The 72,089-nt window shown below is 36.0% G+C and overlaps 1 long non-coding RNA gene and 1 pseudogene across 1 annotated transcript; one reads left to right on the top strand and one right to left on the bottom strand.

Annotated features, from left to right (window-relative positions):
- The first annotated feature begins 29,347 nt into the window (after positions 1-29,347).
- Positions 29,348-53,431, top strand: LOC112670116 (uncharacterized). Its single transcript, XR_003142770.3, has 3 exons — positions 29,348-29,991; positions 50,899-50,991; positions 53,078-53,431. It is a non-coding gene; the product is annotated as an uncharacterized LOC112670116 (long non-coding RNA).
- Positions 53,432-55,206: 1,775 nt separating this feature from the next.
- On the bottom strand, positions 55,207-55,629 carry LOC112670117 (60S ribosomal protein L22-like; annotated as a pseudogene).
- Between the last annotated feature and the right edge of the window lie 16,460 nt (positions 55,630-72,089).

Below are 72,089 nucleotides of genomic sequence, written 5' to 3' on the forward strand. Positions count from 1 at the left end.
AGAACTATAGCTAATTCCTCTCTGTATCTCAGTTGCTTAATATTGGACCTGTTCAATTAAGTCTTATGGTATAGTGATCAACTAAAGATACTATGTGAAGAAAAGTGGCAGAAATAAGGGTTCTGTAAAATTGGAACTTGAGGGTAAAGGAGTCATCAAAAGGATCCCAATTGTCAAGTGGATAATCATGTGCATATACTTAAGACTGGATCTTTTTTTCACAGAATAAATTCCAAACTAATCAGATCCAAATTAGGATATGAAACCATACAAGTAATAGATAAAAAAACAATGGGTAAACTCCTTTACAGCTTAAGAAGCAACAAAAGGGAAAGAATGATAATTTTGAACACACACAGGTGCTGCATGACAAAAATAAAATCGTAAGCAAATTAAAAACTATGTTTTTAAAAATCCTACTTATATCATAGGCAAAGATTTATTATTCCTAAGATGTATTTTAAAAATTGATGTGTAAAATGAAAGAATAGAGCATTTTTCCTGTCTGGAGAACTTTCAGATGAAAAGATAAGATTTTTAAGGCTTGATTTTTAAAAATTTAAAAAATTTTTCCCACAAAAATTGGGGGGATAAATGAAATAAGATTGACAAAATGGTAGCTGTTGAAGCTATGTAATAGGTAAATGGAGATTCATTCTTCTGTTCTCTCTATTTTTATGTGTAAAATTTCCACTGTAAAAAAGCTTTTTGAAGTGCTTAGAAGAAAGAAAATTCAACATTTGAACGTTTAGGCTAATCGAACTCCAATGTTTATTTATCAATATTATAATTTCTAAGAAGAATCTTTATTTATGTTCTAATCTTCACTTTGGATTGAAATTACTATATTCTAGGTTCTATAAAAGGCTAGCAATTTTATCTAGTATATTTTGTTTCATGAAAGGTTAGCTTTGTTTGGGGAGATGTCTTCTGAACTAGATACTAAGCTTCCTTGATCTCAGCCTGTGTTAGATGTATCACAATGGTTCTTAACCCTTTCATGCATATCAAGCTGGATATTTGGCAGTCATCTAAATCAAGACCTTAGTAGACCCTGGCAGGCCAAGGCCCACACCTTTTAGCTTCCTTAGAGCCAGTGTTGTTTCCGGGATGGGAACTCAGTGGTGGGTTTCAAATCTTTTGCTAGAATGGCAATAAAATGTCTTCAAAGGCTTAGAGGTTTATTTAAAACTTCTAATAAAAAAAAGTGACGCCACAACTGTCATTGAATAGTGACAAAAATAGAGTCTGTTTTTGACCATTTCTCTACTTCCTACTGTTGCTTAATAAAGTCTGCTCTGCACTTGACAACAAAATTAATTTCTAAGAATTTTATCACTGTAATCTCTTTTTGAAAAACTTTCTATTTTTCTTTTATTTTTTAATTTAAATTCAATTAACCAAAATACATCAGTAGTGTCAGATGTAGTGTTTAATAAATTATCAGTTGCATGTAACACCCAATGCTCATCATATCACATGCCCTCCTTAATGCCCACCACCAATGAAAAACTTTTAACAGCTTCAATGTCTGTAGGTTAAAATTCACATTCAGAAATTCATGGCCATCCACTCCAGGCAAACTTATCAACCCCTGGGCCTTTTCTCATCTGACTTTTGATCCAACAACCCTTGTGGCACATCTTACATTATTATGTTGTTTGTTTATCTTTATGATTATATCCTTTCTATTCTCACCTTGACACTAAACTAAGCAGTGGAAACCGTATCTTTTTTTTTTTTTTTTTTTTTTTTTTAAGATCGATTTGTTTATTTGAGTGATAGAGAAAGCCAAGCAGAGGGAAGGGCAGAGGGAGAGCAAGAATTCCTAAGCAGGCTCCCTACTGAGAATGGAGCCCAGCTTGGAGCTCGATCCCAGGACCCTGAGATCGGAAGCTCAAGCAACTGAGCTACCCAGGGACCCCTAGAAACCATATCTTTTTTTTTAAAATTTTTATTTATTTATGATAGTCACAGAGAGAGAGAGAGGCAGAGACACAGGCAGAGGGAGAAGCAGGCTCCATGCACCGGGAGCCCGACGTGGGATTCGATCCCCGGTCTCCAGGATCGCGCCCTGGGCCAAAGGCAGGCGCCAAACCGCTGCGCCACCCAGGGATCCCGAAACCATATCTTAAAGTTGTTTTTCTCTCTAGAGTTCTTAGCAAAGTGTTATAATATGTAGTAAACAATTAGATTTTTAAAAGGCTTGCTCATTTGATTCAGCTTAGCATTTTACTTTATTTAGGTACTAAAGATACGGAAACTAAAGAGAACCTGTTAGGTTTCTTTTTCTGGGTTTCTCCATTCAGTCTCCCACATGCTTGAGACTAAAGATGGAGATATAATTCAAAGGAACCCGTATGTTTGTAAATGCATTTTAAAATCTATGTGACTACTGAGCACATTGATGACTTATTTTCAGAAAAGTCAAATTTTTGTATTTACATAATTTCTTGGATAAATCTAAAAAGTTAGTTTTATTTATTTTATAAATAAATGAGTCTACCAATTGTTTTTCAGAAGAGTCATAAGTTCTTGATGATACATGACATCTAGGAAGTTACGGATATGTGAAAGAAAACGTTTACATGAAATTGTAATCACTTATTTCTCTTGTAACATCACATGTGACCTTTGCTAGAAAAGTGTAATGAAATACTGGAAGTTAAGATTTCCTTCAAAATACCAAGACCCCCACATTTTTCTCTAAAAATTTTGAAAAGTCTCTCATAATGATTACTCCCCACAAATTGAAATCACTTTAAAAGATGTGCTTAGAATACGTATATGAATCTATCAACCTATCTGTGTATCTACCCACCCATCTACTCTCTCTCTCTCTTTCCCTACCCAACCACCTCTCACCTAGGCTCACCTTAGGAAAATATAACACTTTGAATAAAAGTGTTGCTCAATCCGAGCTATAAAGCAAAATTAAGCATGAGTATACTCTGATGCTTATCATCCAGTATCTGCATTCAGCCAAACACACAACAATAAAACTAAATTCTAGGAGCGCCTGGGTGATCCAGTGGGCTAAGCATCTTTCTGCTCAGGTCATGATCTCAGGGTTGTGAGATGGAGCCCCAGCTTGGCTCTGTGCTCAGCTCAGGGTCTGCTTAAGATTCTCTCTCCCTCTGCCCTCCCCAGCTCCCCACCCTTGCTTTCTCTCTCTCTCTCTCTCTCTCTCTCAAATAAGTAAATAAATCTTAAAAAAAAAACTGTATTCTGTATAGTAAACAAACCTGCTCTAAGCATGATGTTAATGCCTGGGGATTTTATTTTCTTAAACATTAAACTATATCCTATTAGTGGTTACATTTATGGAAAGAAATCAAAGTGAAAGATATCACTTTGCTTCTTTCAGTGTACAAAACTCTACATACTGTTGCCCAAATGGGCACTTGCCAGTTTTTCCTGGAATTGTTTAAGAAGGAAGAGTAACTGCAAGATGTTGTCGCTAATTTGCTGCTAGTGAACGTGTGGTACCAACCAGAATTTTAGTCTGACCCTTGATTTTATAATTTAATACCAATATTACTTACATTATTAGTTTTGCTGGTAAATCAGGAGCAAGTTGTTGGAGTCCAGCTGTGACCCCAGGGCAAGAACTTTTTGCCTGCTGTCACCTTCTGACAGTTTGGGCTGTTAATTACCTCAATCAACTAGCACACAAGCACCTCTCTGTCTGCCAGCTGGCCGACTCAGCTTCAGAAACTGGCAGCTTGGGAAGATTTAAAACCTGTAAAAAGGGCTGCTATGTAAACAGTTTCTTGTATAATATTTGATGACCACAGTAGACCCGCATCAGTAATCAAAGGTAGGGTCTGCTATTGTGCCTTAATAGGTTAGCAAAGAAGAAAGTTAAAAAACAGCTCTAGTTTTTATCTCTTTTATTCAGAAGAATGAAACTAGGGATTTGGGATCTGGAGGCATTATGTTGGTGACGTGGAGGAAAGTCAGTCACTCAGCTCTACCGAAATAAATGTGGAACTGAACAAAAAAGAGAGGTGAGTAAGCAGTCGTGCTTACTTTGCAGAAATCACAAAATTGGTGGAAGAACTTAAAGCTCTCTACTGGATAAGGATGCTGTACACACATTCACCTGAAAAGGAATCAGTACCGATGACACATGATGTACCCAAGTATGCCTGCTACTCTATTCTGACCCAAAAGACTCCCATTACGTTCAATGACATTTAGAAATGTGATGGCAATCTTATGACTTATCTCATACATACATACATATGTGTGTGTGTGTGTGTGTGTATATACATACATACATGAAATAAGTGTAAGATACTGTGATAAAATAAGTAATTTTCAGATAAGAAATAAAGCCAAATTAGAATCTATCTGCCTTTGATTCATTTCTTTGAGGCATTTCTCCATATATCTTTCCAGAAGAAAATAGAGAAATAGTAACCTTCTTGATATCTTCTTTGGAACCTCTTTTCATATAAATTGTCAGAACTATTTAGAATTGACTATTTTTATTCAAGTGTGTACACACACACATACATACATACATATACACTATCTGAACATCCTAAAGGTAAGAATTATAAAGATATCTGCATTACAAAAAGACCTGAAAGCCCCATGTCTGAGTAAAAGTAGTCCCTACAAGTTTGTAATCAGAGAAGCAAAACTTAAATCTGTTTGTCCCCCTCATTCTTTTCAAACTCTCTGCAGCATCTTCTACTGTTGTTGATAATAGTAGATAATATTGATTGTTAACTACATGGCACACAAAGTAAGAAGCACTTTAAGGGTATTATTTCTCATTCATTCTTTGCAACAGCCTTATGAGATAAGTCAAAAATTGCCTTCACCATCCAGATAAAGGTTGTATAACTTGCTCACACAGGCTTGCAATGGACAAATGTTAAAGCAGAGCTTCAATAGGAAATCTTTCTGACTCCTGGCTTTAGGCTCCTCAGGGCTCTTCTACACTGCCTCCCAGTCAGCAGCATTTCCTGGAAATGCTTTCTTGAAAGACAATCACATTTCTGGGCTTTCTTGTCTCTCCTCCCTCTTTTGCCAGAACTTAACCAGCTTTCTCTTTTTTTTTTTTTTTCCTCTCCATATATGGAGTATTTCCTCCATTCCTCAGGCTTCTTAGACTCATTTATTTCAGTGGCTTTGCCTTTTGCTACTATGCATGTGGCTCCACCTTCTTCATCCATTTTCTTGAGTCCCAGAACCTGTTCTTTGGCAGTAGTTTTGCTCCTCTTTGCAGCAAAACTGCCCTTTCATTTATAATTGTGTCTTAGTTAATGGGGTTACTGTTCACCCAAATTCAGGATTACCCTCACTTCTTTATTTACCAGGGATCCAAGTGAAAAAGATCTTTAAAATCCCACTTTTGGAAAAAAAGAAAAAAAAAACCTTTTTCCCTTATACTTGTGGCATGGCCAAGTTTGAGTCCCCGTTATTACTCGCTAAAGTAATATTTCAGCAGCCTCCTAAATGCTTTCATTGCCTCTTGTCTCCATGTTCTCTAATCAGTCCCACATTGTGCCACCAGAAACATCTTTTTAAACACAGAACAGTTCTTAGAACTCCCCTTTTCAAAAACCTTCGGTGGCTTCTCAATGTATACAGACTAATATCCAAGCTCCTCTGTTTGGTAAACCCCTGGGCTTAGTTCTGGTTTATCTTAATCCAGCTTAACTTTGACTTCAATACCCCAAGATATACACTCTGCCATTCCCTAACCATGCCCTGCCCTTGTCTCCTCCTGATTATGTTTGTGCTGTCCTCTCTTTGTGGGCTGCTGCTGCTTCTCTCATCTTAACCCCTCTTGATCCACTTCTGGTTTTCTCCCTGTGAAACTCCTCAGGGTCCCACTAAATATTCACGCACCTCTTCATTAATTTAAGAAAAGTTTATTGAATATTTACCATGTGCCTGGTAAGAAATATTTACTGAATATTTACCATGTGCCTGACACTATGTTCAGATCTGAAGTCTTAAAAATAAAAGGCAATTCCCTTCTCTCAAGGAGTTTATAACTGTCTAATGGGGAAAACAAATAAATAAGCAATTAAAATGACGTACAGTTTTCATGAGACACAAACTTCCAAATCTCACTCAATTAAAAAACAACCCTAAAAGTGCCATGATTATTTAAAGAAAAAGGAGGAGGAAGAAGAAGGAGAAGAAGAGGGATGATTCACTAGTAATTCTACTAAACATTTACGAAAGAAATGATACTAATTATTCACAAACTCTTCCAGGAGATAAAGATCCCTCCATTACAATATAGTTACACAAACTAACAACCTAATATCTTAATACGGCAGAAGTTAAGTCATTTGCAGCTTAAGGGAGACATCCATTAACGTTAAAGCCAGACGGAAACCTATGGAAGAGAGGCTAGAGACCAATGTCTTTGGTTAATATAGGGGTGTTTGACGTCTATGGCTTTGCCACCTTTATAAGGCCTCATGTTACTCCACTGCATCCTCTGCATCCAGCGGAAAGACAAGCAGAAATAGAGAGAGCGAGGATCACAAGATCAGTGACCAGGTACCAGGTCTCAAAGTATACATGGCTTCTGCTTGGGTCTATTGACCAAAACTCAATATCCTGGCCCCATTTAAAGGCAGGGAAGGTGGGAGATAGACTGTGTACTCAGGAGGAAAAGGTAACAAATGAGCACATACAATTGTCTCTGACACAGTGACCCTGAAAAGAACATATACTTCACCATTTTCCTTTAGTATTTACATGTACTTTAGTTGCCTCAAAATTTTTAGAGGTAGGTGAAGTACAAATTAATTGATTATACTTTTCTTATCATTAAATCATAACTAATTTAGTAACAGAGATGTTTTCTATGCCGAAAACTTTCCATTGTACCTATGATAATTATGGAAGGAGCACATCAAACTTCTAATGTGATCATTGAAAAAGGCTAAAGAAATGATTCAGCAAATTAAATGAAACTCAGAATCTTTCCATGTCTGCATGTGTATGAATGAAATGAAATTATCGATATCTGTATCCATGTTTCTAAATAAATTCAAACAAAAATGCCTGCTGTATGGTACAGGTTATTATTTTGTTTGTTTGTTTTTCTACTTTTTACCTAGGACAAAAGGAATACAGGTATTCTTGGGCTTACAATGGGGTTATATCCTGATAAACCCATCATAAGTTCAAAATAATCATTAGGCAAAAATATATTTAGTGCACCAAACCTATCAAGCATCATTAACTTGGCTTAGCCTCTTTTAGATGTGCTCAGAACACTGGCCTTAGCCTACAGTCAGGCAAAACCATCTAACAAAGCCTATTCAGTATTAAAGTACTAAGTATATCATGTAATTTATTGAATACTGTACTGAAAGGGAAAAACAGTACAGAATGGCTGTGACTGTATCAGTTGTTTACTGATCATGTGGCACTGCGGCTCGCTGCCACCGCCCTGCATCATGAAAGAGGGTAGCACTGTGCATCCATGACCCAGGAGAAGATCAAAATTCAAATTCCAAAGTATTTTTACTGAATGCTACCACTTTCTCACCATCATAAACTTGAAAAATCCTAAGTCAAATCATAAGTCAGGGACCATCTGTGCATATTGACTATCTCATTATACTGTGGAGTAGTGGAAAGAGAAGTGGCTTATGAAATAGGAATCCCAGGTTCTAGCTCTGGCTCCATTAATATCTGAAGTCTTAACAAGCTGGCTTGCCTCTCTGGATCTTGTCAGTAAAGTGAAAGATGTGGATGAGATTATCTCCAAAGTACTTTCCATCTCTAGTGTTCTGAGAGTCTTTACAAAGTTGTAAACTCAAACTAACTTGCTCCCTTTGGAGTCAAAGGGGCTTATCATTCAAAGACTGAATGTTTTAGTAGCAGAACCTCCAAGGAAAGGAAAAGGAGAAAGGAAGGGAGACAGAGAGAAGCCAAACTGAACCAAAATGCCTCTTTACCTTAGGAACTTGTAACATACAATTAATTCTACCTAGGAAAAATCATAATTCTTTTTATTCTTCCCATGAGAGCTTGGTTATTTGGGGCTCAGTAAGTCAGTAGTCATTGCCATGGGTGATAACTTTACCTGTCCGCACTTATCAATTTTGCATTGGGTTCTAACAACCCAATAGCTAAGTCTAGCTAAGTCTATCAAGTGAATATTAAAAATACTGAAATTTCCTGGTTTGTATTTAATTAATTTCTAAGGAGTATGCACAAATAAAAGGATTTAGGCTTTAGAAGAGACCATATGAAATAGAAATAACACAGAAACAGAAGCTTGAGGGCACTTGGGTGGCACAGTCAGGTAAGTGCCTGCCTTCGGCTCAAATCATGATCCCAGGGTCCTGGGATTGAGTCTCATGTTGGGCTCCTTGACTGCTTCTCCCTCTCCTCCCTGGTCATGCTCTCTTTTGCAATCTCGGTCTCTCAAATGAATAAATAAAATCTTCTTTTTTAAAAAATTAAGAAATAGAAGCTTAAAAATATGCATTCTATTCTCTACTGTGATCCAAATTATTTTCAGGATGTTGGCAAGTCACTTAAGATCTTTAGACCCTGGTTTCATTATGAAAGAAAGAAGTGGGGCACCTGGGTGGCTCAGTGACTGAGCGTCTGCCTTTGGCTCACACCCTTTGGTGTGATCCTGGGGTCCTGGGATTGAGTCCTGCATTGGGTTCCCAGCAAGTAACCTGCTTCTCCCTCTGCCTATGTCTCTGCTCTCTCTCTCTCTCTCTCTCTCTCTCTCTCTCTCTCATGAATACATAAATAAAGCTCTGAAAAAAAAAAAAGAAGTGTTTGGATTTGTGGAACATTAAGATGCCTGACAATCATGAAATTCCTTTAATATATGAACAATAAAATGCAAATTGAGATATACAGATAGTCACATAATATTAAAAGCCTCTCTCATTAATCCAGAGGGACACTCATAGGCAGCATTTCCCTCAGGAACTGGCATTCTGGCTTACCTGGGACCTACAACCATGGTTATGAGAAAAAGCAAAAGGACAATTACCTTCTGTTTAGAAAATAAAAGAATAAGTTCATATGTCATAAGGCTCAAAACCAGCAAAGTCTAAAGGTAGAATAAGTAAAAAATAAGCTAACATGTAACTTAGATCAATGGAAAGGTGAGAAGTTTTCTCACATTTTTTTCTTGTCACTTTATCAACGAATGTATCTGTGGAGAAATTAACTTCAATTTCCAACCTCAGCTTAAGACTTGCCAACTTTATATAATACATTTCTTCTAAAGAAAATAGGAAGATAATATATACTGAAGAATAATTCAAGATAAAGTAAAATATATTTTCTAACAAAAATTATTAATGCTTTTAGAACTTAAGATGCAAAAAATTTTTTAAAAGAGAGATTTTATTCTTGGAAATATTCTCATAGCAGGAAAATTTTCTAGAACCATATTAGAATATGTTTTGGATATTATAGTAGTAAATTAATTTCTCTAAGTTTATTTTGCGTTGGATCTCATACACCAAATATCTTACCAGTCAAGGTGACTCAATTGTTTAAGTACAGTCCTTTTCAATCATTTGATGATTACTTTAGGTTATCCCGTTAGAACTGTTGGAATACTTAGATTTTATCCTTGACAGAACAATTCTGCTGTAAGGAAAACAAAGACTGTTGTTTAACTACTCAGGTCTTAGGACAATCATAAGAATTTAGATTCATAAAACCAAATAAACAAATGTGGTTTTTGCCTACTGACCACATGATGAGCACCAAGCTGGTTGTGCTTTAAACAAATATGGGCTGTCGTTTTAAATTTCTTCCCATTGTATAACGTAACAAAACATTTTACAAATAGCCAGGAAGGAAATCAGAATCATGAGGACTCTCAAGATAGTTATTTTAAGTGCTCATGCACATTCACACACACACACACACACACACACACACACACACACACACACACAGAGCCTGTCTTAAAAAGGAAAAACATGATCTAATAGTTTCTGCAAAAAATACCTTATTAACCCTTGGGCAAATCATCATGGGAACATGTGGGAGCTGAAATCTTGAACAGGACAGGCCCTTTAAGCTATCCATCATTCTCATATTAGAAATAACTCCTACTTTTTCATAGGTTACCTACAGTGTTTAAAGTGATAGAGATCCTGAGTACATAACCAAGTCAGAAAGATTTCAGAAATAATTACTCAGATGCCATTTAACAATTCCCTTCACAGTAAATTTCTTAAAAAATTATTTTTAAAATTATGCCTTGTATTCTCTGTTTTTTGGTAACCTGTCATGAATTCTTCTGTTTCTCATAATCATCATACCTCTGTTCTCAATTAAATTCTGCAATGGATGAAAAATTTAAATACAAGGAAAAAGACGGAAGCTAGAAGATTAGAGAGAAGTTAAAGGAAAAATAGAAATTGAACATTTTGAAAATAATGATAAAACATCACTTCTAGATTCTACTACTCAGGCCTTTCAAAATTGACAGTTGGAGACAAGCTTGTAAGGGTTGAGTAGTATTTTGTAAAACTTCACATACTCACTATTAATTAATTAACTTATTTATTTGAGAGTAAGAGTGTGTGGGGTGGGAGAGGGGTAGGCAGAGGGAGAGAATCTTTTTTTCTTATTATTTTTAAAGATTTTATTTATTTATTCATGAGATACACACACAGAGAGAGAGAGAGAGAGAGAGAGAGGCAGAGACACAGGCAGAGGGAGATGCAAGCTCTAAGCAGGGAGCCTAACATGGGACTCGATCCTGGGACTCCAGGATCAGGCCCTGGGCTGAAGGCGGCGCTAAACCGCTAAGCCACCCAGGCTGCCCAGAATTTTTTTTTTAAGATTTTATTTATTTATTCATGGGAGACACACAAAGAGAGGCAGAGACATAAACGGAGGGAGGAACAGACTCCCTGGAGGGAGCTCAATGCAGGACTCGATTCCACGACCGCAGGACCATGACCTGAGCCAAAGGCTGACACTCAACCACTGAGTCACCCAGGCGCCCCAAGAGAGAGAATCTTAAGTAGTCTGCATGCCCAGCACGTAGCCTGATGCAGGCCTTGATCTTCCTACTGTGAGATCATGACCTGAGCTGAAATCAAAAGTCAGACACTTAACTGAGCAAGCCCCCCAAAGGCTCCCTTCACATATCCTTTAATTCACTAACTGTACCCAGAGGAAAACAAAATTCACCAGGAATTTTAAAGCTCATAGACACCCCACACTCTATGCATATTCTTCTTCCAGAGGGAAGTTTTGGAAAATTTGTAAGATGAAATGTTTGTCCATACTGGGCAAATCACCTGTTGACATTTAGAAGACTTTTAAATATGCCATGATAGATTTTACCAGTAGCCTTTGTAGGTCTAGCTTTTCTTCCTTCAACTATCTATACTAATACTCTAATTGGCAGGGGCAAAGGACAATCCTCAGCCCTGTAGAGTTAGACAATAACCTTACAATCAAGAAAGGGTAAACTGGAATCCGAATAAGGCTTGCATGTGCCTCTCATCAGTAGCATTCTGATACATGTTTAACAACAGGCTCTCCAGAAGAAAAAATAAATATGTGCATGTGTATTGTCTATGATAAATTTTATTGATATAAAGATTGTGTACATATAAATTACAATTAGTAATAAACTTTCTAAAACCATTTTTTTCCAAATTTCATAGAGCCAATTTATGCTCACAGTAGGCTTTTGTCAATTTTTGCCAAAATCTCTTTTTTTTTTGCCAAAATCTTAAATACACAATTGATCTCTCGTTACAAGAGTTAAATGAATATAGTTCCAGCAAGAACATCAGTTAATATCTTATTTAACTTAACAAAAAAGATAAAAGTAAAAACCCTGAAAAATACTTTAGAAGTTCACTCATTATCAATAACATGGGCATTTCCTATGCTACATCTCATAATAGTTTGCAAATACTAGAAGACTGTGTCAGCAAACTTTGCACTATTCACAATATAACAATTACAGATATAATGCTCTATTCAATATGATCTGCATTATTATTAACTCTTCCTCCAACATTTTTTGAAGTCTAACAAACAAACAATAAAGAAAGCGATGATTTATAGTGTCTGCCAATTTCTGTAGTTTAGTACTTTCACAATAATGGCATTCAAGCTACTTAACATGCATCCCTGAGGCAGAATTAGGAAGAAATATACAGTAGCACACCATTACATGGTGTTTCCACCATACAGGTACAATAGACATAAATTGTGTCAAGAGCATAGATGATAGTACAATATAATAAATTAATCAGGAAGTAATAAATTTTGAGAATTTATTGCCTTTTTTAACATTATTTTTTAAATTATGAGTTTATATAGTCCAATTTTTAATAAGGGCTATGTTTAACAACCACTTCACAAAATTATTTGATATCTAACAATCTGCTCTTGTGAGCCAGTGTGAGCACACTCCACCACACTACTATCTCCTGTTCAAAATGCCCAAGAGGTTGAATATCAGCATTTTGTCATAGTTTCATGAATATAAATTCTTGCCTTGATAAAAGGTTGTTGGAAGTACCAGAAGAGAACTTCTTTTAACTTCATCTAAGAATATACCTTTTGGTAAATAAGTTCTAAATTTGGCAAATGCTATAAAAGCTAATTTGTGAATGTTACAAACTTCTTATACCTATGTCTATTTACATACCACAGAATAGAGGGTTTACAAAGGTTTACATCTTATATAGGTTTAAAGGTTTTCTGTTTCTTTGTTTCCATAACAATTACAGTGATCGGAACAGGAGGAGCAGGCAAATAGTCTGCTTAGCCTCATTGAAAACATTCAGAACAAAATTTATTTATGGCATGAAACACCAGAGCCTAATTACCAACACCCCATCTTCAAGAATGTAAGCAAGATACTTGGATCTGTAGATCAGAGTCTGGCCAGAATTCCATTAAGTGTTCTTGAACCTTGTCAGAAAATTAAGTTACAGATACTTACAAACAAGTCTATAATTACTTGTGAATCAGGCTGTACACCTGAAAAACAATGAGACATAGGAAAGAAGAAGCAGGAGGAGAAAGGGTCAGAGTGGAAGTGGGCGTGGAGTGAAATTCCAATGAAGCCACTTAACTAACCGTGTAACTTTGGAAAATAGTCAAAGCTTCCGTTGCCTAAAAAATAAACTAGAGATTATAATGCTTAGTTTACAGTGCTATCAGAATTACGAAAGAGAGTATGTATGCATCACCTGGCACATAATATCAGATCGGTAAGTGACAGTATTATGAAAACATATTCCTTTCTGTCTAACCAAATGAGTGGAGACAAAGCCATCAGAGGAAGAATATTTGTAATGCACTCAAGATGCTTTTTCTGGGCAGAGTTTATGCAAAACAAAGTAGACAGTGATTTGTATTAGCCCCAAAGGTGACCTCAGGTCCCAAACACTTCTCTGGGTTAAGGCCATGAAAATTAAATGTGAGACTCTGAAGCTATATTTGATCACCATCAAGTACAGGTGCTCAGAAGTGCTGTAAACCCTCTGCAGTCTGTTACAATGCAACATTTAATAAAGAAAAAGGACATATTGAATATCTGTTACTTTGTGACTGAGTCCTATTCAAAAGGCACAATTTAGGAATTAGAAGATTCTAGTTCAAATGCATATTCTACCTAAAATTCTACCTAAAATTGATTTCCCTAGCCTTCAGTACCTACTAATTCATTAGGATAAATTAGCTTTTCACTTAGTTTTCCTGGGAGAAAAAGGGGCAAAGAATGGGGAACTTATGGTGGGGATAGGGAAGAAGCCATCCTACCTGGACAGCTACCACCTGGGAGAGCAGGAGGCAGTGGTGATGCACTTGGGCTCACCACAGCCACGGGTTAGTGGTGTGGGGAAAGAAAGAAGGGGAGCTGTGTAACCAAAATTATTTTATTTGCAGTTTTGTAGGAAAACAGTACTGGCCACAATTATAAAAGCACTATTTTTTTGAGCCGCAAAGACTATTTTCTTGGGTAGTCTCCTTAATATAGAAATGTCAACAACTTTGTAAATATTTTCACTTGGCCTCTTCTTCAGTGGCAGAAAGCCATCCTCTGAGGTATTTAGCTACCAGGAAGAAGTGCATCAACTAAGTTAAAAGTAGCTCTTCTATGTACTTGTAGGTCTCTGGGAAAAAAAAAAAAAAAAAAAGGTTGAACCAGAACCCCTGAAATAGTAGATAAAGGAAATAGCAGCCAGACAGAAAATTCAAGTCTGAAAGCAAAAGCAGTAGCAACTCCAGAATGTCAACGTAGGAGTGGCTTGGGCTAGTCATCAGGTTGGAAGGGAAATTAGAGGACTTTCCTTAACACGGTATTCACTTAGCAAGAACATGGCTTTTACTTACAGAGTGTATTTATTTAGGGCAACTTGGCAGCAGGAATGGGAGGGAGCCCTAATGAAGATTATGAGGGAACTAAATCCTCTGCAAAAAGAAAGAAAAGAAAGAAAGGAAGGAGGGAAGGAAGGAAGGAAGGGAGGGAGGGAGGGAGGGAAAGAAAGAGTCCCACATTTCTTGGCCAATATATCTGTAATCATTAAGATGGGAAGAGATAAAAAATCAAATATTATAACAACTCAAAAACCTTCCTCAATTTTTTTAATTTTAAGAAGCTAATTTAATCAATAATCAATCAATATTTATTGATTGGCTCCAGTGCCCTTTATACTGGGTAGAAAAAAGATATGTCTCCTGATCTCTCATTGCATGGCAGCAGGAGGGAAGATGGACACTGGGCAAGAAAGTGATATAAGTGGTCTTATAAAAGGGAGACAATGGAGATTCTATCTGGTCAAGGCTCAGGGAAGGTTCCCTAAGGAAGTGACATTTCAAGGAGGAGTTAACTAGCCAAAAACTGAAAGATAAGTAGTAAAAGAGGGATGGAGGGAGAAAAAGGACAGGAAAAAATCCTAGCAGAGAGAACTGAATGTGGAAAGTCAAGAGTAGAGTCTTAGTAGTCTGAGGAGCTTAAGATATCTGTCTGGAGCAGAGAGTGTATCAATCAGCCAGAATCCAGAAAGAAAACAGAAACTAGGGGCGCCTGAGTGGCTCAGCCGGTTGTGTCTGCCTTTGGCTTGAGTCATGTTTCCAGGGTCCTGGGATCATGGGCTCCCTTGCTCGGTGGAGAGTCTGCTTCTCCCTCTGCCTCCTGCTTGTGCTCTCTGTTTCTACTCTGTCTCGCTCTAAAATAAATGGATAGAATCTAAGAAAGAAAAAAGGAGGAGAAGAAAAGGAGGAGGAGAAGAAAGGGAGAAAAAGAGAAAGAAAGAAAGAAAAAAAAGAAAGAAAGAAAGAAAGAAAGAAAGAAAGAAAGAAGGAAGGAAGGAAGGAAGGAAGGAAGGAAGGAAGGAAGGAAGGAAGGGAGGAAGGGAGGAAGGAAGGGAAAGAAGAAAGAAGAAAGAAAAGAAGAAAGAAAGAAAAGAAGAAAGAAAGAAGAAAGAAAGAAAGAAAGAAAGAAAGAAAGAAAGAAAGAAGAAAGAAAGAAGAAAGAAAGAAAACGAAGAAAGAAAGAAAGAAGAAAAGAAAGAAAGAAAGAAAGAAGAAGAAGAAAGAAAGAAAGAAAGAAAGAAAGAAGAAAGAAAGAAGAAAGAAAGAAAGAAAGAAAGAAAGAAAGAAGAAAGAAAGAAGAAAGAAGAAAGAAAGACAAGAAAAGAAAGAAGAAAGAAAGAAAGAAGAAAGAAGAAGAAAGAAAGAAAGAAAGAAAAGAAAGAAAGAAAGAAAGAAAGAAAGAAAGAAAGAAAGAAAGAAAGAAAGAAAGAAAGAAAGAATCCGAACTGGTATCCTAACAAAGAGAACTGGGAGCTGCTTCACAAGTGTTAGGCAAGGAGAGATGGTAACTGTGGAGAGCAGGGATCCGTTAGGCCAGGAGAAAAGGAAGAGGGTAGAGTAATGGGAGCCTAGAAACTCTGAGGAGAGGTCAGAGCCAGAATCCAGGTCTCAGAGGAAGGGACTGGCCAGCACATCCCAGTTACACCTGAGAGGACTTAATGAGACTGGTTCTGGGAGTATGGGGAAAAGGCTAGAGGCTGGAACCCACCCGTACTAAAGAGCTGCTGGGTGCATAATTGAGAAAAAAAAAAAACAAAAAAGGAGCAGATCTTTTTTCTCTTCTCCAATCTCTCTCTAGCACGTCATATTGGCCAAAGTTAAATATGAATCTACCTCTCCCATAAGAAGGTCTTTGTGCATGTATCCAACTGTATTTTGATATGGCATCGGTCCCCCCTTTTATATTAATACTTGATTTGCATGCATTTTTTTCATAGTCACAAAGTACTATTCCATTCAAATATTATAAGGTGGGTGGGAGGATGGATGAATAGATAAAGGGGATTAAGAGGTATAAATGTCCAGTTATAAAAAATAAGTCACAGAGATGAAAAGTAGAGCACAGGAATTATAGTCAGTAAGATCATAAACAAGATTATAAACATATTGTTTGGTGAGAGTTGATGACTACACTTATCATGGCGAGCACTGAGGATTTTATAGAATTGTTGAATCCTCATGTTGTATGACTGAAATTAATATAACACTGCATGTTCATTATATTTCGGTGAAATACATATGAACAATAAAGTTATTTTATTTTCCATTATTTTGCTTTTCAATTAACCCCTTCAGTTCCCATCCTGAAATATTTCACTTTGACCAAAGCCTGTTGAAAATTTGTACTGCTTACTATTTATGCTCTCTCTCTCTCTCTCTCTCTTTTTTTTTTTTTTTTTTTGGCCATGTTGTCAAAGTGACACCACTCAGGGTACCTCACTCTCCATGACAGCTTTGGGGAGAAAAGTATAGGCTCTTCTCTCAATAAAAGCAAAGAAAAAAAAAATGAAGCTGAGTGTTTTACTCTTGTGCTATTGTAAAATGTGGACACTGAGAACAGTTTCAATGTCTTTAATCTCAAAAACAATTTATATTGGAAGAGCAAATAAAAAAGTGGGACTTATCCTGTTCTCTTAATCTCAATTGCCTGACATTTCTAACTACCTGATGAGAAGGTCAGATTTCGGCAATTGCTGTACTTTGGTGCAATAACAGATACAGTTTTAAAACTTGTTTAAGTATTGAAGTCTTTATACTACAATAAAATTACAAACTTCAGATGATTTGCAAGAAAGTTTGCTTTATCTTTTGATTTTTCTCCCCAAATCACCTTTAAAAAATGTGAACTCCAATAATTTGTCAAATAGTGACAACCTCCAGGATCTCTCATTTTATTTTTCTTGGGCTCCTAAGTCTCTTTCAGAGATACTACAGCAATAGTTGGAAAAGCCCAGGGGATTGGGGGGCGGGGGGCAGGCAGGGGCGGGAAGCAAGGCTTGCTTCATCATTTTAAAACATCAGAGCTAAAATATATTATGTACATAAATACAAACCCAGAGTTTCCAAAATGGATATAATTTGCATGGTTCAATGTTTGATATCTAGATATATTTGTAACATCTCAAAAGCACTCTGTGCTGATTTTTTTAGACAGATTTTACAGAACCCAGCTTAAGTTAACAGAAGTTGTAAATTATGTCTAAGTGGACTTTATAAACAAAAGTTAAAGTTGAGCATGCAAGGGAATATTGAAAAGTTTGCATAATGCTGTCAACATCTACAGTGCCAATGTTCATCCTTTCTTTTATTATTAGCTGAACTTTTTTCTATATACATGGATATATGTCTAACTAAGTATGTGTGTACAGATTTATGTTTTCAAATGAAACAAAGCTGTGCAGTTACTATTGTAGGGGTCGACTGGTCTCTGCAAGCACGTGCTTCCTCGAGCCTATTAAAGTACAGTACCGACATTTCCCTCTTGTAGCTTTGTGAGTGTGATCCGACCTGAGCTTGTGTTTCTGGGAAAGCGCCTGGAGAATACCAATTTAATTTAGAAACTGCTCAGCTTAAGTGTTTGGTAGGGTTTGACAGCACTGCATCAGGTGATCAGATATATTTTCAGAGATACCACAAAGAAAGTTGGAAATGTCACCAAAAAGTTTACATTAAATGTATTTTTCCTGCTGAGGAATTGATTTTAAACATCATTTAAATTTATAACACGTGCCAGATTCCAGTGTTTTGTTACATTACGGCATTTAGTTGCTGGTTCTCTGCTTTCAAATTATTTTAGTGCTGGTATGGGCTTTTTCTGGAATTGCAAACGTTATTACTCTGTTGTATACTCTTAAGCTAATGGCCAAACTGGAAATTCTTAAGTAATAAAGATGAACAGTTATTTCTCTTGCTGGTTGAACTACAGTAATGTTGTACAAACAAAATTTTTTTGAACATGTTCTTTCTTTTCTACATAGACTTTTTTATTCCTATTACATGGAACTTAAAAAGTACAAAATTTTATAGTTGGATTTGCCCTATAATGTCTTTGAAAAAAATTATTTAAAAAAATTTATCCTTCCCTACTCACCACCCCCATCCAAAACCATGCATTCACCTCAAATTTTATTGAACACACCCAATGTATCTTAGATAGTATTATGTATTGTCTCTGAAATTAAAGGGGAGTAGTGGGCAGAATATTCTAGTCTAGGTGAAATCTGTTTATCAGTAACAGATATAAAGACAGTTTATTTCCAAGGACGAACAACTTTTTTTTTTTTTTTTTTGGAAGATACTCTAGGGAGAGGGAAAAATAATTTAAAAATTGAGCTGTTTCTCCTAAACTGGCCTACCAGCTTTCTTCTCTGCCTGCCTTTTTATTGAATCCATACTTTGAATTTCAGTGGCCCGTTAAATTCTTCCTGCTTTTTTAGAGCTTCTTTGAAAATATCTTGTGATACTGAAGGAGAAAAAATTTCACTAACAGTCTCACAAATCTCGTGGATTCTCTAAACAAGAACAGAGCTGTCTTCAGGTTTTATTTTGTTTTGTTTGTTTTGTTTTGTTTTGTTTTTGAAGGAAGGGTAAAACATTAACACATGACAACAGTGAGATTACACAGATAAATTTCTGAGTTCTTTTATCTAGTAAACATTCTAATGATCAACTTCAAAGACAAGACGGGAAGAAGCTTCCTTGTCTGCTGTGCCAGAATGAGAGGCGAAGCTCTTTACCACTCATATGGGAGATATGAGGAACCTTTGAATGGATCATTGCTTTTTATGAGTAGTAATGAGGTGAGAAGTATTCTGGTGTGTGGCACAGGCCTTCATTAAAAAGCGTGAAACAGAATGGCTTACGGTTAAAGGGGGTAATTTGTTCTAACATACTTGCTAAATTGTGCTGTAACCATGCCAGTTAACAGCACTATATTTTCCATAGGATTCCTGAATGCATTTGTGTGCAATTATTCCGCCCATACAAAGTTCAGGGATTTTTCCAATTGCTTATGCTAACTACTTGACAATGCTCACTCCTTCAGTGGAAAGTATATTGAGCCTCATAGTTAAAGAGGGGTGAGAGAATCCAGAGATGTTCTCATTCTCCTTCCAAAGCCAAAGGGTTCTTGTAAAATCAAAAATTCGCAGAACCTAAATTTAAATGAATACCATTTGCCTAAAAGGTAATATCAGAAGTCATAGCCAGTTGAATAACAACAAAGCTTAAAGTTTTAAAATATGCATTATAATAAAGATAGTCCATAAGAAAGGAAATCAGATCTGGTAGTTTCAAGTCCACCGTTTAAAAAAGAAGAAACCCTGAAAAGCAGGAATTTTGCTACATTTCTGAGGAAATTCTGCCCGTAAGAGATCTTGAAGTTCTGCAACATGCCAAGAAGATTACTTGTTCAGGCTCTTAATGGGGAATGTTGGACTAAGATTTTCTTCATTGGAAAAATCATTCTGCTTAGAGAAACATAAAATTCTTTTTTTTTTTTCACATGACCTGCTATCAAAAGAGAAAATATAGGAGAGAAATACAAAGCTTTGGACAGGACCTATAATTTGGGTAGATCGTGTGGGAAAACGGTTTTATAAGTGACAATTTTTTAAGATAGGTTTACTGTTATACTGAAAATGTTATAGCATTAGGCTTCAAGGGGAAGGAAAAAACCTCCTTTGAATTTTCTAGAATTTTCTTAAAAGCTAATAATACAAATATTAATTGTTTCATAAAATATGCCCCAATTTTATAACTGATGACACAATTTTATTGGAACAGCAATGTATTAACTAAATGCAATTGATACGCCACCACGGACTAACATGGAGACAATTTTTTTTTTTTAAGCAGGTTAAGAAGTAGAGTTTTTGTTAGGGATACAATTTAGGCAATATATAATGGAGAAATATTTCCAACATCTGTTTTCAAAATGCTCAATGGAGACTTAAATTTAAGCACCAAAAGACTTTACAGTGAGACAGGAAGTATCAGTGTCTATCCACTAAGTGGAGTTTCTGAGACTGGGCAGTGAGGAGAAAACTTTCAGGTTTGTCACTTTCCACCCTTCTCATTATTATTATTTAGGTTTTGCATATTTGATATTTGATATTTGATCTTTTGGGAAAAAAATATTTACCACTACAGTTTTGTACATTATTCTAGCTTCAAAAATAAATACTGTCAAACTTAATAGAAAGCAGGCAGTGGACCTACAATAAATATAATAGGCTCAGCTTCGCCTTTCTATTTCTTTTTATTGGGTTTTCGGGAAAGTCTATGAAGGAAATTCTAATTGCAATTGCGCCTCGATAATGCTCAGTCAGGTTCTTTTAGCCTTAAGGAGGGAAATGCTAGCCTGGGGTTATGTAGTAGAATCAGTGGTATTTTTTCAAGCTAAATTAAATATGTAGCATAGTGAGTAATGAAAATTACATTTCACATGGCTTAATCCTCATCATTGTACCACAAGAAGTCAAATCAGATAAGGGCTGTGACTGCATATAAAATAAAATCTTATTCTGCGTTAGATTCATTAACCTGGAACATTGCACTGAGAAAAGAACCAATCTTTTTATCGCGGTCTTTGTAATCACTCTCAGTAATCAGAACTTTACTTTTCCTCGTTTTAATACAAATGTGGACATTCTGAGTTACTCAGAAAACACTAAGATAGAGAACCTGGGAACCAATGTAGGAGAAAATGTTCATTAAAGGGACATTTACCATCCTATAAGCTTTCTTTTGCATTATCTGCCATTTACATCTAACTGGAGAAACTAAAAGCCCTGCAGTCCGATGCAAAGAAGCCAGGTAAATACAGTGTGAAATGAAGATAGCTGAGGATGCCTAGGTGCCTCAGTTGGTTGTGTCTACCTTCAGCTCAGGTCATGATCTTGGAGTCTTGGGATAGAGCCCTGCATGGGCTGAGCAGGGAGTCTGCTTCTCCCTCTCCCTCAGCTGCTCCCCCAACTCCTGTGCACTCTCTCTCTCTCTCTCAAGTGAATAAATACAAATCTTAGAAAAAAAGAATGTAGCTCATTGAGACCATTTCGAGTGAAGCTTGTCTAACTCCCTTATGAACATCATGGATCCCCATGTGGGAATTCCAAGTGGCTTCATGATGCCAAATGCCTCTACTTGAGAAAAACAAGTATAAGGAGACTAAAATATGCAACAAATATTGGACAGAAAATACTCATTCAAATATGTTAAGACTAAATGTTATATAATGAAAACATTTTCTCTCTGGAGAGAAAAAAAAAAGGTAAAATATTCCAAATGAAATATATAGCTATACTTGAGAAAAGTTTTCATTGGGACAGTAGTAGTGGTTGTGCTTTCTGAAGAAAGTTGGGGCCATTTTATGAAACTTCCAAGTGCTCCAAACCTCTGGCTGGTGTGTAGGGACTAATAGGTATAAAGAAATACACAAAGCTCTGGGCGGTAAGAGCTACCTGGGCAATTGATGCTTGTGGGCATCTCTACTCAGGAGAGATGCAAAAAGAATGCGAAGGAGAATGCAAAGGAAAATTTTGAAAAACATCTAATCTCATTTTGTTTCATGAGATAGTGTCTAAACATCGGGGAGTAGAAAGGAAGAGGGGATAAAATATACTTGGAACACTAGAATAAGCCAAAAGTTTGAAGCAGTTGGTGTTGATTTTTTTAAAATTCTTTCTTTGATTATATACACACACCTTTCCAAAGCCCCGACATGTGAGTCTTTGATGGATGCTAAATAAACTTGGGAATGTCTTCCATGACTCAGCACATCCAAGGTGATACTCTGGCTTCCCCCAAGTTTATCTCTGCCGTATCAGCGGTTACCGTACTTGGAATTTCTTCTTTGTTGCCTCTGTTCGGTGACCATCTCTGGACTCCCACTCATTCTTTATATAACAACCCAAGGTCCAACTCAAGTTACTTCCACACATAAACTGGACTCATCAACTCCCACCCTTGTCCTGGCTATTATCTGCATCATATGTATTTGAAATAATTACATTTATTTTCTCAATTTGTTATTTGTTTTCTTGGATTGTTTATAGATTGTTACAGGTGTATTTATTGTTTCATGATAAACTCTTTGAGGATACAAATCATGTATATTATAGTATTTTTGTTTCACCAAAAACAATGTACAAATGAAAAATAATATATAAATAGAAAAATTGAGGAAACATACCAGACTCAATCCCTTCTTTCTCATCACATAAATTTATGTCTTTTAAGGTAATTATCCTACCCTACTGTCTATTTTCTAACAAATAGAATAATGGACTTTACTGTCTATATAAGAAGAAAGGAGATCAAATGGGCAAATAGTGGGAGGAGTCTTTGTGGTTCTAGAAATTTCTCCCTATGTTACCTTGTTTGCTTTGGATTATGTAGAAAAGGATGGAACAAAGAAATGAAAGCAAAAATGACTATGAAATTTAGGATACTTAAGATACTTAGAAAAAAGGAGAGGAGACTAGTTTTAAGGAATAAAGGAGGGCGAAACATGCTTGCATTTTTTAAATCCATTTTCTGTAAGTTCTTCAAATGCTGGGTATGCTAACTTATCATATTGAACCAGTGATTTGGTATATCCTGTTCTGAATTTTTGTAATTTAAAGAAATTATGACTATAGTGAATGCCTAAAAGTACAATCAATACATGTTTTTTATTCATCAAAAAACACTAAATGGACATAATGTGTTTGTCCTATTTGTCATATTGAAATGGGTGAAAGTGTAATGATTTTATACCTCATTGAACAGAAAGCCTTTTATTCTTTAATCAGGGAAACACCTTTCCACATTATCCTACAGGTCATAAAATTATCTCTTATACCATGATTTCCCATATTTTAGGTTACTGGTCAAAATTACCTCTGAATTAGTATTCATGTATATGCACCAGAGGCATGTATAATTAGAATCTCTGTGGTAAGACTAATCCATTTAATTTTCTTATTTACTCTACTCATAACTGGAGGAATTTAAAGAAACTAATAAGTACTGCCTCAGTAGTCTCTCTGCTCCATTTCAATGGAGAAATGATTGAAGTTTCATTCCAGTTTACAGAGAAGTGCCATATATAGGGACATTTAGCAAGACATTCTCAAGCTGTAAATAAAATTCCAACTTAATTCCAAATGCTCTCCTATACCTCAATAAGTAGAACCATAGAAAATAGCTGGCTGGCTGCCAAAAATTAGGCTTTCTCACATCCAAGTTAGTGAAATGAGAAAACTGAAATGAATGTTCCTTATGGTGTGAAGAAATCTCCATCATCCTTAAGCTAGCTCAAATCAGTCCAGTTTTCAAATTAATATTTCTAATTAAAATAAATAACTGTGAAATGGCTTAAATTTTTTTGTCCAAATGCTTTCTGGCAGTGGGGATAGGGTTATGCTAATGAGTTTCCTAGAATATGCTCCCCACAGCCTAGAAGCAGATTGAAAGCATTCATTTCCCTTGCAATGTTTCTTTCCCAATAACAACATGCTAAAATCCAAGCATTTATATTGAATTATTTCAATTTTTAAAAATTGCTGATCTGAAAAACCTTTCTCTAATTAGTGTCTTTGCAAAATTGAACACAGACAGATTTTAATCCTTCATTTACTGATTTTATTTTAATGCCATTACTCAGCATATGTTGGCTACATTAAACCATTACAGTAAAAATTAAAATGAAAGTCATATGATTTATCCCCCTTTAAAAGTGCTCAATCGGTCTAATAAAAGTCGAGTGCCAAATACCAGATGTCTGATTTAAAAGAAATTCTGAACAAAAAGAAAAAAACCATCCCATTATTCTCTTAAGATATTTCGTTGAGATTAATACTATCCAAGGAAAAACAACATTTATATATAAATACAGTTGTATGAATATATTTAACTTAAGTTAGAGAAATGCAGATAATAAAAGTATATTAATATTGATTTTGATTATTTTTAAACCTCTGTCTTGATAAATAAATCTGTATTACTTTTGCACATAACCATCAAGCTAACTTGATATTTTAAAAAGAAGATGAGGGTGGTTGTTTCAGCTTAGAATGCAGAAGGCTAGAATGGGAATACAAGATATAATCAAGATAGATATTTATAATCAAGTTTTGTTCATTATTTTTCCTTCAAATTTTAGTTCCTCCTCACTATTTAATTATCAGCATAATTTCTGGCCAAAATCCATTGTCTGGGAAAATAAACTAATGTTCTCAGTTCAACAGAAAGATGTTTTCAAAAGAAAGAGCTAAATAAGGCATTTACCTTATTGGGTTTTATTACTTTAACTCAATCACGCCATATTCACCACTCCCCAAACAGTTATTTCCCTCAACTCCAGATCTTTGCCCATATACTTTTGTTTACAAAAACAACTCCCTCCCCCCAGTTAAGATCTACTCCCCAAAAATGATCTCACCTAGCAATCCTTTCATACATTTCTTTTTCCTGATTATTCCTCCCTCCCACTGTCCTGACTATAATACTGTTATGGTAGTCATTGGTTTTAAGCTCCCAAACCTAGAAGATGACATTCCCCAGCCTCCTTTTCCATGAGGTATGGCTGTGTGATGGTAGACCAGTCAATGGGCTATCAGCAGAAGTCATAATACCCTGCTGTGTGTGAGCCACTACTGTCTCTTTGGCTGGCTAGATTTTATTTGCAAAATTCAGATTATGACAGAAGCCACATGCTGGAGGTGGCAAAGCTGGAGTCTCCAAAGACTCTGTGCAGAGGAGCCTGCTCTCCTTCCCATCCCCCCACTCTCTGCTGCTGGTTGAATTTTTGTGCTTCTATCCTGAGATTTCTGGGCAGCTGATATTATTTTAACTAACACAATGAAAATCACAATCTCTCCATTGACTGAATAGCCATAACACTCTTGTTGTTCTTGTCACTGTCTATAGTCTCCTATATATCAATGATATCTCTACTTGCCAATTTTCTTAAGGTCAGGAACAACCTTCTTTTTCAGTTTTTAGTCCTTGCTTTATTAAGCACAGTATCTTGTACAAAGTAGATCCTTAATAAATTGTCCTGTACCCATCAATCCGAATTTATTAGATTATCCCAAGCTAGCAGAGTCTCTTGGTTCTCTCATATTTTTATTCGTCTATGTGTTTTAAATATCTATTGCATCCCTATCACATGTGAGTACAATGGACAGCTTTTGGGGACAGCTTTGGTTTACACTGATTCTCCTTTTTTGAGACTACATGAACGTCCAGAAGGGATGCATCTCTAGCAGCCATAGTTATTTCACATGAGCTTATGGCCAATGTGACCAGTTTATTATGTCACTCAAATTGTGCCTATTAGATTCTGTTCCCAAGAAGGTGGCTGGGAAATAGCCAGTTAATCCTTTATTGTAGCTAGAATTGTCTCATATATAACTGGGAGCAGGAGGCAGGCATATAATACCATTTTGGCCTGAGAAACCCCAAAAGCTGGTCGATTGAGGAAAGAAGAGAAACAAAATAAGCACTGAGAAAGAAGCATCAAATTCTGCAGGCTTTCTAAGACTTGTTTGCAATTTTTTCCTAAAGCCGGGCTATATTCAACCACTGAGCTCTATAGTCTTCTAGTTTACCTGTTTTGCATAAGTTTTCTCCAGATGGTTCCTGCTACTTACAACTAACACTTAGCTAGTAAAACTAGACATTGCGCTTCCCCTCAGGGATACGGTGATGAACAATAGATACATAGCTCTTACCCTTGCGGTATGGTCAGTAGGTGGTAATGTAGTAATATTGCTAGGAGAGCAAAGGAACTTATCCTTGCAATGCTCTTGGTTGCTGATTTTCCTCCCTCTTGATGAATGAAATTTGGAGGTGATTTTCTTTTCTGCTACACATTGGACAAGTTTTTTATTACCCAGGAGAGTATCGCTTCCTCCCATCCTGATTTTTTCCTCTTGTTATTTTGCCATTTGAGAGTGTTATAAAACGTATAAAACCAAACATCAGCAAAAGAAGCTAAACACATCAACGTTGGAAAGAGAGAGGGTGGGAAGTTTTGCATTGGAATAATGGTGTTGCTGATGAGACAAGATGGAAAGGTATAAGACATTAGTGAGACAAGGGGACTTTGGTGGCTCAGTCAGTTGAATGTCTGTATGCCTTCGGTTCAGGTCATGATTCCAGGCAGGCTTCTGGGATGGAGCCTCAGCAGGAAGTCTGCTTCTCCCTCTCCTTCCGCCCCTCTTCTTTGCTCATGCACTCTCTCAAATAAATAAATAAAATCTTTTAAAAAAAGACATTAGTGGAATGAAAGTTGCAGAGTTTTGGGACTAATTATGCACAGCTACAACAGAGAGAAAAGTAAAGATGATGGAACTTTGAGCAGGAGTGACTAGGAAGCTGTTCAAGACCAAGATGTTGGTCTAAGGGAAAGCTATGTGATGTATCCAGGCATTTCAGAGTTTCAACCCTCAGTGTCTATCAAGATGTTCTGGAGAGCTTTAAAAGGATACCAATGTCCCACCTCCAGCCCTAGAAATTAAGACGTAATTAATCAGGACTGAATTCTGCCATTAGTGTTTTGTAAAAACTTCCCCCACCCGCCCCCATGATTTTCTTGTCTTGATGGGATTGAAAACAAACTTTTACATGTCTGGACTTTCCATTAAAAATGCTTGTTTGCTTGTATCTATAAAGCAGTTCCATTTAAAATAATAAAACATTGTGCTAAAAACTGGAAAGCTATGACACTTAGAAAATGGAGTCAAAGATTAAGGCAGAAGAGGAGTGGGGAATAAAAAAGAGATGAAGTAAGAAAAAATCTATAAAGTCATGCACGGGTGGAAAGATAAACTTGCAAAGGATATATTCTGTAAGTCCTGTTCTTGTAGTTGTTTCTTTCTACCTCACACAGAGAAGCTTCTGATGACTCAGAAAATCCAGGAGATGGCAAGGCTGACCTGTGAAGTAGTTGAAATTTCAATGCAATCCCTTCTTCCTGTTCAATCCTCAGTGTTTCCAGGGCCTCTCCAACCATCTCAGAATCGCCAATTCCTCCCACTTACACAGATATCCGAGCCTCAGGACTCTGACCTCAACTTGGCAATGTTTCTGGGATGGGAAATAAGAATATCATAAGCTGGGTAATTAGCCAAAACATTGTTAATAGATATTTCCCTATTAAATAATTAGCTCCTAAGAGACATTAAACGAACACATAGCCACTTGAGAATCAACTAGAACTTTGTTTCTCTTCTTCCCCTCAAAAGACAAAAAAAGAGAAGAGATTTTGTCCACCATTTTTTTCAACTGAGCATGAACAGGAACTGAAACCAAATTTAATTTGTCCTCCCCTACAGAGTAGACAAAACAAACATGTGTCCAAGAAACAAAACCGTGTAATGAAAAAAGTGGAAAGTAATAGGTTTGATTTTGATGTTAAGTATTTGATAGATTCTCCAAGTCAAATTTCATAGCAGTAAAAATGACAGAAGTCCTCCAAGAATGGATAGTGTGTGTGTGTGTGTGTGTGTGTGTGTGTGTACACGCGTGCCTGTAGGAAAAGGGATGGATTCTTTACCAAAGGAGTGTCAGGGAAAAAAAAAAAAAACATATCATGCCACCTAGTGGTAGAAAATAAGCCAATTCGTTTTGATGGCACAGAGCAACTTTGCCTTTTCATCAGAAAAAGCAAATGAATTCATTAATACAGTGGAATCTTGCTTTTTACAAATTACACAGTAGTGAAAAAAATATCATGCCTGTGTTTTAATTTTTCATCTACCAATGGCATTAAAAAAATTGGTGAAGTTTAAAAAGTCCTATAGTCAGAGTTAGGATACTTCCCATTTCTCTTTCTAACCAAGTCACTTAACCATCCTGGAGATCATTTCTTCCACAAAAGGGCAGGATAGTTGAAGCTAAACTGTTATCATGCTCTTAAATTCCATGTTTCAAAGTAAGCAATAGGCCATATAATAAGAGTACTCTTATCTAATGCAGATTCTTGTGACAAAGTCAAGCCACCATCTTTATTGACCAAATACTTAATTACATGACATGGTTTCCACACCCTCAACCCAATTCCAGTCACATTTTACAGACTCTGCTCTTCATCTCAAGCCCTTCTTTATTGCTGCTTCTCATTACTGGATACCTACTGCAAATAGCCCCTTGATTACGTTTGTGACTATCAGTGGTACATATTTGTAATATATTTTTCTAACTTACATAAATGTTCACATACTCCCCCTTTCCCTTGGAAATCAGATAAGCTATTCCTCAAAGAGGAAATGAAGTAGAGTTTGGGATCTTGCAGCAATATTGTTCAGACATTATAAGTGTGATTTCCCCTTCCCCCTACTCTCACTGATAACGTATTCCAAGGGTGACCCTGTTAATCAGAATTCAGAAAGGCATTAAAAGCCAGCACTTAATCTGAGTTCTTTGGAATATTTAATCTCCTAATAAACAGTCTGTTCTTGGAACCAAGAAACAAGAATGCTAAGTTTTTTTTTAATTTCCAAAAAAAGGAAAAATTTCTTAAAATACTGTATTTTAACTCTTCCAAATATGAACATTTCTCCAAAGTAACTGCTTAAAAAATGTTGGAGTCAGGATGCCTGGGTGGCTCAGTGTTTGAATGTCTGCCTTTGGTTCAGTGCATGATCCTGGGGTCCTGGGATTGAGTCCCACACTGGGCTCCCCACAGGGAGCCTACTTCTCCCTCTGCCTATGTCTCTGCCTCTCTCTGTGTGTCTCTCATGAATAAAAAAATAAAATCTTTCAAAAAAGTGTCAGAGTCATCTGCAGAAAGTCTTTTCATTTGAGAATCTGGCTGTTCTTACACCAGAGCCTTGCCCCTCACCCCAGTCCCCCCTGATAGCAGTAATTGTAAAGAACTCTCTAAAGGACATGAGTAGTTGGTGCCCGCACATGCTTATATGATCTAAAAAGCCAGACCTTGGGTTATACTCTAGCCTTATTGTGTCGTCACTATTGACAACACAGAGTGTCACAGACGAAATTATGCAGGGAGGGCAATCAGTATTTCTTCTCTAAACTGGAGGATAGAAAACAAAAGGAACAACACAGGAATAGAGAAGGGACAGGATATACATCAGCCCTATAAGCACACAGAGGGATTGGCAAGTAGATTTATGGTTAATATTGTTGACATTACCCTGAGGCAAACTCGTAAGATAGAAATAATCTTCTCAAACATGCTTATCACTGGATTTGTTTATTTATTTACTCAACTCCCTTTCTTAACTTACCCCAACATCTTTCAAGCCCCCAGCTTCCTCCACAGACAAACACACAAATGCATCAAAGCTCTTCAGTTCTTCCCCCGGCGCTTTATACCTCTATCCAAGCCTTCAGCCTCTTATGGTATCTGTTTACTTGTCTGCATATCTCACTAGATTTTTAAAATTAGAGGAGGCAGCAATTTTGTCTTTGTTAAACTGAAGACCTATACTATGACTGGCAGGTAACAGGATTTTTTAAAAGATTTTTTAAAAATATTTTATTTATTTATTTATGAGAGATACAGAAAGAGAGGCAGCGACATAGGCAGAGAGAGAAGCAGGCTCCTCACAGGGATCCTAATGCGGGACTCGATCCCAGGAACCTGGGATCACTCTCTGAACTGAAGGCAGACACTCAACCACTGAGCCACCCAGGCATCCCTAACAGGTATTTTAAACAAACTTTTATTGAATTGAATAGATTCTGTTAATTTAAACTGTGTTATTAACACTGGGACCAGATGATACCAATTTACTCCCTGTTTTCATTGCTAAGGGGGATGTGTATTCCCAATAGCAGAGTTTCATAAATAAAGTAGTGTTCTATTCCATTTGGAACTCTTGGAAAATATTGCTTGCTTGCTTTGGGGCTCTTTTCAGAGTGCAGTTAGTAAAAATCTCTACTGACAAACATTTCTAATAACTGGGAATAACTGGGAAGTCTCTTCAGTGAGGTCAGAGGCAAGAATCAGAGGACTTCGTTACCTCCGTTTTCAGAATATTACGGGGTAGGCCAAAATTTTAATTTTTCTCCAAATACTTGGTTTCTTCCTCTCCTCTCCCATTGTAAGAAGATCGTTGAGCATAATGTGTTGGACATGGTAAAATTTAGCCTGAGAAAAATGTGGTTTTATTGTTGATGATGTTTGTTGTACAGATAGTTTACTCTGGAAAAATCTCAAAGAACAACCTAAGTTTTTTTTTCTACAAAGATCTATCAATTTCCATAAATAGAGCCAAGAATAAAAGTGGCAGAGGCTTTGATCTTGGCATGCTACTAAACAGAAGCCAGGATCTCAGAGCAGGGGATGGATGAGGGCAGATGGGTAAAAAAGATAGGGGATATGTGCCCGTAGAATTTGATTTGAGGCTAACCCTGTCTGAACTAAACCATACATGGTGAAGAAATGCTGGGTGGCATCCTCCAGATTTCACACATCTTCATAAAAGGCTAACATTAAGATGATTTTCCAGTGAAATCATCTTTCTGGGATTGATGTATACTAACATCCTTCCAAATATTGGAAAAAGTAATGGAGTGGCCATGGTCACAGAGTTCTTGGGTTTCTAGACATGAATGAAGAAACAGTAATCACTGTGCTCACTAAGGCATAGACAAGTTTATATCAAAGGGAGGTGGTACTAGGACTATCTAACTAGGGGCTTGTTTGTCTGATACTCATTTTCACTTATGGATGCACCGCTTTGTGAGATCTTAGTTGTTCAAGAGTAAGAGCACTTTCTGACTCCTCTACTGGATGGCCCACACTTCAAAGACAATGCTGTTTGCTGTTTTCTCCTATTTCATCCTTCCCATTGTACCCCACAAATAGTCATTCTCCTCCAAATTCTACATGTGAGAAAATCTTGAGTTGATTGTGTGTGAAATGATGCTAGAGCTCAAAGGAGTTCAAGCAAGAGAAAAAGTAGAGGTCATATTGAAATATGGAAATAATTAAAGAAGGGGTAAAGAATTAAATTTTTATGCCTGTTGATTTTTTAAAATTTTTAAAGATTTTATTATTTATTTGAGAGAGAGAGAGAAATAGCAAGAGTGAGTATGAACAGGGGACTGGGAGAGGGAGAAGCAGAGCTTTATTCCAAGACCCTGAGATCATGACCTGAGTTGAAGGCAGATGCTTAACCGATTGAGCCACCTGGCACCCTGTGCCTGGTGATTTTCAATAATTATAATAGTCACTATTTACTGAGCTTTGATTAGGTGCAAATTACAATACCAGATTATTTTCAGGTATCAGCTAATTTCATTCTTACCAACACTCTCCCATATAGGATATTACTAGCCCAGTTTTTCGGATGAAAAAATAGAAGATCAAAAAGATTGACTTGCTCAAAGTCACACTGCAAGTCAGTGATAGAACAAATGCTCAAACTCAGATCTATCAGATCCATATTCCTGACTTCAACTCCCACACTAGATAGCACTTCTCAAACTTCACCAGGGTCTCTTTTTTTCTTGTTTGTTTATGGAAAAGTGGCTGTAGTTTTAATCAAGATAACTTATGAAAGCTAAAAGAAAGCTGAAGTATTGTAGATAATATAAAGAAAGGTATGATAAGGTCCCAAAATATTTTGAAGTCAAGATTATATTTTGTCATATTTTTCACTTAAGGATGGAGATTCTTTTTTCCTGTGGATCCAAATATTCAGTGGGTCACTAAATGCCTCATAAACTTCAAATTCAATTGGTCAAAAACAAAGCACTCATTTTCCCCAGCCCAGTCCAATATCCTCTTCTTCCCCACCTCGGTCTGCCCTCTGGTTGAAGGAACTAACGTGCAATCTTCCATGTCAAAAGCTTGACAAACATCTTCAACTTCTCCTAATTGTGTTGAACACCTCACAGATCTGATTTTTTTTTTCTCCTTTTCTTTTTCTGGCCCCTCCTCAGCTCCATTTCCTGCTTCTCCTTCTGTAATCATCTTTCCCGTATTAGGTTCCGTAGTTTTCCGGTCCTCTGCTCTCTTTTCCCTCCTTTACATACTCTTCTTATGTGATTCCATTGATGCTTAATGCCTTATACACCATCTTAAGATGGTAATAAATTCGAAATCTATGTTCCCTACCCAGAACACATACTCTCTCTGTCATTGTCCCTGATAGACAATAGACACCTAACAATTAAATCTCTAAAACAGAGTTTCATCTTCCAAGCCAGTTTTTAAATGTTTAAAAGCTCTTCCTCCAACATTTAAATGGCACTGCCATCCTGAGGCGCCTGGGTGGCTGTCAGTCAAGTGTCATGCTCTCGGGGTTATGGAATTGAGCCTGTGTGGGGCCCTGCACTGGGCATAGAGCCTACCTAAGATTCTCATTCTTCTCTCCTCCTCTCTCCCCTGCTAAAAAGAAAATTTTAAACAAATAAATAAAGGGCACTACCTTCACAAAGTTGATCAGGCCAGGGATGTGGTATCATTTTTAACTCTTCTTTTTGCTCTTCCCATCCTGCCTAAACATCACACTACTCATAAATTCTGGATTCTACTAGGCACGATCCCCTCTGCCACTTTCCTACTTCACCTTCCCCATTTCCTTTCACTCACATGACAGCTTAGCACCGTACATATTCTTCTTATAAGTTGTCAGTCTTTCAATCTCTTCTCCACACTGTCCTGAGAGCACTTTTTTAGAGACAAAATCCAATCTTTACTAACTTTAAACATGTCCATGTTTAACATCTTGCCATTTGCAATGGCATGGATGGAGCTAGAGACTGTAATGCTAAGCGAAATAAGTCAGTCAGAGAAAGACAAATACCATATGATTTCACTCATATGTGGAATGTATGAAACAAACAAGCAAAGGGAAAAAGAAAGAGAGAAATCAAGAAACAGATTCTTAACTACAAAGAACACACTGATGGTCACCAGAGGGTGGGGGAGGGAATGGGCAAAATAGGATTAGGGAGGGCACTTATTGTGATGAGCCCTGGTGTTATATGGAATTGTTGAATCACTATATTGTACATTTAATATTGTATTGTGTGTTAACTAACTGGAATTTAAATAAACACTTGAAAAAGTTTTTCCATGTTTTACATTTGTTCTCAGGATATAGACCAAATTCTACAATGTGGCTTTAAGACTCTCTGTGATTTTGGTTTTATATATCTTTCTGATCTCATTCCTAGACACTCCCTCCTTAAACTCTAAACCTGGGGTGTCTAGTTTTGGAAGACTGCATGCTCCTTCTCACTCTGGGCTCCTTCTCATCCTCTGGGTCTAGTTTTGGGAAAACTCCATGCTTCCTCTCACTTCTGGATCTGTACTCCTTCTCACCTTTAGTGGGGACAGCATGTCCTTGCCAGCACCACTTTTTACCTTAAGAACTTCACTTCCTCTTTAAACTTAAGTACAATAAATAAATAAATAAATAATAAATAAATAATAAATAAATAAATAAATAAATAAATTAATTAAATAAATAAACTTAACTACTATTGCTGCTCAGAAGCCTTTTGAGAATCCTCTCTAAAGTGCAGGATAATTGTTGTCTTCATGCATTCCCTTGTACCCAGTTCTTCCCCTAAAACCACTGATTTTATCATACTCTATTGTATTCTTCAAAAATGTATGCTCAGCACCTAATGAAGTTTTAGACATATAGAGGATCATCAGTAAATATGTGCTGGAAAAATGAATAAGAATGAATGAATGAATGAATGAATGAACACCAACACTAGGTTATGTTCAGAGCTACTTCACTCGTGGGGAGCGGGAGGGGTTGTAGAGTGTACTAAGAAAGAGAAAGGGCAGACGACTGATAATACTATCCCAACTTGTGGATTCATGGCACACTTGAGGCTAGTTTGTGACCTGGAATATGGTTGTGAATTTAAACTGATCAGTAGTTGTGACACTTTGGATTCATGCCAAAGTACTGCTCTTATACCTGAATTTGCTATTGAGGAAATAATGTTGTTGGAAGAGCCACTAGGAAGGGGCTTTTGGAGTTCCAGGGGGAGCAGGCAGATGAGAAGACACTGGAACAATCAATTTACACCAACAACCCCTATAGCTCCACACCCAACTTTCAGAGAAATTTCCCCCTGTTGGCAGCCTTCCCTCTGTTCTTTGCAGGCTACATGTTCTACTAGGCTGACTCAGCTGCCTCTGAACTCTGAGAAGCCTCATGTCTCCCCTCCTGGAGATTCTCAACTACTAAGTGTTCCTAGGCTGCTTTGTACCAAGACAGAGAGAGAGATCTCAGTACCCAGCATCACTGGATTGTCCCATCAAAATCTCTGCCTATGAGCCAAAAGAAATTGAAAAGCTTTATTCCAAAAGGCCCAAGCCTCATAGTGGCTGGGATCCTTTCAATGAAACATCACATTAAGAACATTAAGGTCAAGGGGCGCCTGGGTGGCTCAGTGGGTTAAGCTTCTGCCTTTGGCTCGGGTCATGATCTCAATATCCTGGGATTGAGGCCACATTGGGTTCCCTGCTCATCAGGGAGTCTGTTTCTCCCTCTCCTCCCCACTCCTGCTCTCTCTCACTATCTCTCTCTTTTCTTAAATAAATAAATAAAATCTTTAAAAAAATAAACAAATAAACAATAAGGCCAAATCTTCAGACCCTAAAGATTAGTTCATACAGGAAGCAACAGATCTCCAGCAATGTTGCCAGTTGGGAACTACCAATCTTTCATACTTTAAACATAATTCAGTCACAATGACTTCCACCGCCATCAAGAATCTGAGGTAAGATTGAACTCTCAACAGAATAGAAAAGGTTTGGAAACTAGGATGGGATTTGACTGGATGTCTGAACTTCCTGTTACCACTAGAAAGTGAAGGCCTCCTGCATTTGCTTGATAGAAGATGAATTGAAACCAGTGAATTATACCTTTCAAGTTGTGGGATGCCAGGCATTTGAGCTTAATTTCGCTTCATGTTGTTCTATTCATCTATTTATCAAACAATGATGATTTAAAAAGGCTATCTAGACTATCAAATTTGGAAAAAGGAGACATGAAAGACTCTCTAACGTTGACGTAGACATGGAAACTGACCGTTGGGAAAAATGAACTGAACATCAAAAACTGTAGGAAATTTATTTAACAAAGCTTAGAATTGTCAAATGTAGCAATATCCAAGAGTATTCTAAATTGGTTATTTTATAGGCTCAAGTTATTTAATTTTAGGTCAAAATTTTAACAAAGTTTTGAAGCTCAAATGATGATTACACAATACTGTGGATCATGCATTTCACAAGTTATTGTTTCCTCTTTAACCAAGTTTTATGATAGTTGCATGAAAGACCATGTATTTTATATTCATGAAATCTATCTGGACTAAATGGAAATAATCCTACAATAAGCATGAATTAAGAAATATTATTTTCATTGGCCAAAGTTGGGACAATTTGAACAACAAAAAAAGTAAATGAAATCAATTAATACACATTGAATAGATATTTTGAGAAATAAATTTGTTGTGGGTACCTTTGGAAGTAACTAGGACACCAACCCTTCACTGTTGAAAGAAAACAATTGAGCATTTATGTTGACATCCTCATATGAATTGTATTTTGTCATTTTTTACACAGGGAAATTTGATTATGGATAACATATTAGGTGATGTATGTGTTACTGTTAATTTTATTTGGTGTGATTGTGCTTATGTGCATATGTTTTAGTATGTAAGGGCAAAATGAGATAATGTTTGAAATTTAAAAAACACTGTAGTAAAAAAATAAACAAATGTAGCAATATCTTGATAATTGTTGGATCTAGGAAAAGTATATTCTGTGTGACTTACTACACTATCCTCCTTTTGTCTTCTTTGTTTTGAAATATTTCAAAACAAAACTTTTATAAAAGAAATATTGGCTTTCTGAAGTGTTGGTTAATTCACCAGTATAATGGGTCTAAAATGTACCATGTCAGGTAAATACCACTTCCTACACATAGATGCTCTCAAATCTGTCCATTTTCATGGCAGATTTGCATTATCTCTTGCCTCAGTGAATGAATTACCTTTCTAATTACCCTTTGTAACTCAAATCTCATAGTCCATATAGTGTGCCATGGTCCCCCAGCAGGCACTAATCAAATGTTCTGAAGCAGCAATCAGGAAACTTTCATGTCAGATAGGTCACACAATTATAGGGAGAGAAGAGCAAATCAGTGAGAATATATGCAGAAAAGATAGGAATCTAATGGTGGCTCCAATGTAGGGCTTCTTGGGTTCACTGGGTGGCAAGTCCAGGTGAATGTGAGCTATTCTCAGCTATCATGACTTCTTTTCTGATGTATACTATTTCCATTGATCAAATATTAGGTCTCTTAGGAGTCTGCCATCTACCTCTGGTTTTCATTGTTTTAGTCTATTTGGGCTGATATAATAGAATACCGTAGACTGGGAGGATTATAAACAATATAAATTTATTTCCTACAGATCTGTAGACTGGGAAGTCCAAGATCAAAGCCCAACCAATTCAGTGTTTGGTGGTGTTTGCTTCCTACCTCTTAGATGATCATCTTTTCACTGTGTTCTCATGTGATGGAAGGGTTTGAGAGCTGTCTGGAGTCTCTTTCAAAAGGGCACTAATGCCACTCATGGAGGCTTCACCCCCTTGACCTAATCACTTTCAAATACCATTGCGTTGGGGGTTAGGTTTCAACATACTAATTTTTAAAAGACACCAACATTCAGTATATAGCATCCATCATGAATGTTGAGGGATATGGGAGAGGTCTCCAATATGGGCACAGCTGGTAGAAGTGGAGAGGAGAATGTATCTGCATAGATGGACCAACTCAAGACATCATCTGATAGGCCAGTGATGTCATGGGACACCACCTCAAACAGCCACTGGAATCAATTGTCTTGCTTTTATGTGATTCTTAGCTTGGGAAGAATTTTCTTAATTAATGTTTAATTTTCTAATTTTTCTTCAAATGAAATATGTCTTCAAGAAAAATTTGAACTTTGAGATGGCTCTGGAAGGAATGAGTCGGATGGTGTTTAGGGGTCCACATTGCATGGGAAAATGCTTTCTTACAAGTAGGGAAAATAAAGGACAGAGGTGGAAGAGCATGGGGTTCCAGAATTGCAAATAGTCTTGTGGGTCTGACATGTGGAGTATATTGATTATTTAGCATAAGCCATTATGTGCATTAAATTCTCTTTAGGAGATACAACGATGAACCAGTCAAGTCATTCACACATTAATTCACACATATGAGACAGGTATGTATTGAATGTGTACTACATACCGGATACTACCATAGAGGATAAGTAAGACATCATCCCAATTCTCTTACCTACTGCTGGGAGATTCAAATGCACTGTTCATTAGGCTGTTGCTTGGGAGTAGGACGGTCAAACTAAGTGTTTTGACCTTATATCTGTATTGACAAGAGAGTTACTTTGTATCATTTGCCACATCCTTTTTATTACCTAGAAAACTGAATAGAAGAGGTCCTCCAAAAATGATTCCTTGATTAAAAAAATTAGAAATTATGTATTTAATGGAAAAGTACATTTTTAATTCATATGAACTTTGTAAGAAAGGTAATTGGTATTCAAAACTGAGAGGGGTATATAGCAAATGGGAACAGAAATTAGCTCAAAATATATGTCCTAAGTCCATTTTGACAATATTAAATGTATAGATTATGGTAACTTAACATGAAAAGATTGGCTGGAGTAAAAACCTTGTAAGATGCTAAAAGTGGGTCATTTCTATCATTTAAGTTTGCAGTTTGAAGCCAGAATGTAGGTAATCTGTATATTTTTATTATTCTATAATTTCTTTATTATAGAATTCTGCTCATTTCAACTACACCCAAACTTTATTTGCAGTGCATTTGATAGCCGAGTCATAGTCATTAGAATTTTCTTTTATTATTATTATTATTTCTCAAATCATGAAGACTGCTACTTCAGGACCCAGGGTCAGGAACTAGATGACTGAAGAAGTATTATAGTGAACGTGAACAGTCTGCTTGATTTTAATGTCATTAAATTTGAAGTATGTTTCTTTTAAATGAATGTAGGGCAGTAATATCTTTAAATTTCAAAGGGTAATTTTTAGATGGGCTATTAGTAAATGTGTTATTATAGCAAGATTTCAAAGAAATGATGGGTGGGAAATGAGTTGTTAGTTTAACAGCAGAACCCTACAGTCTTAGGCACTGGACTATTGACTTTTGTTGGTATAGTGCAAAAAAAAACAAAAAAAAAACAAAACAAAGAAATTATCCAAAGCTTTTAAAAATATTTCCAAGAACATGACAGCTAGAATGTATGAGCCATACTTCCATCTCAAAGACTTCTATATCACTAAGGTTTTAACTCAATCTGTTGGAAACTCTTTTCCCAATATCCTTAATGCAAGCAAAATGGAAAATGGATTCTCATTTCTAATATTTGCTTTACAACTATTTTTTGCTAAAACATTTGTATTGTTGAAAGCAAGGACTATTCCACTCCTTATTATTGCAATTACTTCACAATCAATGTTTTCAAGATAACTCTAAAACAAGTTATTTATTAAAATGTGAAAGGAAGTAGTGCATATCCTCTAATTATATGATTCCTTGTGGTTGAAATGTCTCAACTTTAAAATTAAGAGTTAGAATGCTATATTTAGTTGGTGGATATACTGAAAACCTACTACTTGAAGCCTCCTGTGGATGTCATCTTACTAACCAAATGATCTCTAAAGATAACTACTTACAAGAGCTACAATTTTTTTTATTAATAAATAGGTTACATGAGGCATTAAATAATTGATCCATTTATTTTGAAAAAGTCAACCCAATTAAAGAAGACGAACCACACCAATTGTTTTACTGTGAGAAAAACGTGTTGCTTTTTGCCCCTGAGACATACAGACGCAGCTCTATTTCAACAACAGGAAAAACAGTACTCCAAAGATATGTGTAAATTATGCCAATTATTTTTTATTGTTCTCCTGTGGATAAAATTCTTACATGAATATGTAGTGTATCATTTACTTATTTACTTACTAATGGAATTTTCCTAGCAGGAATAAAACTAAGAAAACAAACATAAAATTATTAAGGATCTTTGGGGATAATACATTAATAATACATTAATAATACCATATAGTAAAAAAAACAAAAACAAAAAAAGTCAAAGTTATTTCTGCTCCTGAGTCAACATGATGAAGCTTTATTTGGTTAAGTAATATGCACTATATTATATGAAAAGTAAAATAACCAGGTTAAATCTAAAAATCAGAGATAAAGAGACACCCTTTTGTGCATGTATTAATGATAATTTAAAAAGAATGAGTAGTATAACTAGCATGAGATTTTGTGGGTGTGAGTCTTTAATGCTTAGTTAAAAGTGTATCTCTATTACCTCAATTAGTAACTCTTAAGATTGCAAATGATCTAAATAATTATTTTTAAAGCATTTCATTGAGATGCTCCCCAAGTGTTTCATCTGTGACTGAGAAAAAAATAAATAAATAAAATAGGAGGGGGGTTTTATATATACAATAAAAGATGGATATATTCTTTTTTAGTATTTATTAAAAACTGAAGCTAATAAGGAAAATGTAAAAATGTTTTTATTTTCAAATCTTATGTGTGTTTACTTGTCTTTTAGCATTCAAAGATTCCGGTATGACTTTAACTCCAGTATTATGCTTTTGGAATCTTTTTTGTTATTTAGTTTAAAAAACAGCTCATATCTTTAAAGCTCTGGAATGGTGTAAATCATTACAGTGGTTTCACATTTTCATGGGATCAAGGAAACAACAGTAAGCTCATAAAACAGATACCACTAATTATGCAGAGGAGAAGTCATAAAGTTACTAGGAGAAGCATGTTTTATATTCATGGACACATCATTAAAAGTTTAAGACATGCTATCAAATTCTACATTTTAATACTATACCCAACAGCATTAAACCCTCCCAACAAGAAAATCAGATTGTTTAATGATCCTTTTTTGTCACACTGGTTTTATATGTCTGCAGTTGAAGCAGATGTGGAGTTTGTATTGCTCAACTTTTTTTAAAAAACACTGAACAATTAAAGAATCATTTTATCCTTTATATCTAGTGTTTTTAAAAGATCTAAATCATCTTCTGGTATATTTTTCTTAAATAAAATGTATTTATTGAGGTAATAAGCTTTAATTCCAGATAGCATGTGTGGATTTTTAAAATAACGACTTGAGTTTTCTTCAGATCCTACAAAACCATAAGGAGGGTTTCATAATGATAAAATAGCTTCCATTTTATATTAGTTTCTAAAATTTAAATTTAAGAAAATAAAATCAAATTTTGGGGCACATATAAAAACACAAAGTGTTGCCTGTCACTAAGAGAAATCACTGAGAAATCCAAGAATCATACAAAACATTAACATTACAGGCAGTAATTTTAATAGATGAACAGAGCTGGAACATCACAGGCATTTACCAACACTGGCACACATGTGTAAGCGGCAGCCTTTTTTTACTTGTCCACAAAGAGGCTGAAGATGATCTAAGATCATAAGTTGTGTACAATTCTAAAATGTTTCCCTTTGTACATAAGTAAATGTTTTTCATTCCACAATTTAAGCACATCTGATAGCTCCAGAATACACACTTTCTTGAGTATTTTAATGGGAATTTTACATATTGATGGCTTCAAGCTTAATCTCAAAGTGAAAGTAAAATATAGCCATGGCAATTCAGAGATGAGACCTAAAAGGCTCCAAATGGGGGGAAAAATAGAATGATTAGTTGTTGGGGATAAGAAATAAACCATGGGAAAAGCAAAGTCGTTGAAAATGCTTAAAAACTACAAGAGAGATTTATGCACCAGATCAGAGTTTGAACTCAAGGACCCAATCACTTCAAGGAATTTAGTGAGGGTTTATTACTGGAACGTGGTGAAGTCAGCTGTGTCGATGGATGGCCATGGGAAGAAGACAGAGCTTGGTGCTGCTTACCGGCTGTGTGCTTTGTCATCTGATTTTGCTACGACTTCACCATCATTCAATAATTTCCTCTTGATTTTTTCATGCATTGCACTGAACATCAAATGGTAAGAAGCTATGGATAAAATACTGAAGGAAAAATAAAATCCTCTTGCTTTGATTTTTGGATTTACCCTATCAGGGACACACACTGGTTTACAGTTTAAAAGCTACAACTATGTCCCTCAAAATGCACAACAGCATGTTACATAAATGCAAATTGATCAACATCGTGCACTACAATGTGATGTTTCCTCAAAACAAATTGTCCTAAACTGAAACACGGAGGGAAAGGCAGGTATATATAGGTAGATGACAGATAATGAGAAAGATTATAATAGACCAATTTACCTTTTGATAAAAGTGTATTTGATTTATATGCACACGCCTGCACACACACACGAGCAACTACCAAACACTCCACATTATGCTAAGCACTCCTCCATATACAAATTTATTTAATCCTCTTGACAACTTTAAGAGGTAATTACTATTTTTACCCCTATTTGATAGTGAGGAGACGGAGGTAAAGTCTGTCCGAGGTCCCAGAGCTTATAAATTTAGGAACTGGGATTAAAAACTAGGTAATTTATTAAACTTTTTCAGAATATATTGTAATCTTGATCTATTTCATAAATCATGTAATATATATGAAAATTACAGAGCCTTTTAATTATCCTCAGATATTCATATGATACATACACTTACTTTATTAACACATAAAAGCTTGTATGCTTTAGCTATCAGAATCTCCACTTGTGAGAAAATCTTTAGTAGGAGGTATCAAGAACATGAGGACTTTGACACTAAATCCATTTAACCTGTAACCACAAGAACTAAAGAGTTGGTTCTTTGAGGTTAACAGATAAGTAGCTATTTTTATTGAAACTACCGACAGATGACTTTTAGGAATCGAAGCTTTTAGGAGTCAGCTTTTACAGATTTTGGGCTGGTTTTAATTTAAGCACTGCAAGCGAAAAACAACAAACTTAGAAGAAAATATGGTTACTCATTTGCATCTCCAATTTAATAATGTCCATAATTGTTTCGGATACCAAAGTTAGATCCAAATGCTTCTCTACCAAATGCAGCTGCTCAGCAAACGAACACTGATTTGATTTTTCTGCAGGGTACATGTTCACTCGCTGTTCTCATGATGAATAAATAATGCCACGATGCCGTGGAGTTGCGGACCTTGCCCTTCTTGTGAAAAGGGCTGCGTCTGCTTATTCTCAGACATTCACGATCCTAAAGGAATAAGACACCAGAGGCCTGTGAATGAGAAGGCCTTTTCAGACGTACAAAGCCTTCCCTCCTGAATCCACCTTAACCAGTTTGGAGAAAAGAGCTTTTGGCACCAAGGCATCCTTTAGGAAAGACTGATAATGATCACTAAAGACATACTGGGGGCTGCTGCCTCACTCACTTCAAAGGATTTCTCTCTTAATCAACATTAAATCATCATTTTGCCAGGGATATAAGGACAGCTGTACACAATCTATTTGTTTTAAACCAGATTACAGCCAGGTCCCTCTGCCAAAGTATAAACTTCTTAATGTTGTCTGTGCTTTAATATTTTTTAACTTGGAACTTTTATTTCCAATTCAGTGTCCCAAATTAGCATTTCTGTCTTAGTTTATGGATTGGGTCTTCCCATGAAAGCTGAGCTAATAGCTTTATCAATTATCCAGATAACTTCTACAACCAAACAAAATAGACTGAAACAAAACTTTTTAACATAAATTACTCAAACATTTTAGGCTGCAAAATCTGAAGTCTCAACTTGCTACATCATTTTGTGTGGTATGTACTGATTGTTTGGTATTAACTATCTGGCATATACAGTTGTGCCTCTTCTTTTTTTCTTCTCTAAAATGCAGATCCACGTGCCCTACATCTTTTACCTTTGTTTTGATCCTGTGACATTAGCAACCCTAATCCTTCTTATCCCTTGGTGGTCCTGATAAGTCAAGGATAACTACAAAGACATTTTATTGCCCAATTAAAGAAAAGATATTTTAAAAAGATAACGAACCAAGGCCCTAAATTTCAGCCCCAGTTGATCTCTCTAGTTTTATGCAAAAGAACATTAAGCTACGATATCTAAAATCAATCAGCGATCATTACTTCAAAATTATGTATTAAGTAGGTACAATATAAATTAAGTAGATGCAATTTCTGCTACATTGAATTATAGTCAACTAATACAGAGTTCTTACTTAAATTTGGTTCAAAACAATGTCATTAGCAACATGAATGATTATATAACTGGAGAATATTCATGGTATACAATATTTCTATTGATTTTAGAGTAGTTTATGCTTATTGATAATCCATTCTGAGTCATTACCTCCATTGTGCTGATTACTGAATGGAACAACAGAGATTTTTATTAAATTACTTTGCTACAGTATTAGATGAGAAGCAATGAATATTTCTTTTGGTCTTACAATTCTAGCATCTCTTGCTAGCAACATATTTTGAAATCTTTTACATTTTTTTTTGCTAGCAATGTAGAAAGAAGAAATGTGGGTTAGAATTTTCTTTAACACATATACCAGAAGATGTTGCTTTATGACCGTATAGAATCTTAAGTTAACAAAACATCAATTTTTAATTATGATTGATAATATATATTATGCAGGCACTAGGGGAGGCTTTGAGTATTTATCATAGAGGTCCATTTAATTTCTGCTGCTTTCCACCCTTGAGAGGAATTTTATAAATGGAAACTGAAAGAGTGAAGACCCACAGAATAGAAGACACTCAAGACCTCAGATGGATGAGCACCTTTTTTTCTTCTGTTTACATTAGAAAAAGTGCCAATTGCCTGTAAAGTTAGTGTCACTGGGCCTCCCTGAAGGAGTGATACAATATGGACCCCTAACCTCTTCTCAACCACATGTCCGAAGCATGGAGAGATCCAGGAATGGAAACCTTTAATCATAGCTATGCTACCTTTACACCTTCCAAGTAGGAAGGAAACTTGTGTCTCTGTCCATATTTTGAGTGCTGACGTTTTATAAGTGGTTTAGGGAAAGTCCAAAAGGACTCCTGCGTCAAGACTGTTCTAGGACAGTTCAGTAATGGGTGAACAGTAGTCTCGTTATAGTTCAGAAGATGTGAAAGTTACTTCTCGTTTTCTCTTCTGCATTATTTCCCTTCATTCTCCCCAAGCCTTGCAGCCCTTCTGACCAAATTCCTAGTCTGTCTTACTGAATTCTTGGGTCCTCAAGTGGCCAAAAATGGAACAGTTATGGAGCAGTATAATTTATAGTGCTAGAGCCTCATGCACTGCATAAGTTCAAATCCTCTGCCACTGTCTAACAGTGTACCATTGAGATGTTACTTAAATTCTCTGATATGTCATAGTTCCTGTAAGATTACTTTGAGAGCTGAATGAGGGAACATATTTAAAGTGCTCAGCATAGTACTTGGTATACAGTAATATATTAAATATATTTTATTTAATAAATAAATATTTATTAAGCTATTAATAACATTAATAGCCCTCCTTAATGCCCATTACCCATCTAGCCCATTCCCCTGCCCACTTCCCCTCCAGTAACCCTCAGTTTGTTGCTACCTGGATAATTTTTGAGTGGAATATAACTCAATAAATATTAATATTAATTAATAAATAATTAATAAATAAATTATTAATAATTTATTATATTAATAAATATTAAGCTATTATTAATTATTACCACCTACCATAAAAAGCACTCAGATTTGTGAGGATATAGCATAAAACGACAAAGTAAATATCATGATTAATTACAGGGTGAAATTATCATTCCAACATCACCAATTGACATAACACCACAAAAGGATTCCAAATACAGTTCTCCTTGCTTTCTGGAACAGAAAGGATTATGATTCCAAAATAACAGATACTTATTAACAGCCATAATTAGGAGAGGGGAGGAATTTACTTTTTAGGTTGATTTATATGATGGTTGTGAGCAGCTGTCTTCAGAATTCCTGAGAGGACACCCAACTCCCAAGTGAAGCAGTGGAAATGCTTTGATTGCTGCATTCCACAAACCATCATCAAAGTATTTATTTAGTCTGAACGCCTAACTGGTTCATCATCTCTAGAGGTTTGATAGCTAACAGTTTATCCTTAAGCTCAAGAATTCATATCACCAGTGGAATTTTTTCCATCAGAGTGACATATCTAGGTTTCAACACTGAGGAAACACATCCAAGCATTTTATGACTGGACTTCTTAAAACTTCTCAAGTCTTAAGTAAGAATTTTACTTTACATGTTATGTGATGTAAACATTTATTATCTTCAAATTCTTAAACCATTTCTCTTAAGGTGTTTGTCCTTGCAATAATCTTTTACGAGCATCTCATAATTTTCATTTTTAGAAAGTTTGGTCATTTTGTATATTCTCATTGCCAAAGTTGCACAAAGTCGAACACCTTTGCCCTGAAATATTGAAATATCAGAGTCCTGAATATTGAATGGGGGAAATTATGGATAACTGAGATATTAACAAGGGATAACTTAGAGCCCCTGACACTCAAAAACTTCACATATGCAAGGGCAGGAAAATAATTGATAAAGCAAAAAGTTTTTTTTTTCAAAGATTTTATTGATTTATTCATAAGAGACAGAGAGAGAGAGAGAGAGAGAGAGAGACAGGCAGAGGGACCCAATTCCGAGTCCCCAGGATCCGGCCCTGGGCCGAAGGTGGCGCCAAACCGCCGAGCCACCCGGGCTGCTCAACAAAAAAAGTTTTAAAAAGAAAACCAATGAAATTACCAGAAGGGGAAAAAAAATCCCTTGAAAATAAGAGCATGTTAGAACTGCTTTGAGGAAATTAAACATGAAATGAATTGTATTTTACATATTATTATTTTTTAATTTATTTATTTATTTATTTATTTATTTATTTATTTATTTATTTATTATTCATGAGAGACACAGAGAGAGAGGCAGAGACATAGGCAAAGGGAGAAGCAGGCTCCCTATGGGGAGCCCCACGCAGGACTTGATCCCAGGACCCTGAGATCATGACTTGAGCCAAAGGCAGACGCTCAACCACTGAGTCACCTAGAGTCCCTATTTTATGTATTTTAAAGGACAGTATTGGTTAAAGGTATTGCTGAAGTTATATTCCACTCAAAAATTATCCAGGTAGCAACAAACTGAGGGTTACTGGAGGGGAAGTGGGCAGGGGAATGGGCTAGATGGGTAATGGGCATTAAGGAGGGCACTTTTGTAATGAACACTGGGTGTTGTATGTAAGTGATGAATCACTAAATCCTACACCTGAAACTAATATTGCACTGTATGTTAACTAGCTGGAATTTAAATAAAAACTTGGAAAAAATTATCCAGGTAGGGTAATAAAACATATGTTTATAATAAAATATTATATATATATTTAACAACATTGAATTATATAAAAGATGCCTTATTTTATCTATATAAGAGTGGCATTATCACTGGGGCCATTTTATTTTTGATGATTGAGCCTCTTAAGGTAAGGCTGGGTTTTCATTCTTTGTGGCAGAGCCAGCTAAGAAATTGCACACCTGGCACCCACCACTTTCTCTAATCCCTGCTCCCCTCTTTATTTTAGTTTATACTTTCCTGGTGTTAGCACCCCATATTGCCCCTGCCATTCTACAGCACACTGTTCCAAGCCTGCCTTCTCAGAGGAGAGCCCTTCCATCACAATGTATCCCCTTGAGTCTTACTACTGCAAGTTGCTTACAACCCCCAGGGAAAAGATGGAATAGTCCCATTCATGATTAATGTCACTAGTGCTAACGTGGCTTCAGAAATATCTGGTTTAAATATTTTACATTTTAATAAGCATAAAAGTCTATGTTTTCATGTGTTTCCTATTCCAAGAGTTAGGAAGTGTTTCTTTAACAATTAATAATTCCAAATGAACTATAAATCCTGAAATTTCTTATAGGTGAGAATGTTCTGGAACTTCATGTAGGAAATCACCTACTTCACCCTCATATATTGCTATACATTTGACCACCTGAGACATTTAGTATACTACATCATTTTTTAAAAATTTATTTATTTATTTGTTTGTTTGTTTGTTTATTTATTTATTTATTTAAGAGAGGAGTGGGGGAGACTAGAAGCAGAGAGAGGGGCAGAGAGAATGAGAGAATCTTCAAGCAGACTCCCCATTGAGCATGGAGCCCCATGTGGGGCTCAATCCCAGGATCCTGAGATAATGACCTGAGCCAAAATCAAGAGTCAGAAGCTTAACCTAAGGTCACCCAGGTGCCTCTATTCTACATCATTTTATTCAAAGCACCATATAGATGATTTCTTGGATTGTTCTTACTTTATGTAAAACAAATGAAATTATTTCCACCTAAAATAAAGAAACAAAAGTTTGCTGACCTTCTCAAAATTAAAGATAAAATCTTTGGACATTTTAAATGATTTGTGAAGGGTGATTATATTTACATGGGAAAAATGGTTAATTACTCAAGGTTTTCCAAGCTTTTTATATTTTGTATTTTTAGTCCATATATGGGAAAATACCATGAAAACCATATTAAATAATTTGATCAGTAACATTATGTCTAATAAAGTAAAGAAATAGAGCAATTTTCAAAAGAACGGTCCTTCCCAAATGCTCAGTGTTGTGAAATATCTATATAATTAAGACAAAATGACATTCCAGCTTGAACTATTGTGAATAATTGGCTCAACTCTCCAATTTGTTTTGCAAATGTAGTCACGATCAGAATGATAAAATTATATCTATTATAAAGAGACCTCAAAAGGCTGAGACATTCAGGTCAGAACATTGAAAACAAAGCCAAATGTTTACTCAAAATCAAACCCAGAACTTCTTTTGAAATTCACTGAAAGAGCAATCATTTCCAATGTCTTTTCACCTTCTGGTATGAGATGGAAGTCAAACTGGAAATACTGAAACACTTTAAGAAAGGCAGTAAAACAAAAACAAGCCTTCTTGTAAGACTTCCAGATGAAAGAGTTTTGAATAAGCATTTAATCATGTGGATCCTGGTTCAAGCCAAGCTGAACCTCAAAGGTTTACCTGCGCTCATTATTTAGAATTTACAAAGAAATGGAAATGCATTGCATCTATGGGGAACACTGAAGATGAAATGATTTTATGAGGAAACTGAATATTTACATTTAGCGCCTTGTTGTGGTCCATCTGGCAGAGGGGAACAACTGAGTGCTGCACTTCTCCCAGGCTGTTTGGAGGTATTTTTGTTTTCAAATGTTGTGCTTTCGCAATGAGTCTTTTTTTTTTTTTTAACTTGCACAGGATGTTAAGTTTAAAGTAATGTGCCAGCTGATTTTCCTAGCCGATTTTAAATCTCTAGATTTGTATAATGAGTGTTTTGATTAAAAAAAAAAAAAAAGTCCTTGGGAAGATAGTAGTTTAGAATATGACAAAGAATGTTACTAAAATTAAGTGCTATTAGCTACCTATAAACTGTTCTCAAGCACAAATTTGATGAATCATAATTTAAATTTAACTAGTGTAGTGAGTCAATTAAGAATATCCATCTCCAAAGATATTTTTGAACTTGTAGTATTTTGCAATTGATTCTGTTTGACTGACTGCCATGCTGGCAAATCAACCTAGTAAAACTTATATTTTCTCCTGTGCCATAAAGATGAAACCAATAATCAAAGAGAAAAAAAAAATCAGGATTTTTCTGTAAGCAGAATTACCTTTCAGAACGCCAGGTCAACTTTCCTGACATCTTGTCTTAAGAATTACTAAGATTGTAAACTGAATAAATTGGCACTACCAAGAGGTGGCCCTAACATAATTTGGCATAATTCCAGAGCTGATTTTATTTCTTCTTCCTTTTAGAAGGTGACAGCACCTCTTCCCTGAGACAGGATATCCAAGCACACTGTATACACACTCTGAAAAATCATGCTTACAACTGTCACATGAAAGAATTTACAAAGTTACATTTCCACACTGTTTTGGCTTCCTCCACATCCTGACAATAACCAGACTATATGTTTCACTTGTTCTGAAGCCATATATAAATAATAGAATGATATAAAGAATAAAACAAACTGCTTTCCAAAAATGGAGTCTGTAAATCACAGAGTGCAGCAAGTTTTGCTTCTAAAACATCTAAACTCTTCCTGGGTGCCAGTACTATCTACCACAAAAGAGTCACTGGATTACTTTTGATAAGGACTGGCTAATCTTACAAAAGGAAATTATAAAAAAAAAAGAAGAAGAAAGAAAGAAAGAAAGAAAGAAAGAAAGAAAGAAAGAAAGAAAGAAAGAAAGAAAGAAAGAAAGAAGAAAGAAAGAAAGAAAGAAAGAAAGAAAGAAAGAAAGAAGAAAGAAAGAAAGAAAGAAAGAAGAAAGAAAGAAAGAAAGAAAGAAAGAAAGAAAGAAAGAAAGAAAGAAAGGGAAATCCTTGGAATATTACTTCAAAGAGTTTATCATAGATATCAACTCTATGATAATGATTATGATAATGAGTTATCATAGAGTCGATTATCATATCATAGTTTATCAACTCTATCATTGAAAAAGTTACTTCAAAGAGTTTATCATATTTAATAGCACCAGAGAAAAAAGGGCTGCATGTTAAACAGGTAATAGAAAAAGTACTGTGTAAAAAAAAAAATACTATCTTATTAAAAACCTAAACAATAAGGGGGATTGAAATCAATGTTTGTATTGGATAGACCACCATGCCCTAAGTCATCACCAGTAACTGCCTAGCTGAATTTGAAGGTTGTGTGGATTAAGTTGGTGATGTATAGGTGTTTTATTATTATTATTGTTGTTATTATTATTAAACTCTTTTCTGGAAGTATTACATAAAGTGGGAAATAGTAGGTTGGTAGCTCACTGAATTCTTACAAAATAAATATTCCTAAATTATCAGACAAAATCAAGAAATAGATTATTACCTTAAATCTTAAAAGACCCTGTAATGGCCCCTCCAACTCACTACCATACTCTCTTCAAACACCATAAATTGCCTGTGTGGGGAGCTTATATAAATGGAATCATGAGGTATATAGTATTTTGTCTGTCTTCTTCTGCTTAACATTACTTTTCTGGGATTGGTGCACATTGATGACCTCATCTTTTTCATTGTTACATACTATTCAATTTTGTGGCTATACCATAGTGTATTTCTACTGCCACTGGACATTTGGGTCATTTTCAGCTTTGTACTCGTACAAATAGTGTTGTTCTAAATATAATCATCCTTGCCTTCTGGTGTACATTTTTGTCCATTTCTGCTTCAGGTATTCCCAAAAGTGGAATTTCTGGGTCATAAGGGACACACATCTTCAATTTTAGTGGATAATGCAAAACAATTTTCAAAGTAGTTGTGCCAAATAACATCCCCACTGGTAGCTGATGAGAGCTCCATTTGTCCTACAATTTCACTAACACTTGAAGCTGCCTTTTCATTTAGCCAACTGGTATATAGCAGTAAAACACAAATTTTCTGATGACTATTGAGCCTATATAGCTCTTCACATGAATATTGTCCATTGGGATATCTTCCTCTGTGAAGTATCTGCTGAAGTCTGCATGGCTTAATTTTGCTTAAATGATTTCACTTTTCTCTCCTTTCAGGTGGAAAGTTTTTTGTGTGTGTGTGGAAGACCAACTCAGAGCAGTCCTGTGACAAATCATACACTGCTTTCTCCATCCTCACAGTTCTGTAAGGTAAGTCATGCTTAAAACTACCCCCCACCTTTTTTTAAAATAAGAATACTGGGTCCCAGAGAGGGAAACTAAGTGATCAACTCATAATCACTAGAGCTAGGATTAAAATCAAGGGTCTTTCTTTAAATTTCTGATCTTTTCACTTGTAGTCTTGAATCTAGGCAAAGTTGTTATAACAAAGAAATACAATCTAATACATAATGAAGAATACTCAAAGGAAAATATTTGAAAAGTATGTTTGCATTTATTCTCACATGTCTTTGGAACAATTAATATTCTACTGAAGAGAGGAGTTATTTGTGACAGTAAAGTCCCAGCCAAGCAACTCTTGTAGAACCACAGAATAGAATTACAAACTATCAGAAACAAGGGTTCTTTGGCCATATATATTTATGATGCCACTCATCCATCCCAGACCGGAGTGAATGATTACTACATTTGACATTTCTACAAATCACCTATCGAAGTCAGAAATACAAAGTTTCAACTTCACATTTTACCTATAAAATTCTTCTGGTGAAAACACTTTTTACTAAAGCATTCAAAATCGAATAGAGTTAACTCACTCATCTAGGTTTTCTGGGGCTTTAAGTGGATTTCAGACACAGAAGACATTCTTTCAATTTAGATAATGTTTAAATTGAGAAAGAGAGAAAAGGCAGAAAGGAAATCTGTCATTCCATATGAGTGGAAACAGTTGACAGGCCAAATATATGATGGTTTATGAAGAGATTACCTAATTATAGAACTTTTATTATGCATATTATTGTAATCATCATGCTGTCTACTTCAAACATGGTTCAAACTGGTGCCCCAATACTATCAGGATAGATCAAGACAGTTCCATCTGTTGAGCCATCGGATCATTCTGAATTCTGCAAGACATAAAGTGACACTGTCTGTTCCCTAAAGACAAATTATAAAAATTGAAAACCAGAATTTTAAGTTACTTAATGCCTTTTATGGCTCTTAAAAATATACAAAAATTTAAGTAACAAACATTCTATAAGGTTTATATTATGCAATCGGAACCCTTTATGATTTATTTTAATATAAATTGAGCCAAAGCTCACAGCAACGCAGAATGAACCTGGAAAGGAGAAATAGCCTCTAGTATTTGTGAGATTTTACCTCTCTTGGTTTCTATGTCCTTCTCCATAGCGAGGAAGACAGACATTGTATCTCTAGTGTTCTTCCAGTTGAAAGTGCAGCACCTTTCTATGGTATTATTGCTTCCAATTGTACGAAAGCATAAGCAGTCGGGGGAAGATCCCCCAGAGCAAGACATCAAGTATAATGGAGGACAGTGATTTGCTTGGTCGGCCTTTTAATCATATGTATTTGGGTACAAAATCCTGGCTCTGCACCTTTCTAGCAGGGTGATTACAGGCAATTAACTCAGCCACTGAAAGATCTACTAATCAATGAAAGAATGATCCTTGGAGAGTTGGAGGAAATTCTGGGGAGAGAAATAAAAAAGATTCAAGTGGAAGGGGAAAGTCTTCCACATATATCTCTTCTCCAAGTTCCTCAAGTAGCATCTCTTGGAAAACCAGGACACAAAATGAGGCAATACTGAGTACTCTGTATGGACAACTTACCATGTGCTGAGCACTTCCCATATTGCAGAATTTGACACACAGTTGCACACACACAGAGAAATAGGTAGTATGCCTCCTGGTCTCTTCAGTTCCTCCTCTCTGTAGAAGCCAAGCTTCTTTATGGTTTGATATTCATATTCAAATTTCAACTAGTATTTATGCACTACCACACTTAACACTTGCTTGCTTTTGAAAGCTCTGTTGTATGTTTTTTACAATAACAATTTCTGAGGAGCATCTCTTGATCTCTTGCATGACCTCACGCAGGTGGTATTCATCAGGTGCCTCATCTATAAAATAATAACAACTGTACCTTTTTCATAGAGTCATTACAAGAATTAAATAAGCTAATTTTTTAAATGCTTAGAACATTGCCTGGCACGTAAACAGAACAATGCAAATTTTTGTCAAATAAAATAAATCTCTTTTGTTGTCATTTAACTTTTCATGTTCTGATTTTTTTTTTCTCACCAAATTTTCCTTAGGGGAAAAGATCTGTGTCATGGGTGTTTGTGTTTCCTACAGGAAGGCGGAAAACCAGGCCAGGAGAAAGAAAAGAAAGAAAATGATCTCTTATTGAATAGTTCCAATAAACCAAGCACTGGACTAGATGTTTTTTAAGTAAATGTTCCATTTAATTTTCCAAAGAACGTTATAAATTGGTAAGATTCTTCCTGTTTAAAAAATTAAGAAAGAGGATCAAAGAAGAGAAGTTTCTGCCAACGAGGCATAGTAGTGGCTCAGAAAAAAATAACTTTGAAATATTTTGCTTTTCACATTTCTAAATCTGGCTTTTTAGAATTTCTAGGCCGAGATGTATTGTATTGAAACTAGTAAGAATGACAGCTGTCACCCCACTTAGTGCCTGTCATCTACCCATCTACCTACTTACCTTCTACCTATGTCTTCTTTACTCATTGTCATACTCTGTGCTGTAAGTGTAGAGTGAACCCACTGGCACTTGTTTACCATAACAAGTGCCATTTCTGAAGCTTGGTATCCAGCAAGATACTAATAGATGTCCTCTAAAAAGTCAGTTCTGTGATAAAAAAAAAATATGTGAGAAGTACTAGATTAAACAAATTTAAACTGGTTGCTTTGTTGCATAACTTCTCAGAGTTTGGGATATGTCAATATTGCCGTTATTTATAGAGTATGTAACTTTGTCAAAATGTATTTTACTACAAGATTTTTTTTTTATTTTACCCATTAACATCTCACAAGCTACTGGTGTTCAACAGACCATGGGTTAGAAAATTCTGGCGCCTTTTTTTGGTGAAAGACCAGACACAATGAGGAAGCACATAAAAGTTGAGAACAAGTTAACACAAATATCAGACTATCAAGAGGAACCAACAAGCCAAAGAACAGCATTTTAATAGGACACTTATAAAAATAGCTTTTACAGGCCAGTGACTAGAACCATGCCCAGTTCCTTGTAGAAACAGAGTGATATATGTTTAATAATAAATGGATGAATATGAGCCAGTTATTCTGCTAAGGGAAAATGTGTCACCATTTCTTTTCCTCATCCTATGTGGATTCAAAGTTACAAAGGTAAAGAAAGGAAGCAGGCAGAAATAACAAAATACTTCAAAATCTTGGTGTCCCTGTTGAAATCAAGCTCCCTATGCAAAAGATTTTAAAAGGTCATCTATTCATTTATTTAATAAGTATTTGGTGAAGGAATAAATAAAGAGAAACTCAAGGCAAGAAGAGGGAGACTAGGTATCGGGCACTAGTACAGAGCCAAGGAACCAGACCCTTGAGAACAAAGATCACAGATGCATGTGCACACCCACACAACCACACACACACACCCCAATCTCAAATGTTCTGTAGAAACATTTCTTCTCTGACACAAACATTTGAATCTTTTTACCATCTTGCTAAAACAGACATTGCTGAAGGCAGGAGAAAATATGGCACATGGGGAGATTTTGATATGGTTTTGAATTATTCAGCTACAAATATACCAAATTTATTTTGGACAAGATTGACAGAAGAGAAAGGGAATAAGAATACACAACTGGACATTTGGTTTGTGAAGCTTTTTGTTTTTGTTTTTTTCTAACACGTTTCTCTTTCTTATTCCTCTACAAACCCTTTTTTCCCCTGCTCCCTACTGTTCTTCTCCAAGACCTATTTTGGTTACTTCTGACCTTGACCTTCCATGTTTTATTAAGAAAATATGGTCTCTAGAGATGGAGAAAGAGATAAAGAGAGAGAAGGAAGGAAGGAAGGGAGGAAGAAAATAACTAGAAAAATAAGGAAATGGATCAATGATAATTTCTGGTGAAAGAGATTTCCAGATGAACTTTAGAGGTGAGAATTATATGTAGCATCAACTTATTTCCTGCAATATTCTTATATTGTGAAACTTTAAAAATTAATAGTAGTCCTTGTCATCTCCTTCCTGATTTCATGGAGTCATACATTTGGATGAGACCGAGACTATATTCTTGGTGGAACATACCAAATAAAACCAATTCATTTATGCACATTTTCCCTTCTGCTTCGTAGACAGCAAGGACCCATTATTCTAGCACTTTCTTTCTTTTTTTTTTTGGAGGGGGAGGGTCCAAGTTTTATTCAAGAACTCATACAAAGTATTTGAGATAAATGAGTTTTAATCTTCACTTTCCTCCTCTTCCTCGTCCTGGTTAATCTGGAAGTAATGCAACTTGTAACTCTTTGCTGTTAGCAACTACGTGCAACCAGTCACGGAAGTTATTCTTTTTCAAATATTTTTTTGGTGACATATTTCAAATACATTTTGGAAAAAGGCACCTCAGAAGTTACAGTAATTTTACTCTTGCTTCTTTTGATGGTTACAACCCCTCCACCAAGATTCCCAGCTTTTCCATTCACTTTGATTCTCTCTTGAAGAAACTGCTCAAAATTGGCAGCATCCATGATTCCATCTTCCATGGGGTGGGTGCAATCAAGGGTAAACTTCAGAACTTGCTTCTTTTTTTGCCCCTCTTTGCCACAAGCTTTTTCACGGGCCATGGCGGCAGCGGACTAGCACTTTCTTTTTTGAGGAGGGTGCTGGCACTGGTTACAACCATTACAGAGAGAAAAGAGGTTAAGAGGAGTAAGAATGTGAGTGTAAATGCATAGGCAAAACATAAAAGACTTTCCCATTTGCCTTGACTTGCTCCATCAGTTCCCATTGTTTTAGGGCAGCCCTCAATTCCAGCACAGTATCTCTTAGTCCTGTGTATAAATTTGCTCTGTAAATTAAAATGTTGGCTTGTGCTCCCCTGGTGTTTAAGAAGGTGAGTGATGTCCTTGGTGGGAGTATGTTTGTGTAGAAATGTGTCATAAAAGATGATGTCTTCGCCCAAGAAATGCAGGGTCCAAGTTTAGTCATTTATAAGAAAAAAAAAAATACCAGAGTTAAACATAACTAACACATCATGAGAATAAGGCTCTTGCCAAATGTGACTTTTTTTCTTTTTTTTTTGAAGCTGAAATGTCAGCTTTTACCCTGTGTTTTTAGAGGAATATTTTTAGCATTTTTCCTTCAAAGAGTTTCCCTGCTGATTTTGATCACTTTAAGTTACAAAACAAACCAGTAAATGGTGTATATTTTTCACTAAGACATTAAAATATGAATAATTGATTATTCTTCTCTTGTACATTTATTGGATAATTATGGATGAAATTCAACATGGCCTTTATTTTCTGACATGATTAGGATTTGGCAGGAAATGGCAGTATCCATTTATACTCTCATTTTGAGGCTTGGACATTGGAAGATTGGTAATAGACTGAGTGAGGGGTTTTTTTCACCTTTTTTCCCCTATCATTTGTTTTACTAGTTTCCATTTTACATGTTAAATAAAAGAAGTAAGTTGATGCCATCCATCCACAGAGTTCTTTGACAAAGCACTTTTGGGAAGTCCCAAAGACAAATATCAAAAGCAGACTGGCTTCATCCATCTACATTGCTTCCCAGAAAGCAGTTCCCATAATGTTCTCCTATTCTCACACTAGGTAATCAATTTCTTAAGGCAGAAATAAAATCCATATTTCAGGTTGATAATATTGCCATTTAGGATGATTAACATATATTAGGATGTCACATATGCTAATAATGTGCTATTACAGAGGCAGCCATATGACAAAAGTATGCCAGAGATGCAGATTTCAGAAACCTAAAAGAAAATATACTGATAATTAAGAAAATGGCTAAAAGTATTACATGTGCCTGAAATCTTCAACTAAAATTTTCCACACGCTCCCCCAAAGTCTTATCAGTGGTTTACTATCTCCAAGGAATGCCTAACTCAGTAAAGATTTCTCAGGGAAGATGAAATATTATTGTTGTCTATAGGAACAGTGGAAAATAACTACTAAATTATCTGCTAAGTGCCACATAGCCTGTGCCTAAAGAAATTAAGTAAAATTCCTCATGATTTGAACTATGCATATTAACATTATAATATTGTGTGTTCTAATCCAATGGAACATAAACTCTAATGCAAAACTCAATAAGTTTGTTCTGTTCAGATCAATGTTCATGTTCATGGATTCAAAGTGATAGCCAGGAGGGTCACTGGATTAAAGCCCAAAAAGCTTATTTCTAACTTCAGTGACTGTGTGGACAGTGCCTTCCTTCTCTGGGCCATTCTTCATCTATCAAGTGAGGAGGCTTTTAAATTAACATTTAAATAGTATATATTTAATTTACCTTGTTGATTGTCCTGACAATAAACTGAGACACCTTCTGCCTTAGGTTGAGCATAAATACTGCTGTAAACTATGGCCATGAAGACAAAGTCATAATGTGAATTATAAGTCATGCTTCCTTGCCACAAAAGTTTCTTTTATTTTTTTTTATTTTATAGTAAACTTACCTCAATATACATCTGATTCATCATTTCTTTCTGTTAAGAGTCTCTTCTTTGGGCAATCGCTTAATTTCTTTTTCATCATTGTTTTTCCCCCCCAAAGATGTCAATCTTTTGCAGAACTTGCTTGTCTTGATACTCTTGAAACTTCTTCCAATGACAAAATTTTAAATCTTAGAAGAGAAAATAACCATAGGAGTAGTCCTATTCCTTTAACATTAGTGCAGGCAGGCACCCAACTGATGCAAATCTCTCCATGCCACAAAAGAATAAATACTCGATCACTCATTGCAATTATTTCTCAAAAGCATCTCTCAAGTTGCGCATTATGGAAATGAGCTCCATTCGTATCCCTGTGCCTGTTACTCGGGCATGGTAAGGATACCACAGTTACGGCTGGCAGTCTCTGGACCCGAACATATGGGATATGCTCAGTTACAGGCAAGGAAATTCTCTCGAAAGGATACAAAGACGAACAAAACAGTTGCTTCTCTTTACCATGGAGAAGAACAAACTAGCATTCTGTTAATGAATACAGATTTTTTGTTTTGTTTTTCTACATGCAAAATTAAAATTAAAGACTATGGGAGTCATCTTCTTATAACAGCTGATTTTAGTTTATTGTTTTCAGTTTGTTATAGGAGGAACAGGAGAGATGGGTTCCAAGGACAGAGTCTTCATCAAATCGAAGACACTACAGAAAAAAAAACAAAATAAGCCCCCCTCCCAAAAACGATAGGGTGAGAAGCATGTGACAAGTAAATCTGTGTTCAACCACAATACATCTTAGATTCCACTCTTTTAATCCCATTTTGCTTAAAATTATAAGTTGAGGTTTTTTTTTTCCAATTGTAAAGGCTTCCAAAGTAGAACTACAGATGGTTCCTAGTAAAATTTAAAAGGAGGAAATATGGGGAAAATCTGAGTGATAGCTTTCTCTCACTTTCAAATAGTGACATAGTGATTAATAAGGTAAGGCAAAGCATACAGGCATAAAAGTTGAAACATTTTCTTCCATTGGCCATTTCCTCCTTCACTGGGCAACCTCCATCTATCCTACTTTTATTGTCTTTTAAAGTACAGCTCACTTTTTAAACTTTCTTGAATCCTTTTTGATCAGGGGCTCATTACACCAGCCACAGCTACTGCTCTCTGTAGAACTTCTGCAAACAGGCACAGTGGAGTTTGCACATTGTGTTTGAAGCCTGAACCGGACCCTCAATGCATCGCTATTTCCCGAGTAAAGGGTGAAAACTAGAAATTGAGCTCAGCCCTTCATTAAAAACATCAGCTTTTTTTTAAATTTAGTTTTACTAAAACATTGTTTTCCCCTTTTAAGATGATAAAACTGACCCCTGGTTTCAAGATATGAGAACAGGAACTTAATGTCAGATAATTAGACAATTGAATGTTCAGCACTACAATTTTTTTTAATGGGACTTGTTGTGATAACTGGGCACATTTGAGCAGGGGTGGAGTGGGCAATGGGGTGATACCGGGAAAAGAACACTCATACAAAAAGAAACATGAAAGAAATACACAGAGGAATGGAGAGGGGAACTGAAAGTAATTTTTAAAAAGAATAAAGGATCTGGGACATGTTGCTGTTCATTTTAATTCATTTTTCATCTTCTGAAAATGTGATTTTCCACTTCTTCAATGTGAGGCAACAGAGTTGTGAAATGTACACAAGGTAAGTAACACCTAAAACAAAACTTAGCAGATGTGAAGTAATAAAAAAAGATAGATAATAAGAAATGTGATCGGAAAGTGGATTACTGCTTTTTATTCATAGCAAAAAAAAAAAAATCTTCAAAATAATTAACGTTAAGAAAACCAAGGATCAAGGATCAAGATACATTCGGAAACAAACTGTCTTGCTCACGTCTCTTTTCCACATGCTAATCACCAGCCAGGTGAATAATTCTCATGAAAGCCACTGCAGGACACTGGCATCCCAAGGGTGACAGGTTTCCTAGTGATAAAATATCAGCAACTTTTCCCTCCCATTTTTCAAGCAAAACTTTTTTTAAATTTTTATTTATTTATGATAGTCACAGAGAGAGAGAGAGAGAGAGAAGCAGAGACAGGCAGAGGGAGAAGCAGGCTCCATGCACCGGGAGCCCGACGTGGGATTCGATTCTGGGTCTCCAGGATCGCGCCCTGGGCCAAAGGCAGGCGCCAAACCGCTGCGCCACCCAGGGATCCCGATAATATGTTTTCAATTTCAAATTTTATTCACATTAATTTTTCTCAAACTTTTAGAATGTACAACTGTGGGTCAGCTAGCAACTGCTGGCAAGAGACAAAATAAATAACCAATACAGGAACAGTAGCTTAAAAACCTAGCATAAGGAGATCCCTGGATGGCTCAGTGGTTTAGTGCCGGCCTTCGGCCCAGGGCGTGGTCCTGAAGTCCCAGGATCGAGTCCCACATCAGGCTCCCGGCATGGAGCCTGCTTCTCCCTCTGCCTGTGTCTCTGTCTCTCTCTGTGTCTCTCATGAATAAATAAATAAAATCTTAAAAAAAAAATAGCATAAGAGGGATGCCTGGGTGGCTCAGTCTGTTGAGTGTCTGACTCGATCTCAACTCAGGTATTGATCTCAGGGTCACAAGTTCAAGCCCTGTGTTGGGTTCCACACTGGGCATGGAACCTACTCAAAATCAATCAAACAAAAAAACCCTAGTATAAGAATATTTGTTTCCATGGACTTATAAGTTGAGGCTATAATTGTGTGCTTCATATATAGTCAGATTTTTTTTGCCAGGAAAAAAGTTTCCACTTTGTATGATGTCATATTTTCTGGTGTTCTATGAAGACCATCACAAATTTGGGAGAGCTATTCACTTTGAAAAGTTGGATATCCACTAGCATGAGAATAGTATTAATTTAAGGACATGTTCTAACTTATCTTACTGTCCAATTAACAACAATGATAGAAGAGAGTTCTCTAATTAAGGAATAATAAGACATGTAGAGCAAAGACTCAATGATTTTTCATAATGCATGGTTTGTAATTTGCTTAGTCATGACTGAAAGGTGGGAGGAGCTTGTTATGTTTTCTATCAAGTACTCTGCATTTTGATAGAAAAGACTGGATTTTATTTATTTATTTTTAATACATTTTTTATTTTATTTTATATTAATTTTTATTTATTTATGATAGTCACACAGAGAGAGAGAGAGAGAGAGAGAGAGAGAGGCAGAGACACAGGCAGAGGGAGAAGCAGGCTCCATGCACCGGGAGCCAGACGTGGGATTCGATCCCGGGTCTCCAGGATCGCGCCCTGGGCCAAAGGCAGGCGCCAAACCGCTGTGCCACCCAGGGATCCCAAGACTGGATTTTAGAACTGGCTAAAAATATTATCACTTCTGATACCATGATGTCTTAAGTTTCTTCCCGATGGATCATTCCTTCGGTTTATGGTACCATGCCTAACTAAAATGGATGTGTTTATCAAACTATTTTTGTCCTTGAGGAGGGATCCATGGTAGGCATTTAATGTAGAACATTTTTGCAGTATTGAGGATTAAAGAAAAGTCAGATTACTGCTTTACAAAATGTGTACCCGGAGTCTCCTATAAATGTGCGCATAGTAAATACATAATAAATGTTGGCTGACAAAAAGAATAAGGTTAGAAACCAAGTGAGTGTCGAAAGGAGAAAATGCAATGCTAAAATAGGCAGAGCCATACCCAACCCACACTCCTTAGAAAGGCACCTTGGGCCCCTTTCCATGGTCTCTGCTGTCAGGCTTCTAGCCTGGTGAGCAATTCAAAATAATAGTCTGAAAGGAGTTCAGGCTTTTAATAAGCAAGTCAAACTCTCTTCTCAAAGCCTTCTTTTTCTTTCATTTTCACTCTGAAAGGAGAAGTCTTGCTTTTGCTCCGTAAGTAGGAAAATGAGAGCACATGGGGAGCAAGCATCTGGACCCTCTGGAGATTCCTGAGGCTAGAGCTACACAAAGGAAAAAACAAATGGCTGTTTCTTAGGAGACTCCAGCCTTTACTTCCATAACTTTATACTCTCTACTGGATTGGGTTTTGAAATTCAGAAAATAGATTCCATGTTATCAAAACAGAGGGCAGGGCTAACTCCAAGTCCCCTAACAACTAAAATTGACCATCTTCTACACAAAGTCTCTAAGGAGCAAGTGGTTCAGTCCCACACTGAGGAGCATTAAAGAGGATTCCCAGGTCCTTCCCACCTCGTGCACGTGCCTTGGCTAAAGAGCAACGCTTGCTCCCACTCCCAGTTTTACAGTGAACCTGTCAGGAACCAGCAGTTGGGCCATGGGGAAGATGGGTGAGGGGGTACTCTTTGGACCACCAAAATTGGCAAGAAGCAAATGTTGCCCTTCCTCTAATGTAGTCTCAAGTTCCTGAAGTTAGTTTAAGGGTAGAAGAATCCAAAAAATCTAGCTGTTTGCCCTAGGAATTTTGTCTTCTCATTGGGAAAGTCTAAATTAGAGCCTCCTCTCTCTTTGTTAAGCAAAACAAACAGTTAACTATAAAATAGGGTTGTTGGGGGGTCTTTTTCCTCCTTGGAAATAATATGATTTTTCTCCCTTTTCTCACCCTCCCTCATGTGTAGTGGAAATGTCTTAAATAAGCATTATGATGGAAGATATGCATTGTGGTTTGTTAAATGCTGCTGCTTTCTTTTTTACTCCATTTTTTACTCCATTCCTTTTACACCAGCTTATAAATATGATTGAAAGCATATTCTTAAAATTACTAAAGTTTTGTTCTCCTTTTTAACTTATCACTTATGTCCTATGTAACATGATAATCTATCTGATATATAGAATAGATATGTATATGTTTAGCTCCTAAGAATGTTTTCTTCAAATAGATCCAAATGCTGGTAAGGAGACACACCCTGTCCACATTCAGAAAGTGATTTAGAACCCCAGGAAATCCAATGATGTGGTGGTACTTTGAAAGGGGGGCTATCTTCAATTTTTACAAAACCAATCTAAAAAAGGCCGTGAAGAGAATACACCCAAGAATACCAGAGTTTGGGAAATCAGCTTAATAATATCATTATGAAAAATGGTAATTTATCTGTGATAAAGTCCCATATTTATTAAATGGCTGTACAGGTAGATGTGTTTATAAGCCAAATTAACTTACAAATCATTACATTTGTGGATGTAAATACTAAGCAAATGTGTAACGAAAATAAATACATCAATGATTTTTAATTGTATGCTTCAAGCCCTACTGTTTCAATAAATAAAACTTAAAATCTACATACATATATATGATTTTTTTAAATTTCTAATAGTCCACTCAGAAAACATGTAATAGATACTGAAGCTGAATATTTATGCCTTTCTTAAAAGCCTGAGCTTAGATTTCTTTATATGCCCCAACGTGTGCTAATGTAACAAATGGATATAACTTCCTTTTTCAAACTATCCATATCTTAAATATTCTCATTTACTGTACATTTGTCTCAAGTTATGTTTTGAACGAGGTGGAATACATTTAAACAAACAACATTTGATAGTTGTTTTGTTGATTGAAATTGTAACATGGTTAACAGCTTTCTTTATTTATGCACTTTCCCAGAAACCAGTTTAAATTTTCAATAGCTTAAGAGTCATCAAAATTCCACATTCTATACTTTCAAATTCTCTTTTTTCAAGTTATTTATTGACATTGAGATTATTATAAACATACATTCTGTGAGGAAATTTTTTAGACTAACAACACTGTAAAAACTACATTACTAAGGAGGCTAAGGCTCTGGTTTGGATTAGAAAATTCATTTTTAGAATCATAGTTTCGATTTGCAGCAGGAATGACTCAGCCTCTGATGGTAGTATCATGTATTGAATGCTTAGTGATTCAGCCTGGGGCAGTTGTGGGCATAGTAAAGAGGGTAGATTTTCTTATTAAAATGTCAGAGTTTTTCTTCATGTGCATTCCTACAATCTGTTCAAGAAACACGTAGCACTCCTATCATAGCCACAATACAAAAATTTTTTGTCAGTTACAAGAAGTCAAGCAAATACTAACCTTAAAATGTCTGGATTACAGTTCATCTAGAGAAAATAGCATATATTCTTTCTGGGCAAGCAGAAAAGAATAATAATATTATTTATTTCCTGTTATGTATTTCCAGAGATGAAGTTGATTTTTTGCAGCTTTTTATTTTGAAAAATATCAAACCTGCAGGTGTAGTTAAAAGAATAGAAGGAACACCAATATATCTTAGATTTATCCTTTTAAAATATTTTGCCTCATTTGTTTTTACTTTCCTCCTCTCTATGTTTATACTTTTTCCCATTTATCCATTTGAAAATTAGTTACTATCAAGGTTAACACTCCAACTCCAAATACTTCTGCATCTATCCACCTAAGACCAAGAACTTCTACAAAACTATATCATAACACACCCAAGAAATTTATTACCTAGGATACAATCCTGACACTTTCTTTTTTATCTAGGATCTAATCAAGAATTACACATTCTATTTAGTTCCCATATCCCTAGAATCCTTTGATTTGGAATGGATTTTAAGTCTGACAATGTAAAAATGCATAGTTTCAAAATTAGTCTCTGGAGTATTAATTGGTGAATTAACACTGACCTCAAATAATCATGAAAGCCACCTTAAAAACCTGGCTTTGTACCTAATTTTTAAAAATTCTATAACCACTTCACTGGAAAAATTTCTTCCAAATTCAACTCACCTCAACTGTTGTGAGGTAAAAAATACAAGAAGCAGATTTGAAAGTAATCAGGTGCTTAAGCTATACAGACCCCATTCATTAAGTTCAGCATGTTGAATTGAATCCCAGATTGAATTGGTAGTCAGCCCAGTTTATACAGGACAAGGTAAATGTGCTGGCGAAGATGCACTAGAGCTAGCCAATAAAATAAATGTTTATTTTAATTGGAACCTCAGTGTTCAAACACACTGCCCTTTCTTTTTCCCAAAATCTTCAATGTTGTATTACATAAGAATTTGAATATATTCTTACAGCAGTTTTATTAATATTACTGACTACTATTATATTAAATTCACTTTCCTTATCAGAATAGTTCTCTTCCTCACAGTTAACATATGTTAAGCAACACATTGGCACATCTTCATTGGCAATAAGCTTACTTCTTGTTCCCTTTGAAAGAAAATGTTCACTTTGTCAGAAATGCAGTGTTAGTAATATATCCCAGTGATTAATAGGAAAGTATTTTATAACTGAATTTGATTCTCCTAAACAATTGTGTGCTTAAAAGTGCATATTTTATCTTAGTACAATTCTAGCATTAGTGCATAAATGTGCCATCTTCAATGCTTTTAATAGGTTCATATATGCATGACAACGAAATTAATAAATGTACTCAAGTTATTTTCCAAATCCTATGTCATATACACATGAATTTTGGTTCATCTGAAATAGAAATCTTTATGAAAAGAAAGACAACATATGGTGATAGCAATGAAAGTATTGCTGTTTTTCTGTTTCTAATTTTATTGTGAAACTCAGAATCAATCAGAGAGTGGATTTCAAACTTAAGGGTAATAGAGAAAAGCAACAGTGTGTCCAGTTTGGGGGGTTTGTATTGCCACCTAGTGTCTAACTGTATAATGGACATGGGTTTGAACAAGACTTTGGTCGTGCCATCTGGAACAGTCTCTTTGAAAAGGAAAAAGTAATTACAACAGTTCCAATCAAAGAATTTCTTAGTCTATCTTTTTTTTTAAGTCAATCCATTGTCATTATGTCGTCTGTATATGAAAATATTTAAAAATTCACTTTTTAAAAAATTATATTTATGAAGATAATGATTTGTGTATATATAATGGCATGCATTTACATTCGAAATTGATTTCATTATACTTTGGGATTAGCATAAACATTTGAAAGGTATAACCCCTGATAAAGCAAAAAGTATTAATATCTATCAAGCTTATTCCATTGATATTGTTTTGACATATTACTACTGATTTTCTTCACTTTTTAAATTTACTTCATATAAAAGAATCGAATTTGAAAAACACATTCTATGCACTCAAGGTTTTTTCCACTTGATAATTAGGCTCTAATTTTAGAAAATGAGTAGTTTGTTACATGACCATCAGTTCATGTTACAGTCCTACTTCAGTTGCCCACTTAAATGTCCAGCAGCTCACTGAAATAGAAACCAATGAAACGAATTTAACAATGAAAACATTCTAGTGAAAAGTTCCTAGAGATATGGCCCAACAGAACTGTAACCTAATCAGCCAATCTGACACAGTTGAATAGTTACATATTTTCATCCTTTTCATGTCATGAGCATAATGCAATAATGAAGATTACATTGTCTGAGGAGTGGTTTAAATTGGCGTTTTATTGGTTTGCAATACGATTGTCAAAGTACAACTCCCTTCTTTCATGAATAGATATCTGCAGCTGGCATAGAGATGTTATTTTCTGTTATAATGGCCTGATAAAAATCAGGTTTCAGCCTTTCAAGTTTCTTTTTAAAATCAAGTTGAATATTTTAGTCATTAATTTTATCTGGTATGAGGCAAGCCTGAGTGGTATATGCAAGTGATAACCACTCCTTCTTTGAACATAAAATGTACAGTTTGGCTTTGGCAAGTTTTCAACAGTGGAAGACTTAGTGCTTGTAAAGTTCTCCCTCACATACATGGTTACTCCACTTATATTTTTTTCTTAGTGTAGTAAGTACTATGGAATGTGGAAAAAATAGCAATAATAAGGATTAGTGTGTGTGTATGTGTGTGTGTGTGTATACTCCTGCATTATTTTCAAATAAAAATTGTTTTCTAAATTGTACCACATTAGAATGTGAGTCTTTGAAAATTTAAAATATGGTGGTGGTTTATTTTCTTAAGACACTTGCAATAATATAAACCATATAGTTTGTCATTTCATATTTTTATAAGGAGAGCATGATCTCAAGGGCTTATGATCTTCCTAAATTATCAATTATTCACAAAATTAGGTCTAGTCATTACTCCTTTGGCCACAAATACCGATGCCTGTATTACCAATGCACTCATTAAAATAGGACAGACTAAAAAATAAATAAACTAATTAATTAACAAATAAATAAAGACAGACTATATGATATTTTTCATAAATATGTATGTGTGAAAATAGTAGCAGAGAAATGAAAAAGTTTTACCAAAAGATGAAAAAAGAAGAAAATTGAAACAATGCTAATTCTTCACGTAAAAAGGAAAATGCAAACCAGTATACTTCTAGAAACCTAAATAAGAAACTGCAGTTAGGATTTCCTGGTAATAATTAAGCTTCATTAATTATATGTAAAAATTGTATTTTCTTCATTTTATTTAGTAACAAAAGTTTTTTCCAAGTTTTTTTTAACTTTTGCCAATCTTCTTTACACACATACCCATGCAAACGCTGACTTGTAAATGTCACCTGTATGTGTCCCCAATCTCCCTGACCATATAGACAGATGTTTCCCTTTCATTATTTCTTTCAAAGTTAGTATTTTTCGTCTTGAAAACCCATAAGGGGATGAGGTTCCAGGAGAATTAGGCCAATTCAAAAGTAGGAGGGAAGGTGACCTGGAAGATTGCCTTTTCTTTATAACTTTGGTTATCCTACTGGTAGATGGGGATGGAGCTTTAGAACAGATTTAGAATTGTGTGGGGAAATCCATGACCTAACTTCATGCTGTCCAACTCTGTGTCGTGATAAAAATAAATTGTCCACATTCTGGAAGGAACTTAGCTCTAGAGAAGTAACCACAGTGGAGCCTTGGCAATGGTAATTCATGTAGGTTTCTCTTATTAGCGGTTTTACCTCCCAGTGCCTCATATGTAGGGATTCACTAAACGGTGAAAAATGAAATTGAAATGCTGCAAAAATGAAATTGCAAATGCTTTATTCTTTTTAAAGATTTCATTTTTTTATTTGAGAGAGAGTGAGAGAGATCAGAGAGGAAGAAGCAGACTCCTCGTTGAGCAGGGAGCCTGACCTGGTACTCAGTCCCAGAACCCCGAGATCATGACCTGAGCTAAAGGCAAATGCTTAACTGAGCCACCCAGGTGCCCTACAAATATTTCATGCACAAAGAGAAGCTAAGTAGTTTTGGGGAGCTTAAATGAGTATTTCAGGAGACCAAAAAGTTACCTCAAAATAATAAGTTTTACCTCCGTAGGCTCAAGGCATTATTAAAATATTCTAAATTAACTAATTCTGACTATATGAAAATGTATTGAGAAGTACAAAAAGGATAAGGCAGGTCTCATGGCCTAAATCTGTGGAGACTAGATGAAAATTTTGAAAACTTTCTAAAAGCAGAGGCAAAGCAAGTAAATGTCAATTCACTAAGACCACATTTACAGAGTTCAGAGGAAGGGAAATTGACAGTGGGAACAGTCATATGGATGCAAGGACTCAGGATCTATCTGATCTTGAAGAGCCATTTGGACAGGGACCTGTGGGATTGAGTAGGGGAGTCAGTACAGGGAGGAAGTCAGTAGAGGCTGAAGTCTAGAAGTGTGTTTGCTTCCCTCTAGAATTTCACTGATTATCCCCATTCATTCAAAAACAAAACAAAATAAAAATCTATTCTGTTCTTTCTACCTAAGAGATGGGAAGAAGTGTGTGTGTGGAAAAGTGCATGAAGATGAGAAATAATATTTATTGACTCTCCTCCAAGTGCCAGGCATTATGTTAATTGCTTTACCCTCATTACCATTTCCAATAAGTTTACACTCTAAAACAAACAAACAAGAAAGCACACCAATAATTACAGCGCTAGGTAAAGATGAGGGTTGTTATATGAAAGTTAAAACATTAAGAGAATTCCCAAGCATGGAGATACCACCACTCTAGATGAAGGAAATCAAGAATTGCTTCATTGGGGCACCTGGGTGCCTCAGTGGGTCAAGTGTCTGCCTTCGGTAAGGTTATGATCCCAGGGTCCTGGGATGAAGCCCTGCATCAGGCTCCTTGCTCAGCAGGGAGCCTGATTCTCCCTCTCCCTCTGCCTGCTGCTCCCCCTGCTTGTGTTTTCTCTCTCTGTGTGTGAAATAAATAAATAAAATCTTCAAAAAAAAAAAAAAAAGATGGCTTCATATAGGGGTGCCTGGGTGGCTCAGTCCATTAAGCACCTGGGTGGCTCAGTCAGTTAAGGACCTGACTCTTTTTTTTTTTTTTTTTAAGATTTTATTTATTTTTTCATGAGAGGCAGAGGGGGGCGGGGTAGAGAGAGAGAGGCAGAGACATACGCAGAGGTAGAAGCAGGCTCCCTATGGTGAGCCTGATGCAGGACTCAGTCTCAGGACCCTGGGATCATACCCTGAACCCAAGGCAGATGCTCAACCACTGAGCCACCCAGGTGCCCCAAGTCCCTGACTCTTGATTTCAACTCAGGTCATGATCTCAGGGTCCTGGGAGGGAGCCCCACTTCAGATTCTGTGCTCAGCACAGAATCTGCTTCTCCCTCTGCTCCTCCCCTCACTCTCTCTCTCTCACTCTCTTACTAAAACGAAAAAATACAGTCTTAAAAAAGAAAAAAGATGGCTTCATAGAAGAGGAAGCATGTTAGTTGGGTCTTCAAGGTTGCGTGAGATTGAAGATGAAAAAGGAGAGGTACCCCAGCAGAGAAAGACAGAGCCACTCTGTGTGGGCTTTAAATAGATTCAAACAGTACTACGTGGGAGGTGAGGAGTATTAGAGGTATAAAGCCATAGAGTAGAGGGATGAAGTTAGATTTTGAGGAAGGTATTTTGTGCTGAGGGTCAGAATACAGTTGTGTGAGAGTCTGTTCAGGCAAAGCAAGGGACCAATGCCCTGGAGGGAGAGGTGGCAGCTAGGTAAAGCTGGATGGTGTCTGAGGAAAGAGCTCCTTTAAATATCAAGTCAAACAGCAGAATTTTGGTTCAGGCTTTATCTAAAGGTCAATAACTACATTGTAAATTTGGGCAAATCTTTTATTCTGTTTGTCACTTAATCTTTTTCTTTCTAAAGAGAGAAAATTGGACAACATGATTTTTAGGTCTTAGAGGATATCATTCTGATCTAATCATCAATCTATTTAAAAATAACTAGATTATGTTCCTGGTGGTATTTCCAGCCAGATAATAAAACCCTTTTGATATTATAATAGTTCCTTTATTAAATGCTAAAGAAACCTGAGTGACCATCTTTATTAAGTGATAGAGATTTCTAAGTAGTGCATTTTCTGGGAAATTGATAATTTGTATGTGAGCAGCCAATGCCCTTTCGTTTCTCTCTAAGGTTTTTGATATGTTAGGGTCTACTAACATTAGTAGTTCTCTTTTTAATTAATGAGATTGAGGAAAAAGTGTGTGCAGAGACATAATCTAATCAATCTTCAAATTACTGAGCTTTATAATAGCTTGATAAGCAGATAGATCTGAGTGGATCTATCACAAAAATTCAAAGTCCAAAAAATCTGAAAGGTCATCTAGCTCAATCCCATTTATAGATTAATAAATTAAAACTCTCAGAGGTTTAACAATCTCATGGTCACATAGTGACAAAATTGGAATTTGATTTGTGGTATCTGGATTGTTGGACCATGTACTTTGATTTGGCCATGCTGGGGGCACCTGGGTGGCTCAGTCGGTTAAGTGATTTGGCCATGCTGTCTCTTCATAATATATTTAATCTTTTTAAAAATATATAAAATGGATGCCTACTATAAAACTAGGCACAGATTTTTTTACTTAGTTCTATTATTTGAATAGACCTAAATTTATGTTACCCTGAGGAGGCAACAGAGCATAGTGGGATTTGGAAATCCAGATTATTGGATTAGTATTCTGGCCCTGCCACATCAAACCTTAAGCAAGTTACTGAACGTTGAATTTGATTTACTCATTGATCAAATGGTGAAAATAACTTCCCTATAGCAGTAGGACCAAAAGAGAAAATGTAGGTAAGATACCTACTATAGTGTCTGGTAGCTTATAGATATTAGCTATGTTTTCTTCCTTTCCTTCTATCTCATTTCCTGACTCTTTGGTTCTCCAAAATGTGACATCCTGAATTTCTGACAAAGTGTATGATGATTAAATGAATGACTTTCCCTGAACATGCTATGTTCTACTATAGGGTTTTTCTTTTTTGGGGGGGGGGGTTCATAATGATGTTATTCATCTAACTTGCAGAATGAATGAATGAATGAATGAATGAGTGAGTGAATAGATGAATGAAGGAATGAATGAATGAAAAGTGAGTGATTGAATGAATGAAAAGAGAAAATGATGAAGAGTTGGACCAGAACTGTGAAATTTCTTGGAGTTGTGAAGTTCTCAGAGACTTTCTCTGAAATATGGTGGCAAATCCTAAATTGGCTCAAGCCCTCTCAAATCTAAGGACTCCTCAGAGTATTCCATAAATAGTTTCATGAGGTGCCAAATCCTAATCCTAAGCAAATACTTGTAAAGGTGTGTGCAGGGGCAGCCTGGGTGGCTCAGCGGTTTAGCGCCGCCTTCAGCCCAGGGCATGATCCTGGAGACCCGGGATCGAGTTCCACATCAGGCTCCTTGCATGGAGTCTGCTTCTCCCTCTGCCTGTGTCTCTGCCTCTCTCTCTCTCTCTTCTCTCTTCTCTCTCTCTCTCTCATGAATAAATAAATAAATAAAATCTTAAAAAAAAAAGAATCACTTTTGAAAGATATCACACTTCCTAAGATACAGCCTTCCCAGCAAACAGCACCACAGCTCTTACATTTCAATGGAGGCCATGTTTTATTTGCCAATACCATTCCACAGAGAAATGGCTTCCAATCAGGATCTTTCTGGGAAATATTTCGATGTTTCTAAAATCTGTAAACAACAAATGTACCTTATAGAGAAAATGGTCTCAGCTAAAAAGTAGAGAAATAGAAAGTAAATTCAAGGCATTATGTTAAAATTCAATGTGAGTATGCAGTTGGAATTCAATTAAGACACATCAGGGACAACTGAGGGGCTCAGTGGCTTTGGCTCAGGCCTTTGGCTCAGGTTGTGATCCCGGAGTCCTAGGATCAAGTCCCGCATCTGGCTCCCTGCCTATGTCTCTCTGCCTCTCTCTATGTCTCTCATTAATAAATAAATAAAATATTTCTTAAAAAATAAGATAAATCATTCTATTATATGGGATATATGGAAACCAAGTAAAATATAGGAGTTCAATTTATATAGAGATGGTAATTATCCTATGAATTAATGAACTGGTGAAGTAATGGTACTTGGCAAAAAGTAACAATAGAATCAACAAATATTTATAAAGTGTCCACTGTGTTTGAAGCTCTCTATATAAAATATTTTGCATTCAATTAACTTGCTGACCCACAAATTGGAACATACATCCTACTAAAGAAAGAAATTTCCATTTTCACAATGAGTTTTCATTACTTAGAAGTTACAGCTTTTCATATAATTATAAAGTATAGTTCAAATTCACTGTATGAGCAATTCCTAATGTACCAATTATCTCAATGTATTTATTCAGTTCCTGAACAGTGTTTTTGTACCTTGAAAATTCTTTATCATTATCAGTTTTTCACTAAATAAAACGTCATTAATGTGGCAAGTGAGCTTGTCAGATCTGAATGCAGTCTTACACTGCTTCACAAGATAAAGAAGAATATTTGTAACCATGGAGTTTTGCTATTGATG

Source organism: Canis lupus, chromosome 25 (genome assembly GCF_003254725.2).
Source record: "Canis lupus dingo isolate Sandy chromosome 25, ASM325472v2, whole genome shotgun sequence".
Lineage (NCBI taxonomy): Eukaryota > Metazoa > Chordata > Mammalia > Carnivora > Canidae > Canis > Canis lupus.